General features: G+C 39.5%; 1 protein-coding gene and 1 long non-coding RNA gene across 2 annotated transcripts; one reads left to right on the top strand and one right to left on the bottom strand.

Annotated features, from left to right (window-relative positions):
* Nucleotides 1-14,831: 14,831 nt before the first annotated feature.
* On the bottom strand, nucleotides 14,832-55,428 carry LOC101161251 (teashirt homolog 1). Its single transcript, XM_023959660.2, has 3 exons — nucleotides 54,808-55,428; nucleotides 54,171-54,648; nucleotides 14,832-19,856 (listed from the first exon to the last, which is right to left on the bottom strand). The coding sequence occupies exons 2-3, from the start codon at nucleotides 54,208-54,210 to the stop codon at nucleotides 16,531-16,533; spliced, it is 3,366 nt and encodes a 1,121-aa protein (XP_023815428.1). The 5' UTR covers nucleotides 54,211-54,648; nucleotides 54,808-55,428; the 3' UTR covers nucleotides 14,832-16,530.
* Nucleotides 50,051-54,163, top strand: LOC144995643 (uncharacterized). The gene is made up of 3 exons (XR_013659163.1): nucleotides 50,051-50,190; nucleotides 50,291-50,485; nucleotides 53,534-54,163. It is a non-coding gene; the product is annotated as an uncharacterized LOC144995643 (long non-coding RNA).
* Nucleotides 55,429-72,089: the final 16,661 nt, after the last annotated feature.

The following is a 72,089-nucleotide window of genomic DNA, read 5'->3' as shown; positions in this document are numbered from 1 at the left end:
TACCACCTTATAGTGAATGATGATGAACTTTATTAACATGGCAATGGAGAAATCTTATTTGTCACTTCTACCCGTTTTCTACTCTGCTCTTGTTTATTTTAACAGTCTGAATATTTACATTTTTATCCATTTCTAACTTGACTGGACCAGTGAAAAGTTTCCACTTTTAACAAACTAGAACATACTGTGTACTACAGTTCTCTAGCAGCTGTAATGAAAGCTGCTTTAGCTATTTGTGGTTGTCACCAAGATAGCAGAACAGATGGCTGAAATAAAGGGTCTTATTTCTTTCTTTAAGGATGTTCAACACCCCCCCCCCCCCCCCCCTTCAAGAGTCCTCTGTCCAAGTGTCCAAATAACCAAGGAATAAAAGCCAGCCTGTTGTCTGAAGCTGTTTTTTTGGTTTAAATAATTACTTGTAATGGGAGATTTCAGTGACACTGAGAATCATTAGTAGGGCCCCTTAAAAATATTTAAATATTTCAATTACTGCTAGATTTTTATCTTCAATCACAAGTAGACAAAGAAAAAAAAACATGGAAAAGCTGTTAAGCTGTCCTAGTAGTTGCTTTAAACAAAATAAAAGCTTTGAGTTTTGTCGTTAATTTTCCTCATCATGATCCACTTTTACTCTTTTTTTTCCCCTCCGAATGTGAAAGCAGGAAAAGATATTGTTTCTAAACTCTGGAAAATAAAACATCAACCTTATAAACTTTTGATATTTGTCCTTTTTAAACATTTCAAAGAAATAGTCCACTTCTGTTCAGACCAAGAATAAAAAAGGAGCTTCAGAGATCTTTTTCTATTTCTATCACTCTCACAAATGCCAACTCTGCGTTTAGACTCGGATGACATGGCAGATGTTATTTTATCTCTCTCTCTCTCTCTCGTGCTTATTTTTTATTTCATTTTTTGTGTCAATTATTGGATTGCCGAAGTAGAAATCTCTAAATAATCTTTCTGAATGATGCAGATTGAAAGAAACTGGCTTTGGGATAAATTATATACGGTGGCCCTGAAGTACAAACCACACATATGACCTACCGCAAAAACGTATCAAAGACCTCAATGACAATGTAAAAAAAAGTCTGAAGTCTGGAGTGACAGATGAGTATGTTAGAGCAGCGTGGGACATGTATGAGGACCGTAAGACAGTGGTGAGATGTGCAGTAGGCGTGACAGAGGAGTTCGATGTGCGATGACATCATGGATCAGCTCTGAGCCTCTTCCTATTCGCTGAGGTTTTGATTTCTAAATTGTCACGTTGTTTTTTTAAATAATTTTTTTGCTGTTTTATTTGTGATCTTTATTATATCTTTGTGTTGAGTGATTCGTTGGTGTGATTTGCACTTCCGGGCCACCATAGTTCTCCACACATGTGAGAATAACCTGGATAGAAAGTTTCTGTAAATTAACTTTAACTTTTTTCCCCATAAGTCTGAGAATCCGCCGCTGTGCTCCTTTCAAGTGTTCTCAGGGACATTCCACTGAGCACCCAAACCTGTTTTATTCTTACTGCGGGTACGTAGCACTTTCTGACACATTTGATGTGTTTGCGTGTCTCTTTCTGATACGTGTGTACATAAATAACACACGTCTGAATATCTATGAGCGGTACAGGGAGGGCTGGGGATGGTGATGGAGGGGTGGGCATGGGGATGTTCCTTCTGCGGTGCTGCAGTGTTGCCACATTTCTCTGTGACAGGTCTGATCAGAAAGTGATGACAGCCTATGATTGTCAAAACGCCTGCCACTGAGTGGCAGATCGGCTTTGGCTCTTCTGTGTTTCCCACTTCCCTTCCCCCTGGTTTTGTCACATCTCTTTCCCAGCAGTGGGGTTGGCTTAACTCAGAGTGAAGGTAAGAAGAGACGAGCACCGGCAGCACAAGGAACTCAATCTCCGTATGTTGTGTTAAGGCCATTGTAGATGTCATGCGTTAAAAACTCCCACGGCTGCAGAGACGCGAGCCAGGCAGTGACAGTGTGGGAGTTAAAGCTGGAGTTGGAGAGCTGGGTTTGGTGAGTATCTTGACAAACAAAGCAATGCTGCTCCTTACTTTGCATGCTGGACAGGTATGACAGGAGCAATATGTGTGCTTTCTCTAAAAGAATGCTGGGAACAGAAAGCGTCAAAATATGCCCAGCAGGTAGATTCCATAAAAAAAAGCCCCTGCCTCATAAGTTTAGATGACAAATACAATAAAAAAAAAATAACAAGAACCCTTCAAGGAAAAAAATGGTCAATAAAAAAATACAGATGTTGTTAGGCGTTCCGATGGAACCTTAATTGATCAATTTAATTTCATTGAATATTCACTTAATTTTTGTATTTACATGGTTCTGGCCTTTTCCTTTAAATCATTTAAAAATATCATCAGAATGGATTTATTATTGTGATCTAGATCTACAAGTAGCAGAGATGAGATCACTGAATGAAAACTCCTTTCACCCTCTTGACGTGAAGACGTGAAGAAAATCCTTCTAATACAGTTACTAGTTTCTGAAAATGAAATCGATTTTTAGATCTGCTGTTTCAAAGTTTGTCCCTACATGTTCCACAAAAAATTTGACGAAAAGCTTTGATTTCAATAATAATCTATGTCGCTTACAGGTATGCTGGTTGTTACATCACTCTTCACTAGGGCTGCGTATCACCAATGATTTCCGGAATCGATGCAATTTGATTCACTCAAATCAATTCAGTTTTGATTTTACATGGTTTACATAGTCAGACATATTTGTTCAGAAATGTATTAACAATCTATAAATATTTAGAATAGGTTCATATTAATCTGATACAGTTTACATACTGTAAAATGTATTAGATTGTTAACACCAAACAGTGTTATATGGTTTCTCAAACACAGAAGCTCCAACAAAAATGTGCAGATCTTTAACATTGTTAAGGCTCCAAACTTTATAGCCTTTAGAGTCACCAATGTCTGCTTAGGTCACTAGAGCATTAGCCGTCCTATGGGAAATTCCATTATACGCTAGCACCAAGCTAGCAGACTTTGGCTTTACTGCTGTTATTGTTAATGACTCTGTAGATGTATCAGAGTACATTAGTAATGCTTCATGAACCTTCTGATTGTATTTTGAAATCTGTTTAGCAGTTTTACATCTGTACACCATCTTTGTTTCAATGCTTGATCTCACAAAATCTCACGAGAATTAAGAAGCATTAGGTCACCGGAAAAGGAAAAGCATCAAAGAGTGATCCCTTCTTTTAGGGATCGATTATTAATCGATTAATCGATTCAGATTGATTCAGTAACTCAGCCCAGCTCTAACGCTGCTCTACACACCATCATCAATTAAACCTCGAGGGCCGGTTTTCCAGACATCCTGCCTTATCTGCTGCTGATTTAGGTGTGTTTGGCCAATAAAGAGCTCCAACAGCTCAAGGCCTGGATTCTGACTCCCCCGATTCAGACTTTTAGTTTGAACATCTAAATAGTCTGCCTTCCTTCCAATCGCAATCATACTTTTGCCTTTAAATTCATTAATGGTTCTCTCTGCATTCTAGAGGGTTTGCCATTCCTCCTCCACCCCGTTTTCCACCTGGAGCGATGCTATGGCATGGTCCAACCTCTAACCACTATCACCTTGTAGACTCTAGGGTTTATACATCTATGTCTGAGTTCATTCCAAGCACACATTATCGGTCCAGAGCAAAATCTGAAATTATTCTAAATGATTTTTCTGTTACACAATTCTTCACTCTTATTCTTAAAATCTCTCCTTATTGAAAATTTCAAGGTGGTGGTGAGAAGGAAATCTAACAATCTATCCAGAGGGGTAATCAAAAAAAGGCATATCAGCTCTGAAAATGAAGGCCAACCCCACAGGCAAACCTTAATTCCCCAAAAAAAAAAGATCAGCAACAGAACGTGGAAAAATACAAAGTTTAAATGTGAGCGAAAAACTACAACTGGTATAGAAGCAGAAGAATATATGCATCTCAGACCAGGCGAGAGTTGTCAGGCTGATGGGTAGGGAAGGGAGGCAAGTCCTGAGCAACAAAAGCTGCTGGAGGTCTGGCAGCACAACAGAACGTGACAGAGCCTCACTGGAGGAAACCAGAGAATGAGTTCAGGTGAGTTTTCAGACTTGGAAAATTATCCGAAGAAACAAACTCCAGTGAAAATCAGACCTGCCACTGACAATGTGCTCTAGTTTTTAGGTGAACCAAAGTTCCTCTAGTTGAAGTGAGCTTTCGCCAGAGTTGTAATAAAAACGGCCAAGAGTGAAAACCACCAAATTAATATTTTGATTTGGTTTGATTTAGCATGAATGATGTATGGGGTCAAGTTTGGATCAGCACAACATAAATGAAAATCCAGAGTGTAAATTTGAAAAAAAAAACAAAAAAAACAAACAATTTGAAGACAGTTTTAAATTCAAAGAACACATATTTTATCTTGACAGAATTAGTGAAAATAAAATTGTAAATTTGAAAAAAACAATATTGAAAACTTTAATGGTATACTGCATTTTTTTCGTTTGCTCCTGATTCACAACTATTGAAGAAATAGTAATACTTTTTCAGAAATGCAATAATAGTCAGAAACGCAGATTTAATTTGAATTTTCTACACGTCTTCCATCATGATAAAAATGCCAGAAGATCACTTTAAAAACACAATTTTCATCAAAGTGGATTTTTAACGGCAAACAACTTCTTGAGCAAGTATCTTAAATTTAATAGTCACACAATAGGTGTTACTTTAAAAATAACAGCTTAGGAACTTCATATAATAACTTGTGTCTTGCTACAAAATTTCACATGTTTGCATGTAAATCATGTATTTGATACAGCCATTTCTGAGACCCCTATCTCATTAGCATGGTCCAAACTTTCCATATGAACCCAGCCATGGTTAATGTTTTCTCTCCTGTAGTTCATCATCATTCCACTAGGGGCAGTAGAAGGGACTTTCCAGCTCGTTTCAAAATGGCTACCTCCGTGAAATCTCAAAAACACTTTGGCGGGAAAATGTTTAGCTAACTTTTTTTTTTAAATTTATGGTGAGAATTGCTCATCTATTGTTTTTTTTGTACATAGTCAGTTGGTGTATTGAAAAAAATGCTAAATGTGTTACTCCATGTTAAAAATTTGTGTCAAATTTAAGGCAGTGAGTAAATAAGGCACTTTTTTTCCTGAACACTCAAGTCATCGTGTTTGCATCTTAAATTAAAATTGTTATAAATAACAACTTCTCAAATGACCCATCGTTTCATAATTGTCTCATTAAAAATGATATTTCGTAATCCTTTTTGTTGTGGATTTTATCAAAGGGTTTAAAAAACGCCCTCATTCCAAAATATCTGAACTTTTCTGTCAATTTTTTGATGCAGTGCGCCGCACAGGGTCTAAGTGCTTAGCATAAGAGAAGTGTATGTATTTTTACCCCAAATAAAACGTACAAATCTTTGACAGTTAGAAACTTGCTTAGTGTCAGCACCCTTCCATCACAGTATATGCATCTCACTGGCGGAGTGATAATGGTCTCAGATAGGATTTGCTCAGTCTTCACTGTGAAAACAGCTGTTTGGGTGTGCTTGGCTCATTAAACAAACTCACCATAGTAATGAAATTTCGTGCAAAGTCCACAGTTGTCAGCGACTCAATGTTCCTCCGCCTCCCTCCTGTCATTTCTCTGTCACTCTCTCTCCCACTGTGACCATGATTGTTAGATAACTGTTAATTAATGAGATGTCAAACTCAGACTAATGACAGCAACTTAATTTAGGGCTTAAAAAACAAAACTGTGATGCGATGTGAGAGGAGCTTTCAAAACAGAAAAAGACAAACAGAAACAGGGGCATCTTTTGGGAATTTATGGGATGTTGGTGGGGCGTTAGACTGACCGTCAGGGGAAATCTTAAAGACACACTCCAATAAAACAGTGTTTTTGGTGTTTTTAACATGTTTTTCTGCCAATTTTCTTAAGATGGAGGACATATATAAAGAAAATTAAGCATTACCCTTGTGCTATCTTGGATGACCCCACCCTTACATTGACATGTTCTCCCTACCATGACAAAGGTGGATAAAGGTGGTAAGATTTCATGTCATCCATGGACACCAGTGAAGATCTCAAATCATTGAAGAAAAAAGGTTCACTGTCTAGTGGGTCTAGATGACCCAACTCCCATTGTTAAAGTGCCTAAGATAGCACAAGGGTTACGAATGGGTTTCTGAGTATTTCTTCACTCAGTGGTTGTGAATCAGGAGCAGATGAAAATATTCTGTTTGAAAAAGCCCGCCGATGTGGCGTACAAACTACAATTGGCGAGTCACTTGCTCCCCGTCCACTCAATGCATCCACTTGTAGATGACCAGATCCATTAACGTCTTCTATTTTCTGGCGTTTAAGAAGAGAAATTGGCCAAAAATAGACATTTTAAAGCACTAAAAGTGTCCATTACCATGAGATAATCAGTCAAATCAGTAAACGTCTTTATAAAACATAGAAATAAGGCCTGGAAATATCTTAAGTTAAAAAATTCTTTTTTTTTTTTAACTTGTCCTGTCCAACAACTGAGCCTTTTGTGTTGGAAAGGTTTTACTGTTACAATAAGGGGTTATGTATGTTTGGATAACTAGGATGTATATTTGTAAAAACAAAACAAAACACCTTTTTGGTTTTGTTTTTTAATTATTATTTATTTATTTATTACATTTTATGTTTTAAATATATATTTTCTTCTTTTTTTAAGCAGGGGGAAGAGAGAGGGGAAAAGTGTGTGTGTCTGTGTGTGTGTGTGTGGGGGGGGGGGGGGGGGGTAGAGGAAAAAAAGAGAGAGGGGGCGAAAGTAAGAGGATACAAGTGCCAAGCTGCTGATTTGAGTCGGTATGATTTTAAGCTGTGAAACATTTATGCTAGATCTGCAAAAAGACAAATATTACATCCAAGAGTGAAATTCTGACACTAAGAAAAAGAGAGGCGCTCCGGCCCCCGGGTCACAGAATAATCGCACTCCGCTGTACCGGGTGGCAGCCATTGGGACCACTGGGCGCTGGACACGTGAAGACGCGGCCCAAGAACGAAGCCAGGGGACCCAGAAGCCGCCCACCACCCAGATGGAGCCGCATCACTGCAGGCCGGCCCCGGCACCCGACCCCACCCACCCCCTTTACATTAAAAAAGCAGGCGTTACAACATAAACTAGTGTGTAAGTTTTATTTTATTCAGACATTTTCGCCAAAAGGCCGAAGCCCATTAATAGCTGAAAGAGCTAGTCATGAATATTCATCATCATATTAATGCTGCAAAAAAAGGCAGTGCATAATTTGAAAGATAGGAAAAAACCTGGATTTGTTTGTTAAATGTGTTCATTTCTTAAATGTATTCAAAAACTCTCGGTTTTACTCAAAACGAAATGACTCCGAATTGGATTGGAGCCAAAAAAACCTGATATGGACATCCCTGTCAAAAAAAACTTAAAACACGGGTCAATGTTACCTTTGTGCTTCATCTGTGTAACAAACAGAAAACGTAATAAATACTAACATGCAACATCTGGACGATGATGTTAATCTCAATCAAAAGACAGATGAAGACTCCTAAGAAACATCCTGACATGAAGAAACAACTTTTTATTTATTTAAAGAGCAAAAGCAAACTCCAGCATATAATCCCAACTTTAAATAGATTTCTCCACTTGCCATTGATTTGCAGCTTCTCCCCCTTCCGTCCCTCCCCCCTCCAGATCCCTGCACTTCCTCCCTCAGTTTTCCTCAAGTCCTTTGACAGCCGCACTGCTCATATAGACACCGCTGCCTTTTGCATAATGCGGATGCGCCTTCTGTAGGTCGAATGAAGCTCCTTCGACATGTGTCACAAGCTCGCCATGTAGGCTTGGACTAATGATGGCATAACGGCCAGCCCACTGCCCCTCAGCATATGCCCACTCTCCTGAATGCATGTGTGTGTATGCAAGGGTGGGGGGTGGGGGGTGGCAGGTTTCGTCATGCTGATTAAAAGAAGCCCCCCTCCCCTCACTCACAAAGCCCCTCACAATAAGACAGCGGGGAACTCGAACCACTGTCAGGTTGGCCCAGATGAGGACACAGGATCCACGTCACCTGAATTTACCGGCCTAATATGACAGCAGAGTTGTGATCCCTTGTCTGGGACGTGTCACGTTAGCAGAGTTTGGGCTTATTCTCATGCAAATGATGTCAGGTTTGGACAGAATGTGAATGAAACTCATCACACTGTCCCAAAGACTAAAGCTAACCACAGAACAGCGGTTCCTCGCTCGACATGAAATGAGGGTGACATTTGACATTCAAAGGTGACAACCGAAACCAGGAATAGTTCAGAATAATGAGGAATTTGCGGGTGGAACCACAGCTGGATGAGTGGAACATATTTACTTTTCTGAGGTGTTAAACAGCACATGTTCAGGCTGCAGGAGGTACGAGAAGAGCCTGTTCACAAACATGCAGTTACTCCACTGCTTTCATGGTTCTCCATACAACCGCGGATCCATTCGCCCGAGCTGGTTTAGGATCAAAAACATCTTTAACTTTGTTTTTTTTCCTGCTGAACCCACATTTCTTGACCACAAATTGCATGATTTCCAACCCAAAAAGAATTTTTATGAACTCTAAAAGTTGATGAGGAAAATGTAGTTTCCCTTTATTTCACTCATTAAAAGGATTTGGCTACTAAAAACAGGTCAGACTGACAAGTCTTCCCTTATGCTAAAGGAGCGCTATCCAAAACAATGACCATCTCCTTTATGTTTTATTTCACCTTCTGCCAAGGGGGGTTCAAATCCAGGCCTTGAGGGCCGGAGTCCAACATGTTTTCCAACCAACCTGCTGCCATTAAAGCTCCTTTTTTGGTTAAACACATCTGCCCCAGGTCATCAGCAGCAAATAAGGCTGGATTTCTGGAAAACCAGCAGGAGCCCGATCCTCGACGCCTGGAATTGGACCCTGGACAGTAAGCTAGTCCACTGCCACACTGAGACAGAAAGGCTAACACCTTCAAAGTGAAAGGAACATTTTAGTATTACCTGGAACTCACCAGGAATATTTTTGGATTGTGGTAGGGGGCCAGCGTGCCCAAAGAAATTCCATGCATGTCCAGGGAGAACAAGCAAAATCCACACAAACTCCAGCCATGATTTGAAGCAGGGCCTTTTTGCTACGAGGCTATAGTGGTCACCACTACAACATTGTGCAACCCACAGATCTTACTGCAGAGCCATTTCCAGGTGTCATATATATTGCAGCTAGAAACATAGTTTTTTTAAATCAGCTATGATGGCAAATTAATAGAGAAATGCTGGCCAACAAAAGATGGTAAAATATGGATAACTGATTTGAAAATGTGTTGGTGATTTTTTTTAATTGCAGTAGAGACGTGGCTAAGAAAACAACTCCAATAGTTAAGATAATAAACTAAATAATACATATTTTTTCTTAAATGTGCATCTGCAAAATATGTATTTATTTATTTAAAACTAAAAATTCACCATGTGGAATGACAGAGGAACCAGAAAAAACAGAGTCTGTTTACATTCATCAGATCACATATGATTTCTGGATAAGTCTGATTTTTCCAGTGACCATGTAAACAGGATTAAGCGATGTTCTTTAGTTTTGAAAGACGCTAAAGTTAGCAAGTTAAACCTTAAATACACACATTCTCAGACATGTATCAGATGATGGACTAAGTTAACTTTTACTTATCTGGACACAACCCGGCTGATTGTTAAAGGGAATGTCCTGTGTAAAAAGGCTCACAAACTCCAATAAATTTGTAATCCTTACATTGTGTAAAGCTAAGTTAACTCTGCCCTCGGCGACGCACATTCAAGCGGCCACTTCTATTAAAAAGTCTATGTAAAATTGCGTTTCGGGAGTCAGGGTTTAAAATCCTCGCGTCCACATTTTGCTACGCACATTTTTACGACTTTTTTCTGGTTGTATGTACAAAACACGCAGCCATTGAACATTTTGACCAATTTTGACCAATCAGGGACATAGATTTAGCAGTAATGTATGGATTTTTAAATCATGAAAGTGCCAACTGTTTCAACCTTGATCACGAAGAAGGAATTAAGAATTGTGGTTTGTGCCTGGCGGAAATTGAAACCAAGACTTTCATATATCGTAATGGAGCTGGGAGAAAGAAAGCCCGGACCAAGGTTCAGGAGATCTGCACCGCTTTGACATTTCGCACCAAATCTCTTCCAACTGTAGGTGACAGACAAGCGCTAATAAACAAAAGGAAAGAAGAAGCCCCTCCCTGCTTTTCCAGCGTGAACATTATTGTTAGAGTTCACAAAGCTGGACCCAGAAGCAGGACAGAACAGAGATGGTTGGTGAGAAAGAGTTTTTAATCAGTCCCAGTGGTGGTGGGGAAGTTCCGGCTTAGACGGCTGGATCCTGGACGGCAGATGAGACCAGAGGTGTGGAGGACGCTGGAGGCAATGTCTGAAGGAACAGATTAACAGTGGATTAGGATTCTTGGCATAGGCGTGGGCATAGGCATAGAAATGGCTTTGACGAGGTCTAGAGTTTAGCATAGGTCTATACTCTACCGCTGAGAGCAGACGGACTGACATCGGCTGGAAGGTGAGGAGTCCATAAATAGGCTGAAGATTCACAAGGAGGCTGGAAACAGGTGAGGCGATTATTCCCCCTTTAGGAGTGGGAGGAGCCCATAATCCTAACAATTATGAGTTGTACTCATGTTCAAGAATCGCGTTTAGTGCGTTTTTGTGTCCGTGGCCCAACTGCTCCGAAGTGATTGCATCTGGTCACATCCACCCAAAAGATGGAATCAAGGCCTCAGAAAAAGTAACACATAAAACCAAACATTTTATCCAGGAACAAAAAAAAGAGGACATCCACAGTAAAACATGAGAATTTCACCATGAAGACACACGAGAATCTCTCAATGTTTCCAAACATTTGACACAACAGGGATGCGTGGTGTAAGCTTTGATGGATCCTAAAAGACACACTATTCATTCAGAACAGCGGCAGTCATCATTATTCTCAAAAGAATCCACTTTGTCAGTTCTCCATTCTTCAAGAGCCCTTGTCTCGGCCTGATGAATTACGCCGTCTGTATCTTCCAAAAACAAGGCTCTGTGCTGACAGGTACACCACACGTTACAAGATGCATCCCACCGCCTGCAGATCTCAGCAGGGACAAAAACGTGTCAACAAACAATCGGATTCAACTCTCTGTCCATGATGAGACGTCTCGAGTGATTTTGAACCTTCAGCTTCTCCTCAAATTTGACACTGAGGCTTAAGATATTTGGAAATAAAAACTTAAGGTGCCATATTGTTTCACTGTCAGAGTGTCGGCTGCAGGAAAAAAACGAGTCTGACACCTCAGGTCCATGTATTTCTTTGTTGGTTGAGCTCTGATCAACACCTTACAGCTTCTGACAACCATCATTTCTGTTTATACAATCAATTCTTTAAGACGTTTGTCAGCATGAAGAGTTTAGGACTGTTAGCACATAATGAGAAAAAAGGGAAAATAAAAAAATGATGTAACGGGAAAAGAAGAGCCAACATCTTTAACAATGTCAGTCAAATGAAGTTCAATTTTCATTAAAAACTATGATTTTTTTCATATTGTTGATTGATTTTATTTTCTTCATTAGATTTCATTTATAAAAGAAAATGTCTGGAAAAATAACTTTTGCAGAGTGTTAGCTGAAGACTATGGAACCCGTGACCTGACAAACACAAACACAGAGGACATACAGATCAAGTAGTTGTGTTTAATTGTATTCAGACTGGACATATTTAGTTCACTTAAAGTGAACCAAAGTTTGTTTTTTCCCGATAATGGTAACAGATTTTATCAGGCTGAATACACCCAAGCGGACCTTGGTCCAGGACCAAGAACCACTCTCTGACCCATCTTTCATTTCCAATCGGACTGAGCATCAGTTTGGTCTGAGTTTCCTCAGCTTGAATGCGCCGTGTTTGGAGCGGAACAACTGGACCAAAATGGCCATAGCAGCTGGTCTTTAAGTGATGTAAACAGGTAAGGAACATAGCAATGCAGGCTCATTACAACAACTTGATACACATTGGTTCTCTCACTGTTTACACTGCTTGCAACCTATGTGCCAGAGACGCTTATCAGTGTACCTTCTTCCTCGCCTCCTCAGTAACCGCCTTGCTGCATGCCTCTGCCGTACCATTTAGCAAGTGTTGTACATGACGTTGATGCAGACGTTCAAAATTGGTCAGTGAAATATGAAGTTTTAATAAAAGAACTATCCCAACAAGGATTGCATAGCATAGGACTTCCAATATTCTTTCTCTCTTTGCGTTTTTCCTGCCCTCGTAATTCCAGGCCATTGAGTAAAGAGGTCTTTAGTCATGGGGTTTTATTTACAAGCTTTAGTTCGAAACAGAAAAGTCTGCCTGAGAGCAGTCTGAAAATAGACCAAACGCAAGGTTCCGGACTCAATTCAGACCACATTAAATGGACTCGGTCCGGATCAAAGGACTTTTCCAGTCTAAATGCACCCTTTAAATCTTTTGCTGTTTTCAGAGGCTATCTCCCTGATAAACCTTTATTTTTCCAATAATTTATGAAGTTTGTATTCACTTTCAAGGAAAAGATCTTCATAAGTCTTAGCTTCTCATCAGATTCAGTTTATTTAAGTAGCTTTCAAACACATTTAATTTCATGTACCTACGTGACTTTTCTTCTAACAAAAATTTCAATTTTATGTTTCATATTTTGCAGATGATAGTCAACTTTGTATACTTTGCACTTGTTTTATTTGAAATGTTTGCACAAATTAGTCAGCCTCGAGTGGGCAAAGCCCTTCAAAGCTGCTAAAAAAATAGCTAAACTAACTTTACGAATAAGTTTATTAAAAAAAATGTAATTAAAGCACGCCCTTTGATGCCCATTGTGTTTTTCTAGACACTTTTCCATCCTCTCTGCATTTATTCCACTCACAATATTCTGCACGACTCTTTTTTTCATGGAGGATCTGCCTCAGGCTGGTGTTTAAGCGCTGCATGGGGTTGGAGCATGTCAAACCTTTAGTGAAGGCATGTCACGGCCTCCTATTAACTTTCTTACTGGCTTGGCTTAAAAACATTTATCACTGTTCAATATTTTTGTCTTCTAATGCTCTTTTCTCGTGTTGTTGAAGAGAAATTAGTATACATTTTCATGTTTAGGAGAAAAACACTTTAGTTTTTACTTTGCAACGGTTGGCAATGACAGTAGGTCAGGCATGTCCACAGTCCGGCTCATGGGCCAAATGCGGCCCGCATTTATAGTTCCAACAGCCCACAGTCTTCTGTCATAAAATCCATTATAAATTATTTCTGGTCTTCAAAGCTGACTTGGTTAGAAATGTGCTTAAATGTATTTCTGTGTCATGTGAACAAATTAAAAGTATCTTCGTTAAATGTTATTATTAGGGTTTAAAGAATGGCTGGTCCTCACACATTTTCACCACACCAAACCTGGCCCTCTTTGCAAAAAAAACTGGACACCCCTGCTGTAGATCACCACCTGGTTTGAACCCACTGTAGAGTCAGTTTTTACTTAAGACTCAGTTTACATTAGTCTACAAATCAGTGAAGTCTATCAGTCTTAAAAGGTGGTGAGGTTGCTAGTATTCCGCTTTTTCTCTTGCATGATGTGTGCTCCTTTTTTTTAAATTAAAAAAATTAACAACATGCAATTTCTGGATACGTTTGTTCTGCAGGAACTCTTGAGTATAAGCAGAACTCCCAGGTCACTTTGCCTAGCTGTTGTGCTTCCTGAAGCTACGTTTACACCGCCTTAAGAAAAGTGCATTCAAGCAGGCGCTTCCCATAAAAAGTCTTTGTAAATGCGTGTTTCGGCCGTCTGCATTGAGAACTTTTGAATTCATATCTAGCTACACAAGTTTTTAAGACCGTTTTCAGGATCTATGTATAGAATGTGCGTTGAAAGTTGAATCAGGTCAAAATTTGACCAATCAGGGACTCAGATTTTGTAATGATGTATGGATGGTGTGCTTTAAATGCCAACTGAGAAATTAATAATTGTGGTTTAAGCCGGAGCTATGTGACACCAAGTCTTTCATAAATTGGAATAGAGCTGTGAAAGAAAAGCAAGATTCGCCAGATGTTCAATGCTTTAACATTTCACACCAGGCCTCTTCCAACAGTAGATGGCGTACAAAACGAAAATGAAGATTAAACCCCTCCCTGCTTGTCCACCATATGCTAAACGTGCGTTCAAGAACCGGCGTTTAGCACATTGAAAAAAGTGTGTCACAAGCCCGGGGGATATGTAGCAGAAGCCTCATTGATAAAATTTCAAAAGTTTTAACGGATGCTGCTCAAAGTAAAAAGCTCTACTTAAATAAGTCTGTTGATCCCCCAGCAGGAGTAGGAAATGTTTTTATCTGCTGAACAGTCTGTCTGCATCCACATCGTCTCTAAACCACACCAGGATTCACTTGCGAGTTCACCTTTTAACAGTGGAGTTTCAGCTACAGTGTTAACATTCTTTGGACTACCATAACTCTTTAAGTGTTTACGTAATTAAAGTAAGCGGCCTTGCCCTGATATGCAGCACTTTTTAGTAGTCACGTCTTACATATTGATCCAAAGCTGATATGTAAAGCTGCAGATCTCCACACCAGAATCAGCTGATTGCTTTTGATCGTACAAATGGTCAAAGTGTTATGGTATGTCAAAGAGTTTGTGGTATTTACGTGCCGGCGGTGACCATCACAGAATATGAGTGACCTACACGTTAGATGATGGCAGAACTTGTTTTTGTTGCTTTTCTAAAATCACACAACAAAATGTTTTAATCCAGGATTTGATGTTTATTTTACAACTTTAGATAAACAAATGGCATTGAGAATAAATGGATTATTGACACAACCTGGACAGTGTTGTTGAATCCTATTTACAGCCAAAAGCATCACATCAAATGCCAGTTCAGTGCCAGGTCCAGTCTGTGTAAACCACATTGATGGACCTACTTCTCAGAAAATAAAAAAACAAAGTGGACATTTTGGTCTGGAAATATTTTTGTACTGTCATAGAGTCCCCTTCATTGGCCTAAAAAATATTTTTATAAAAAATTCCCACAGTACAAATAAGAGTGAACTGTTAAGAGCAGATATGCTGACAGACATGTTGATTATTCATACAATAAAACCTTAAACTTCGTAATTGTACAACTGCAGCTCCACAATAATAAAATCTTAGCCTAGGAAAACAAATATGTACACGTTTATTTAACCAAGAAATTACATTATTTTGGAGGAAAATAAACGACACACATAATTATGACGGTTCTTTTAACTCATTGATGAATAAAGTGAATTTGTCAACTGTTGATTAAACCGAATTACCTTTAATATAAAAAACAAAATATATTTTACCATCTACTTTTCACAACTAGATCCAAACTTGACTAAAGCAAACCATGATGTTTACCCTTGTTCAAGTTTAATCAAACGTAAAATGGACGTATCTTTATTTCAAGACATGCTTTATTAAAGGTCATGTCACACAGCCACCCCATACATTATGCGTATGTTGCACCGATGAATATTGGTCAAACGTGAATATATGTGGAAACAGTGAGAAGAGTTGTGGTCTTAACGTGAAATTTTCACAGCTGGATCACGAATGAACCACGTTAAAACCACAGAAAAAGTAGGAATAAACCACGCAAAGAACACGTAAATCAACGTAGAACATGAAGCGTGGGTCATTATCGCACTGTTCATATGTCATTCATTAGTAATCCGTGAGTCAGTTCTATACTTTTAACGTAATATGTGCGCCTTATATGCGATATAAAAGTAATACATTGGTGGTACATGCATGAAAAGTCTGTAAGAAAAATGTGGAATTGTTGTGGAAAGCCACAAATTTGCTTATGCATTTGACGAAAATCATGCACAATTGCCTAAAATGTATGTAATAATTGTGAATAAACCCCATAATATACAGGTAAACTGTGTAATTCTCTAAATTTTGATCAGCTCAAATGTAAAGACCCGTCGGCCGAAATCCTTGACGGACATCTGAGCGAGCAACATTTATGAATGACGTATTACACGCATGCATCATGAACCACCAAAATGTGATGTGTGGAAAAAAACGCAAAATGTACATAGTGGCTGTGTAACACGGCATTAACACAGGTCGTGTTTACCTTAAAGAAATGGTTTTTAAACCACAGAAAGTTTCAAAGAAAAAACAAAGGTGTGGATTGTTCCTAAAGGCTCAGAAAATTGCAGTGCGACAGAAATTCAACACTTACTGACTACATAGTGGCATGTCGGCTGCAACTAGATTTTTGTCACAAAAGATTTTATACTGTGGCTCAAAGCCCCTGCAGTGCAAACACCTGTCTTTTGCGATGAGCAAAAAAAAATAGGAAACAGCGTCAAAGCTCCTGTGTTGATACATTTTGGGACACCATCTTTATTGACAGATCGAAGATTAGAGTTTTAGTGCAACAGTAGTCTGTAATCACTGTTTATCTCACTTATCCAGCTCTTTCACAAAGATGAGATGGTCCTCTGTGGACTTTCCATGTGTTTTACAAAGATGCAGCTTGATTGCATGTTTGCTCACGAATGTCCGATTGCACAACTTGCACTGATATACCGAGCTTGCGTCTTCGTCTGCGTTCCCAGATGAGTCGAATGTCTTGTCCTCCAATCGGCTAACTGCCTGCTGCTCGAGCAGATCTATAGAAAGCTTTGAGAGGTCCTGTAAGGTGAACCCAAGGTGGGATTCGAGGTGGTGAATGTAGGATGACGGAGACCTGAACTGAGAAGCACAGTCACTGCACAAAAATAGAGGCTGGGCAGAGTCAATGTTTTTTAGGAACTTGGTTCCCCCTGTCCGCTTTAACTGGTACTTTACATTGGCCAGCCAATGTGAGATAGTTGTCATGGAAAGACCTGTGAATTTACAGATGTGTACCCGTTCCTGGGGTCCCAAGTCGTTAATGACAAACTTTCCTTCAGGAGTTTCTCGAAGAGTGGAAGCAAACTGGGCCTGAAGAATCAAGAGGTGCTGAGGATTCCAGTTCGACTGTCGGCCTTTCCTTCTTTGAACGGGGGACAGTTCTTCCATGCTGTCCTCCAAACTACAGCCGTCATTATCCGATTTCTCAGAGACTGATGACGGGGTTGTAGACTTTGGTGTTAAACGGCCTGTCAGGTTTTTCACCATGTCAGAAATATCCATCAATGCATTTTCTCGAAGAGGCGGTGATGAGGATTGGGAGGAGTTTCTAAAATCAGATTTGCTTTTGTTGAAGTTGTTTGGTGCTGTAGAACTTAGTTTAGCTGTTGTGCGATTTCCACTTTTGGATTTAGTTAAGTCCATGGGTTGATCATCATCATTGTCAGGATATTGGCTTATTGGCTCAGTTTGTTTACTCTGTGGGGTGTTGCTCATTTTATAAAGCATAGCAAAGGGGTCCATTGAAGAGGTCACCGCTTTTGAAGCTTTCCCCAAGTGGTTGTTCATGACTGACTGCAAAGCACTGAGCGGGCTGACAAGTGGAGGCTCGGGCATGCGGTTGGTAATAATATTTAGGTTATTGCAGCCATTGCTCATGGTAGCTTTTGGAGAGTCACTCTCACGTTTTATCTTCACGTCTATTTTAGTCTTTGACTTTTCTTTATCTTTTGGCTCGGTCTGTTCTCCTACAGAACCTTTCACTGTCTTCAAAAGGTTTTCTGGATTAGGTGACACCTGTTTGTCTTTAGGACTTGGCAATGGGGACTTTGAAGACCTACATTTGTTCTCTAAAGACTTTTCCTCCTTTTCTGTCTTTACTGAACTTCTCCCAGTTACTTTTTCCACCAGCTCCTCCATGGCTACCACATTGCTTTTTTGACTTGGAGGTGGAGACGGGCTGTGTGGAGAATGGATCAAGGAGCTTGTATCGGTAGACCTTACCTTTAAACTGGTGCTGCTGAATAGAGGTTGAACCTGTGGGGAGGAGGGCAGGGTAGGTTTCAAAGATCCATGGAGCTGGTAGGCAGCATGAATACTAGGATACCCTCCCCAGGTTGGTGTTCCTGTTTGTGCCTTGCTGATTGCACTAGAAACTGTATTTTCTAAGGACTTTAGGATATCTAGGCCACCTTTCGGTGTCTCCTCCAAGTCTTCCTCCCTAAGATACTGGTAAGATCTTGCTTTTACTGGTTTTTCCGTTTTTTCAGACAGGTCTTCTTTCTCCTCTTTTATTTTTTTCTCTGTGTGCTCCACTCCATATTTCTTTTGCTCCTTTTCTTCTTGTCTGATTTCCTCGTGTTTCTCTTCGTGGCCAGAGAGCTGAGATAGAGAATTAAGAGGCGACAAACCATCGGCCGCAGGAAGCCGTGCTGTTGTTGGAGGCAAAGGAATAGACTGAATTTTCTCCTCAATTAGAGGGTCAAACACTAACTGCTTCCCTTTCTTAGAGGCTGAATTTGTGACTTTAAGGAAGTGTCCCGTGACCATCATGTGGGCTGTCAGTTGTTGCAAAGTGTCATGTGAACTGCCGCACTCCATGCATTTGAGAATTTGTGCCTTTCGCGCCTCAAACTGCCAAGTGTAACTTGCACCATTTTGATAGCCGTATCGATTGTTGGGGGTGACGTAAGGGTTAACCACCTTTTGGTCTTTGGGGGACTCTCCCAAGAGTATGCCAGAGGAGACAGACTCTGGGGAGCTTGGAGATATCAGCTCTTGAAATACCTTCTTTTTGGATGGGGGTACCAGCTTTGAGGTAAGGGCAGGCATCGGCTCTTTTAGAGGCACTTTCTGATAGTGTTTTGTTTTGATCATGTGAACACTAAGATCTTGCAGAGATTCAAAGGAGTGGCCACAATACATGCATTTTAAAACTTTCTGTGCATCTTCTTTGCCTTCCATCTCTAGGAGAGAACGCTTTCGTGGTTTGGACCATTTCTTGCTCCGATCATCTTCCGAGTCTTTGTTGTCGTCGCGGTAGTGCCCTGTCTCGTTCATGTGGACAGTCAGACCGACCAAAGTGTCATAGGCTGCACTGCAGTCCTTGCATCGAAACTTGCTGGCTCCAGTGAACACTGGGCCGTAAAGTTTATTGTTTTGTCTGTAAAGCTGCACGGTGCTGAAAAGGCTGGGCTCAGGAAGGAGTTGGTAGGGGGTATGCTGTAGAGTTTTTGCCAGCGCTGCTTGGTGCCAGTCGTAGGTTAACCCCCCTGTGCCGCTGGAGCTCACATTGATGCCGTTGCTGCTGTGGCTTGAAGCCATTCTTGTAGAGGTGCTACTGGTAGTGATGTTAGTGGTGGCTGCGGTGTTGTTACTGCTACATCTGTTTTTCGCATTGATTCCCCCTGAACTGTGATTGTTAAGAAGCCCGTTGCTGCCTTTATGATCGCTACCACTTCCATTGGTTGCTGTGAAATTGTTTGCTTGCTTACTTTTAAACACATCCAGAGCAATGCTGGACCAGGAACCATCTGAAATCATGTTTGCATAGACAGCTTTCATTTTGGCTAGACTATCCTGTAAGGAGAGGCTATTTATGGACTCACTACCGTCTTCAAGCTTCTCCTCAATCCTGTCCTGATCGCTGAAAGTTGAGGTGGTGGTCTTGAGGTCCACCAATTGATCACTGGTGGTACTAAGAGGAGATGCATACCCAGCGTCTGGATTAGTGCCGTTACTAAGTGGAGAGTTTTGACAACTAAACCGATCTTTTGGGTCTTCGTCATCATTGAAAAGAAACTCTCCGTCTTGACCATCAAGGGAAAGTCCATCATCCTGCAGATGCTCTTCCTCTTCAGTCTTGTCCAATTTCAAATCATCTTCAGGTCCATAAGCTGAAAAAGGAGAAAGGAGGGAAATTAATTGTTAGATGGGATTTTACTAGCACTGTTAAGGGGATAAGCTGGGTCTTGATACAAAATACTAAATCAATTCCACTCTTCATTATATATATATATATATATATATATATATATATATATATATATATAATTTAAAATAAAAAATTATATCGATCATTTTTAAATTTGATTTCAAATTATAAAAGCATGTTTTGCATAACTGGTCATTTAAACTGAGTAAATGTAAAACAATAACTGATAAAACAAGTTTATTCTAAAAATTAACAGAAAAGCACATTTTTTTTGTCTAAAAAAAAAAGAAGAAGAAAAAAATTGATAATTCTCGATTCACTTTTCAAAGCCATCCCTTCTACCACATGACTTCATAGGATGCCGCTCTCAGTAAATGTAGGGTGTGAAGCAAGAAATATGAGGGATTTTTCAAAAGTACTTTGAGAGGACAGTAAGTTTGCAATAATGAATTGACAAACAACTAAAACATGACTGTGACAGATAATTGATTTTACCCCACTGCTTAACAGCTCAATATAATATATAAAAAAATGTTAAAGAGCAAGAATGTATAGAAATGTGTTACTAATCTATAAAAAGAAAAAATATACTACTTCTAAAAGTTGCATGTTTTCCCTTTTTAATATGCATAAATGTTGCATGACATAAGAAAATAACAAACATGATTGATTGATGTTTAAATAATATTTATTAAGAGAGTAATGTGTCTATTTAATTTAGTACATTTTTTTAAATACACAGAGTTTCTTTGTCAGAAAAAAGCAAATCTGAAAGCTTCACTCCCTTTTCACCAAATTTATTGTTTATTGTTCTACTGTACAGTAAACATATTTTCCTTCTCTTTTAAATTGTCTCACATGCTATAGATTAAAGAAAAACGACATCACGGTGGAAAATGCCAGCTGCATCTTTCTTGCCAAGCTACGGTTGGCTGGAGTTGACTTGGCATCGGCTGTGGAAGTCCTCACAGCATGATGTTAGGAAACGGCCAGCGGACATGACAGGCTGTGTTGTTCATGCCTGCGCTTTCGAGCGCTCGCAGTGAGCCATTTTAAAACAGAAGGGGGGGGGGGGGGACTGTTGAGTTGCTGAAAAATGGTAGGTTTCTCAGTCAATCACTGACTTGGAAACATAGAAAATGTATTTTTATTCAGTTTGAGGTGTCATCTCAAAGTAATAAAGATTACAAAGAGGCCTGAACGGCAGGCAATAAAGGGTTAAACATCCATCTCATGTCAAACCCCTTGTCTGACCAGTCTTCAGTGAAGAAACAGGTTTGCTGTCAGCTCTCAATCCCATAACCTGAACAGACATGGTTTCTGTTGGTTGAGGTGACAGTGAACCAAATGAAGTCTTATTTTTTGTTTAATCCTTGTGCCAATCTACAGAGCCCGTTCCTGACGTGGAAAAAATAAAATAGATCTCGTTCCCACAAATTAATATCTTGTTCCCACAAATTAATATCTTGTCCCCACAAATTAATATTCCGTTCCCACGAAATCCTATTTTGTTCCCTCGAAATAATTAATTAATGCAAATGAAATAATTTAGACCACAATGCATTGCCTTTGAATAGTTTTTGCAACAAAAACACAATTGTATTTTTTTAATAATACATCAGCATTTTCCTCATCAGAACACAGTGGATTCATAAATAGTATATATTAGATTTGATACAGGTGATGTCGTATTCGATGTAAAAAAAAAAAAATAGCTTGCATGGTGTGCAAATCACTTTTAATATCCAGAGGACTCAATAATCTTGCACTATACAGTTTTTAGTGGTTAGGGAGTAGGGAGAGTATTTGGAGAAAGCCTAAATTTATTTTTTATGTGTTACTAAAAATGTTGGGAGTTGGCATAGTCCTGGTAATGTATGTTTTTAGCTGTATCAGTCTGTTTTTTTATGTGTTGCAAACAAGGTTGGGAGTTACAGTCTAGCACAGGGGTTCTCAAAATGCGGCCCGGGGGCCAATGGCGGCCTGCAGGAAGATTCTTTGTGCCCCTGAATAAAAGAGAGCCAGAGCAGGTTCCTTTGAGGAAAAACGTTGTGTTGGTGAGGAGAAAAAGCGCTTTCAAGCTAAATGGACAAATGTTTACTTTGTCGCACTTCATGGGCTGGATAAAGTCACGTGCCTTATTTGCAAGCAGGTAAGTGACGGAGAGTTTGTAAAAGAATGTATGCTGAAAGTAGCTGACATTGTTTGTCCAGAGCAAAAGAAAGTCTGCCAAATGATACAATTACTAAACGAGTAGAAGATCTGCGTGCAGCATCCTCCGACCGCAACTGGGAAAACACCTGGAGGGCCTGGTTAATTGTACAAATGACACTTGGTCATTAAAGTTATTAAAAACAACTTTTTCTGTTTGTTTAATTTTTTCACTAAAACTGTCTCTAATGTTGAGACAAAAACTATGAGAACCCCTGCTGTAGCGTGTTACATACACATTCTACAGTGCATTCTACAAGCACTTATCTCTGACTCTTGTTGTCTTCTTGAATGAGCCTTAAAGTTTGGTGCACATTATATGTGACATAACTTTGAAAATACACCATTCATTGACGATAGGCCTCATTTTACAGTGTGCAGAGAATACAGAAATGAGATTCCAGCGATGAACGAAAGCACTTGAACATTTTGCCAAAGCAGCTATAAGACCTTAACTTTGTTTCTTATAGTCATATCATTATCAGGTAACAGCCGTCTAGATTCAAAAGAATGCAAAACTCAGCCCATTTAAAGTCTAAACTACGTGGGTAGATTAAAGATAAAATTGCTCCACTGATACGGCGAGAGAAAGCTGGCATCTGTGCAAACACACACATGCTCACACAGAGAGAGCACACCAACACTAAATTCCACTCTTTGCTTGCCATCCTCCATATGTTGGCTTGACAGGCATCAGTGTCAGGAGTGTGTCAGTGTCAGCCTGAGGTGTCAGTGTCCACACAAACAGGCCTGAGAAGTGGTGGGAGGAGGGAAGTAACAACAACACACACAAGTCAGCCAGTCCTTTTTTTTTTTTTTGCCCACTTCTCAAGTCTCTTCCTTCACCATCTGTGTCAGGAAAGCTGCGGGTGCCACCGCCGGCTAATAAGGCAATCAGAGATGGAAAAGATGCTGACACGGCTGCTTTCGAGCGTCACTCAGAACAAAAGAGGACGAGGGGAAGGAGGGGAGAGCAGGACAGGGAGGGGATTAAAACGGGAGGCTGGAGGGGAGGGAAGTGTCTGTTGTGGTTGTCAGTCAGAACGTAAGCCCGCTTTGTGCTGTCAGGAAGGCCAGGCAGAAAGACAACGGAGTGCAGGGAAAGAAAACAGGAAAACAACAAGTTTGTGGAAAATTTTCGCAACCACCGCACATGCAAGCTTCGGAACTTGGCGTGGCTGATGAGTTGTGTTTGGATGAGTTTAAAAGAGTCACGGTGTGTCAGATGCAAGCAGAGATGCAATGTGGCTGGTGGGGGGGGGGTAGGGAGGAGGGCAAGTGAAGCCATCTGTGTCTGGAGAGGAGCCTGTCACTATTGTTGAGCCCAAAGTCCAGGATTTTCTGGTGCAGACAGGTGACACCACAGTGGGACATCTCACATGCGGTCCTTTGCTTTAAGCTACACTTCTCCCTGAAGCGAAAAAAGCCATGTTTAACACATTCCTCCAATATATCTTTTACATGCAAATGCAGCACCAAACACACAAATCATAGAAGTGATAAACTATATTTGTTTGGAATTTAAAACAATATAATATATTCCACACTATAGGAGGCACTTGATTTTAGCGTATGTCCTATGCAAGATTACCAGACTATAAAGTTCATAAGGTGAGATGAAAGAGTCAGAGAAAAGTCTGTCAGTAAGCCAGAATTTTAACCCCTGTGCTATCCTAGGCACTTTAACATTGGGAGTTGGGTCATCTAGACCCACTAGACCAGAGGTGGGCACTGAGGGCCGCATTCCTGCATGTTTTCCAACATACCCTGCTCTGTTGTGTTCTGATTGGCTAGACACACCCGAGCCAGGTAATCAGCCACGAGTAGGGCAATAATATCTGGTTTGTCATTGTGTGTAGTTTTTTAATGTTTCATTAGGCTTTTTTGGGGAATTACTTTTGTTTTCCGAAATGTTTCATTTTTTGGAATTGAATCGGTTAGTTCAAAAGGGGCCCAAGTCCACAATTTTTCAAAATAGAGATATTATATGTTTTATGATCTTCAAGGGAAAAGCTATCTGATTATGTGCAAAACATTCCCAAGTCTGTTGTAATGTACTGACTATGCTTGATATTTAAAATACATTAGGTCCAAAATTCCTGGACTTGGGCCTCTCTTGCATGGGTTTTGCTTTATCCCATAGATGGCAGCACTAGTTATCCAATATGGCAGCGCCCCTGTTTAATTCAAGAAGGGCCCAAGTCCAGAGACTTTAGTTTGCTAATCCTCTGAAATGATAAAAGTGAGGTGCTTCATATTATAGCTAGCATATTATATTTGTAAGCTATGAACTGGTGCTAAATCTGGGTAAAGTATTAATCCTTTGGTGTAGCCTCCCTTTAAGCTATGCAATTAAAATCATTTCCTGGAAAAACAAACCTCTTGGACTTGGGCCCCTTTTGAACTAACCGATTCAATTGTGTTTTGGTTTCTGGAATTTTGTTTTGATTTCTAAAATGTATTTTTTTCCTATTATTATTTTTTTTGTTTTTTTAATTGTTGTTGCAATCTTTAACTATGTTTTTGCCTTGAGTGATTTTTTGATGTGATTTGCACTTCAGGGCCACCGTGGATTTTAAGTGCTCTATCCAAATTCCCACCCTAAGCCCTACCTACTAAAAAACTAGATAGTGCGACAGTATGTATTACCCTGGATTTTGAAAGCGATGCTCAATTTTTTTTTAACGGCGAATATGACATCATCGATTTTACGTAGTTAAAATCTAATGGATATGAGCATTTTGCAACAACCATTTATGAATGCACTGTGTTCTGAAGATAAAACATTTGATGGTTAATTAAAAAAATACATTTAAATACCATTTTATTTACCAAAAATGCACACTGATTTCTGGCTGAGACTTCTGGGAAATTTCTAGGGTACTCGATTTGGAATTGTAGAGTTGAGCGAAACTAAATATCGGCAAACGCACTATATAGTGCACTATGTAGGGAATAGTGAAGGAACTCGGACACAACCTAGCACTTGCTTGTAACATGCTACACATTAGCCACGTTAGCGTATTTACAATGCCTCTAAATCCCAACCTTGTTTACAACATGTAAAACAAAAAGATAGATAAAACAAGTGTTACTGTTTCTATGGTAATTTCCAACCTTGTTAGTAACGTGTAAATAAAACACAGTCTGACACCACTATATATTAGCAGTGTTAGGGTATTCACAATAGCCCCCAACCTTTTTTGCAACACGTAAAAGAACTTGACTGTTACCGCTGTAACTATGCCAACTCCCAACCTTGTTAGTACCACGTTAGTTGCTGCACATTAGCCATATTAGTGTATTTAGAATAAAAGCCAACCTTGTTTGCAACTCGAAAAAAAAAAATCAACTGTTACAGCTAAAACAAATGTTCCTGAGACTACGCTATCTCCCAACCTTACTAGTAAGTAACATCTTGGCCACTACATGTTAGCCACGTTAGTGTATTTATAATAAGACCCAACCTTGTTCGCAACTCGACGTTAGAACCAGAATTAATCGATACATACGAGACTCCGGATTATATGGCGCATTTTTGTTTTTAGAAAAAAAATGAAGCTTTTTAAGTGCACCTGATAATGTGGAAAATATGGTATTTGACATTTAAATTAAAACAATTTGAACGTTTTCAAAGAAGAACCTATGCTGGATAGTTGAGACACATTCTCTCTGCAGGGCAGGCTGGGATAACTTTGAGTATCACGTATACACAAAATGCACACGCTTTCCTCTTTAAAGTCTCTTCATTTATTCATGTTGTCTTGGAGAAAAGGCCAATCCCAGCTCTCATTTGCAGTGCTAATGTCCAATTCCGCCAGCTTTCACCCCGCTGATTTACCCAGCGTGCCCAGTGCTACAGCTGCAGCCGAGCGGCCAGCAAGGCTCCCTCACAGCGTTTAGGGGCCCTTCAAAGCAGGGCTTTGCCGTGGCAGTCTTATTTCTTTCTCTCGTTTCGCTTTGTCACCGGCTCCTCCATTCCCTGCCACTCACCTCTGATGGCTTTGGACAGGCCTGATCAGTGTGTGTCATTGACCTGTATGGAGTGCAGGAGTGTGTGCGCATTTCAGCAGAGGGAAGGCTGTAAATAAAATGACAATATTATTTCCTCTGTCCTATCATGTAGAAAAGCCAATTATGGTAATGCTCAGTATATCAGGCAATCTCTGTCTTTCGCTCCTCTCCCCCACTATCCTGCTCATTCTTACTCCTCTTCTCTACGTGGGAGTTGATCCCGCGGTTTCATAAGACCTGACACTTCTGTTTGGACTGGCCTCACAGCGACGGATGTTGGTGTAAGATGCCACAAAAGGGTTGGTGCAGAATAAGTAACTTGACCCTCACTCTTCTGATAGATTTACATGCATAGAAATGCTAATAGAAGTTTGAGTTGAGTTTTAAATTAATCTTTTAGATTTTGCTTGCTTGATTTTATTTTTGCTGTCTTCTGATACCTCAAAGCTGATAGTTGCCACATGTTTTTGACAAGAAAACTGGTCATTTTGCAGTTAGGACATTTGTTCTATGACCTTTAGCTGGAAGATTTTTAATTTGCTGTGAAAATGTGAGTTTTTTTTCCCAACAATTTATGGAGAATTCTCTGATTTGGAATACGTTTGCTGAGTCCTTAACATTTGAAAGTTCTGTTGGTTGCTTGCTTTCGGAAGTTTTAGTTCAAAAAAGGAGTGTGAATGCATTTCACACCTTTGTTTGGTTTGCGGCTGTCTCTCAGAACAGAGCAAATCCCTTAAAAATGCCCTGCCCACTTTTTGAGGTAGGTAAAATATGTCCAAAAGAGACAAAACACAAGTTTGAAGAGAAAAAGTAACCTTTTATTACTGCAGACCAGCAGCAATTCATCAGAATTTCATCTTTGAGTTGTGGACAGGACTGTTGGTGCGGACGTAACCACTGCTGATTTCCCATCATCCTTTTTTTCAACACTCTTTCCCACTAGTTTGCAGCTCCTCACAACCCCTACATAACATTTGTGGTGCAACAAATGGGTCATGGTTGTCTGAAGGTGGATGCATTAGAATGGAGTGGAGCAGAGAGACTTTAGCCCGTCCATTTCCGTTGCTGCGTCGCAACTGAGAGCTTTTTCGAATGGCGGGTTTTTATTTGCTTCTGATATGTCACGATTTTAATTTAAAAAAATACTCAGAGACGCAGTTTTAATCTTAGTTATATTACGTGTTCTCAATTATGAGAAAAATGCTAGAATACGTTAAAAAAACAAAAAATAAATTTTTATTGGAGTGGATCTTTAAGGTTCCTTATTAAATAAAAATACAATTAAATAAAACTTGCATTTCCCTTCAAAATAAATATGATGAAACATAAAGATTGATCGTCTAAAATATGTTTACAATACAAATTATATTTGCTTAGTCAAATAGAATTTGTATTTATTCCATACAGCACTTTTGAAACACACAAACAGCTAATTTAACTGGAGAGTTTATGGGTTAATGTGTGGTTGAGAGTCTCCTTTATGGTATGATTCACAATTCATTTATTAGCAGTTTTTGATTGAAAAATGACCAAACAATGCATTTTTGGTTTGCTTATCTCTATACATGTCTGCAGTACTGGGAGAGAGGAAGGGAAAATAAAAGATGGCTGTTGCAAGTGACTGCATTCCCACTTTTCTCTTCATCTGCCATCCCCATGACAGTGACTGCGGTATACAAATCACCTTTTCCCCAAACACTCACTGCCTGCATGTTCAGAGATGAGACAACAGCCGCTGGGTGATCGGTGCAACAGATTCCAGCCTTTTCTGCTTTAACACGGTCTGCTCAGACATTTCAAGCCATCTGGTTTCATCTCAAATAAAGTATGGAAAAAGCATTACTGCAGCTAATTAACAATTAACAATGACGGGATGGCGACCTGCTCAAAATGTGCCAAACACCGACTTATTCTAAGGTGTCACACAAAGAAATGTGTTCAACACGTTTCCTGGCTTTGTTTGGAACGTATTCTGATGTTTATGTGAAGGCCTTTAAAAGTTTTAAATATATTCTTTTATTATCTTTCGTACACGTTTTACATTTATCATAGATGAGAAATAAATTTTTTGAAGTTATTAATTAAAAAACAATCTTATTTAATTAAGAAAGGTGGTTTGTAATAGAAAGAAATCATCCTACACATTTGACACGCTAACATAATTACAATTGTGTTCGTTCTGCAAAAATGCTGTCTTTTGAATTCACCTCCATTACCCATGACAGCAGGGCTATACCAGGACAAACAACATCTGCTACCATCGCCTAGCAACAACCACTTGATGGATGACCCCAAAGATGGATAATTACCATAAATCACTTTGGTTCTGTGTTGAACAGAAACGGAAAATCATTACGGGCCCCTAAAGGTCCACTTGTTTAGGCAAGTTTACATACTCTCAAAATGACCAAATATGGTTAGTTTTCGTCATCCCTTTGGGTAAAACCTGTAGGGATGGGAAATATGTGACATCGGGATGATGAAAAGTAAGCTTGATTAAATGTAAAGAGAGCTGTGAAATGAGCAATTTATGCAATAAATATAGTTGTTTCCGTTACAAAGTATTCTAACCAATCACTGTCTTTAAAAATATTGAGGTTTTTGTTACTAGAAATAAAAAACTAAAATGCTGATGTGATTCCAACTTTACTAAAGCTGGTTTCCTTGGACCAATCTCCAAGTCCACTGAAACTACAAAGTTTTGCCTGTTGTTTGCAGAAGCAGAAAGACGGTTGCGTCAACATCGGCCACGATTTCCTTTTGCTGCACTTCAAAATAGATGCGGTGCAAATTTGACACACTAATTGCATTGAGAGGGAACACAGCATAAGAGAGGATGACATAAGAAAACGTGTATTACATGTGGTGTCAGTAAGAGGCAGAGGTGGATGTTTACACACATACAGAACATACAGAACACACGGACATACCATACAAAGACCAGCATGTGCAAAGCTTGAGTTTTAAAATTGGATGTACGAATAAAACTTTTTTTCTGTTTAAGGATCTGAATTATAACTAGTCTAATTTGAGCTCTACCACAGAGGAGAACTGGACCGTGTACCAAAAGAGAACTGGACGGTGTGAGTGTGATGTCACCCATAAAAAACGACTTACTTCCGGCTCCAACCGAATGAAGTCAATTTAGTCGCCAATCAACATTTCTATGGCAACCACTGTTACCAATCAGGAGTGAGATTGTTGGAAGTCCACACCCCTACAACTTGAAAATAGGCTACAGGAAATCCGTCTATTGTTTCAAACGTTTCGAACATTTGACTTAAGACCAGTCACTTTTATTGAAGCACCTGATTAGTCAGTTAATAACTTGGAAAAACTTTCAGTACAGACAAAAATATATAAAAAAGAACATGTTATTTAAAAAATGATAGCAGAGCAAGAATTCTTATTCTGACAAATATAGCTGTTTATTTCTCAATAAAAGTCTATGGCTTCTTGGAGCCAGCAGGTACGTCCAGTTAGGAATGCAGAAGAGGGGGTGTCAGTCAGTCCAGTTCTCTTATACAGTCAATGGTTTGTATCAATTTTCAATAGGTTATATACCCATTTCTTAAGATATGACTTAAAAGGGCTGTGGAAGGTAGAAATACGACAACAGACTGTGAAAGAACACAGATCAAAGTCAGAGGCAAAGCCAGGATTGTAGCACTATATGTACATCCTTTAATTGTGCATGAATCTAACATCGATAAAGAAAGAAAAGGGGTGATGAAAAAATATAAAAAGAGAATGGACATGGGACCACACATTCACCGCATAACCAGTTTGATCTAGTCTTGTTAAGCATGAGGCCATCAATCTACTTATTCTAAACTGTCAGCCATCTGCTCTTTTCAAGCAGGCACTTTAAACATTACTGCCAAATTTATCTGCTCACCTTCTACAAAAACAATTTTTTTCAGAAGTTCTGGATTTGGAAAAAAAAAGTTTTGGAATCCAGTTACTTTAAATTAATGAATTTTTGATGAAGGACGTTAAGCTCTAAAGTTTGATTCAAAACCCATTAGTGACATCCACACACCAAAGTGTCATTATCACATAAAAACATTGCTATGATTTGATGTTTGGTGAAGGAAATCTTGTAAATATGGTGGTTTAAAAAAAAGCAATGTGTCTACTTTTAGTCAGACTTCTTGGAAATTTCCAGGCACTGGATTTTGGAATTGTAGATTCAGACAGCACTAAAAAATGGCGAACGCACTATATAGTGCACTATGTAGGGGTTAGGGTGGGAATTCGGACATACCCTTAGACTTTGTTTTTTACGTGTTACCAACAAGGTTGGGAGTTAGCATAGCCACAGTAATGTTTGTTTTAGCTGCATCAATCTGTTTGTTTTTCTTTTCGTTTGGAGGTTTGGAGTTAGTTGTGTTGTGAATATCCAAATGCAGCTAATGCTCCTAACGTGGCTAACGTCTAGCAGTGTTCTAGAGTTTTTTGTTATTAACCAGGTTGTGAGTTACCATAGTCACAGTAACGTCTGCTTCAGAGTCAGTCACATTTGTAAATCCACAAACTTGGCTAAAACTTCTAACATAGCGAAAATGCAGTGTGATACAAACAAGTTCTAGAAACTGAACTCAGTTATCTACATGCAGTGTGATACAAACAAGTTCTAGAAACTGAACTCAGTTATCTGACTGACAGACTTAGCTTTGACTCTTTTGACCCGCTTTATGAACCTTAAATATGAGAAAGTATTAAAAATAGACCATTTATTGACAGTGGGCCTTATTATCTGGTGATCCCTATATTGCAAACAATACTCTGATTTACTTTTCAAAATAAAAAAAATGTTACTTTCTTCACTTAGCCCCCATCTTTTTCTTCATGTCTCCTTTACAAAAGACACCCCAAATCCTTTCAGATGTACAAGCCAGGATGCAAAAATGCATGCCACTCTGTGAAAACCAGATCTCAGAGAACTGACTTATAGCCCTGCGGCACAAAGACAGACAAAGAAATAACGACTTTAAAAACCATAAAGTCACTTCGGGGAAATTAATTAGAAGTGCAAAGCCTCCAGGCAGGAGACTGCTCAGGACAACCAAACATCCCCAAACATTTTAGTGCTTTTAACTGCATGTGTCACCAGGGAAATTCCTGCAACCGTGCCCCATCAAAACCATTATCCTTTATGCATCGCCACATTTTCTTTTTCATTCTCCCTGCTCAAGTGACGATTTAGTGCTGAAGTTTGGCGCTCCATTAAACAAAGTAGCAGTGTTTCATTTCAGCTGGAGCTTTGGATTTAAGCATGATGAATAGCATCGCAGCAAAACAAAAAAATAAAACAACTAAAGAATAAGCTTAAGCAGACAGCAGCTTAGTGTGAGGATTTTGTGGCCTTTTTCAAAACTCCCTTCCTGATGACCGTGGCAATAAAGTGAGAAAAAGAATAATAGAAAGGAGGGGGAAAGTGGGTTAATGGGGAGAAAAAAGACACACAAAAAAAGAGGGTCCCTCGAGAAAGTCAGTAAATTATGAAGTGAGCTCTCAAAGTAGTATCAGTAACCATCTCACTCTAATTGAGTGTTTGCTATGGTCATGAATGGCTTTGCAAGAAGAGAAAGAGAGGCAGGAAGGGAGGAAGCAATCCTTCAACGCAGCACAATATCAGACTGCGGACAGACAACGAACGGCTGGAAGGTTCTGGAAAGAGAGGAAAAAGCCTGCCTCCCTCACATTTCAGCTCCTTCCAAAGTGCCCTCCATCTAGCACTAACACAGACACACAGAAATGGCACCATAACTCTATATCCGCAATCAATCTGCAGTATGAAGACACATCCGTCTTCAGTAATGTTAATGGGAGGGTTTTGAGGGAGGAGGGCGGTGGAGGACAGGGGTAAAACAGAGGGTGCGACTGCAGAGTTTACCTCAAAGCAACGTGATGCTAATGTACCAGGCAAATTAAAAAAAACAACAAAGGGAAGAAGAGGTCTGAGTGTTTGTGTGCAGATGTCTGCGTGGCTTGAGGTCAGGTGTGTGCGTCTTTGGGAAAATGACTGATGGCTGTCAGCTTGCATCTGGCAGAGAAAATAAATTAGGCTTATGAAGACAAATGAAGAGGCAATGGAAAGCGTAAAGGGGTGCCGGAGGACTGCAACAAAGAGGGGAAGAAGAGGGGTAATTTAGTGGTGTGCATGCGGAAATAGGAGGGGGGAAGAGGTTGTCCCTTGATAGTAGCCACTTTAAGTGCTTTAAAATTGCTATTCTTTTGGCAATTTCTCTTCTTAAACACCAGAAAACAGATTTCAAAGACCCACTCCGACCATCTTTGGATCTACTGTAAAAGCATTCCCAGTACTCTTTAAATTATTATTACGTCTTTGGCCAAAACCAAAAAAACTGTCATTTTCTAGAAAATAGTTTCTGCAGAGTGGCAGAAGTACTTCAGTAATTTGTGGCTAAGTTGACTTTTGGTGCAAAGCCCGCCCCCACTTCCCATCATCAAAATGTTGACACGCTCTCCTGCTAGCTTACAGCCCCTCACACCCCTAACCTAACGCTACATACACACCAGGCTTGAGATGCGTGTTCAAGAACGCGCTGAATGTGGGTTCTTGAACCCACTTTTAGCATACATTGCTCACACTTAACTGTCACAACCCGATACCGGCACATGCATGTCCGCAACCTACACTTGCAAGAGGCTCTATTCCTATATACAAAAAACTTGGTGTCACATAAATCCGGTCGGGAAGAAACCGTAATTGTTCATTTCTGCTTCATGATCTGTCTACAAACGGTTGACACTTCTGTAAATTAAAAAGGACGCTACCCATGAGTCATCACGAAATCCAAGTCCCTGATTGGTTTAACTTGCAAGGCACTTTCAATTGCTGCGTAGAGCCCGAATACGTACTTAAAAACGTGCATAGCGATGCGTGATCACAAGAGTTTTGAACGCAACAGCCCAAAACATGCATTTACGTGTGCTTACATTGACTTTTCGTCATAAGAAGTTGGTTAAACACATGTCCAATTGCCGCGCATGTTGTACACAGGGTTCAGACTGTACCAATGCAGGAATTTTGAACATGGAAGCCCAAAACTCATAACTGCGCGTATACATAGACTTTATTTATTTTATTTTTTTTGCTTGAACATGCATTCTAATGCCATGCATTTTGGGTGCAGAGCCTGAAAAAGTACCTAAAAACTTGAGTACCGACATGTGAATGCAAAAGTTTTGAAGGTGGAATCCTGAAAGTGTGAGGTGTGAGCATAAGTGGTACAACAAAAACGGTGAGGAATATTGGAGCTGTCCAGCCATACACTTTTGAGCCACATGCCAGCTCAGACGAGGAAAACAAAGACATACATGGATCTGTTCATCTACAAGGGGATGCTTCAGAATGGAGCAGAGCAGGGAGCTTGTTGCCTGTCCAGCGTATTTTCTGAGTCACAAATACAAATACAAAATTGCATTTTTAAGCTTAATTTTCTCCTTCATGAGAAAAATGCCACAAGAACATGTTATCACCAAAAACACAATTTTCCTTGCAGTGGGACTTTAAGGACCCCGAAACTGTTGGGATGTAACGTGTAATCACTGCCTTAGCTTGGGAGCCGCCTCTCCGTGTGTTTCCTCCGCTTGCATGTTGGTGTCAGCGTGTATCCATGTGTGTTCTATCTCCGCAGATTTGTCAGTGTCTACCCCATGACACTCGCTTCCTTGTAAGAGCAGGAGAGCTCCTGGAGGGCTTTGTCACGCGGCGGTCTGTTCTTTTCCCGAGGCCTGGCGCCCCTCGTTTGATAAATGACACATGTCATTCTGTCAGCCCCTGCCATCCGGGCTGGGAGGCCCCGAGCTGATGTATGGCCGCCTGAGCTAAAGGAAATCAGAGTGTTTTGGCAGCGCCCTGAGAACACAGCCCCTTTCGCTCGCTGCCTGCTTTTTGTGTCTGCAAGAGTGTGTGCGTTTGTGCCTGTCTGCGATACAGAGACCATGTTTAATTGTGTCTGTGTATGTGCCTATTAGTGTCGACTTCTCCCCAAGCAGTTGTGTGTACATGTGCGCTTGTCTGTGTGTGCATGCTCTCAACCTGTCAGGCAGACGGGTTGAGGGAGACAAATCATTGCCATGGCCGCCCCAGCTGTTCCCCAAATTTGGTGTTAGGACGAGAGTGAGGGGGGAAGAAAAAAATCTAGCCGTTTGAGTTTTAAACGGCTGATGCTTCCCAGAATCGAGGACGAGTGTGGCTGAGAAAACACACACAAGTGTTTATGAAACTCCAGCTGGTTCCAAAGACTTAACAGATATTCAGAGAGTTTGTCCTCACAAACGTAACACACACTACACCACATGAGCACAAACTTTGACGAGACAATTGCACCTTTAGCGAGCCAAACCGCTGACAAGACAGCAAAACAAAACTGCAGCCATGTTTACAGAAATGTCACGGATGAAAATGTGCACAAACTCTGATCTGTTCACTACGATACACAACTTCCTAAATGATAAAAGTCTTATTTTTAGCATGTTCCTGCGGCATTTTTCTTATAACGGAGGACATATTTGAAGAACATTAAGCTAAAAATGGCATTTCTGAGTATTTCTGTATTTAAATCGTTGTGAAACTGAGGCATTTGTGACGGAGAAAATATGCTGGGCGGGGCACAATCTCTGCTCCGCTCCATTCCGATGCATCCACTTGTAGACAAAAAGATCTGTGTACGTCTGCGCTTTCCTCGTCCGAGCTCAAAACTCTACACCTTCATAGCTCCAATATTGCTCGCCATTTTTGTTGCACCGGTAATGTTAGGTTAGGGTTGTGAGGGTCTGTAAGCTAGAGGGAGAGCATGTAAACAAATGAATGATGGGATGTTGGGGCGAGCTTCTTAAAAATCAACTAATTTCTAAGAACTACTCTGCAAAAACTATGTCCCAAAAAGTAACACAGGTTTTTTGATTTTGGCTAAAAATGGCAAAATTATAATTGAAAAAAACACCGGAAACTACGGTGGCCCTAAAGTCCAAATCAAACTAAAATGGAAAAAAGAGTAGAAATGAAAACAAAATTCCAGAAACTAAATTCCATATCCGGGACATCCGGCTTCCTCCCACTGTCCAAAAACATGCTTCATAGGTTGATTGGCAACACTAAATTGTCTATAGGTGTGAGTGTGAGAGTGAATGGATGTGTGATTGAGGATATTCCACCCTGCGACAGACTGGCGACCAGTCCAGGGTATCCCTTGCCTTCGCCCAAGTGGCTGGGATAGGCTCCGGCAACCCCGTGACCCCGAAAGGGAATAAACGGTAAAAAAGATGAATAAATTCCATAAAAATAAAGACCAAATAAAAATGAAACTGACGTTTGAGTTTTTCACATACTAATAAAAATGATTAGTACAGAACATATCCAGTATCTCTTCATGCTAAATATCTTTCGGCTGAAATGATGGACAAACCTCATCATCCATCGATCCCATACCTAACTTTTCTGGTTTCTTCTTTTGTTTTGTTTTTTTAATATTTCATTTTGATTTCGGGAAATTACTTTGTTTTACCATAGGTTTCATTTTAATTTGACTTCATTCCTTTGGAATTTTGTTTTGATATTTTTTTTGTATTCGATCTTTCAAATGCTTTTCCGGTGAGTGTGAATGGCACTTCAGGGCCACCGTAGGAACGTTTTACATTAGATCAAAAGAGGATCGAAGTGAGACATTCAATCCAAAATGTATTTTCATGGCTGCTGCAAATTCTGAAAGATTTTTTTTTTTTTAAATGAGCAAAACGCCGGAGCAGATTCCTCTTCCAGTCGCGGTTATCCTAAGTGTAGCACACACACACACACACACACACACATACACGGATTCACACAAAGACTCCCCCGGTGGAGGACGGGCCCACCTGGAGGTTGTGAACTCTGTACGACCCCGTTTGATTGGGTGCCGGACGAACTCCCTCCCCCTCTCCCACAGAGATGAGAGGAGGAGAAAAAAACAGTGTCATTAAGCCGTGAGTGATGAGTGGCAGCTATGGGTGACATCCTCCACTTCTCTCTCCTGCGCTCTCCAACTGCTTTCACTCTGTTTTCTCTTGTTCGCTGCCTCCATACTTTTCACTCCCGCCTCATTCACCTCTCCCTCCATCCCTCAACCCCTCAAGTCATTTCTCTTTCACTCCTTTTTTTTCCATGTCCCCTATCTACTTCTCCCTCCCTTACCCACTCCTCTTTTACTCCCTGGTTCTTTTTTGTCTGCTGTCAGTCTGTATTTCATTTCTCTTCTTTTTTTTAACCGTCTCATCCTTCTCCTACTTTTTCCCTCCTACACAATGGTGTTCTTCTTGCTGCTGTTTGGCTCTGTGGACTCAGTTTTGAAGACTCTCTTTGGAGATACCAACCCAAAACAACCACAAACACATTTTCTTTCCACTCAGGATTGTCAGGAAAACACAGCGTCAGCAATTTAAAAAAAAACTGCAGCAAAACAATAAATGTGGGAGCAATTAAATTAAGGGAGTAGTGTTTCAATTTAATCCTTCAATTCATATCATAATTTGTGGTCGCTGACACGATTCATGGTTGATTTTGGTTCATTCGCAACAATCCAATTCAATGACCGAAAATCGATCAGGACAATGAATCAAACAGTTTTCCTGATTCTTCATAACTCTGAAATATGCATGTTTCCAAACAAACAAGTAAACAAGAATGAATGTCAAATCCATTCACATTTTAGTTTCCTAAAGTTCAGCCCACTCTTGTTTTTCCACATCCAAAGAATCCAAAGGGAACATTCTTAGAACATTCTGGCACACTGGATGGTCACATGACTTTCTAAATTCAAAGTCTTTCCTCACATTGGACTGGAATGATGGGCTGGTCAGTTTTTGCTGACATCACATGTGTGTGTTGTTCACTGTGATGCACTTCATCGTTTTCACGTTACAGTAAAATAAACCTACTGTACCTCAATCTAAATTATATTTTCCATTATCGATATAATTGATTTATTTCATTCAGTAATGATTCTATAATGGTATAAGTCGACGGATCGATCTGATTGGATGGTAGGAAAATAAATGGATTCATCGATTAATAGTCACACCCCTTATTTGAATGGTTTGCTTTGAAGTATAAAAACAGAACCGTGAATATCAACTCAGAAAACCCTTTTTAATTGCACTGTGATCTGTATGTTTGCACAATTTATAAGTGAAAAAAAAATTCTACAAATTCTAATTTCTACATTTCCACCCGACATTTAAAATCCAACGTATAACATAACAAAGAGCAAACCGGCACCGGGAGCCTCACCTTTGGGTTTTTTGAGTATTAAACTCTAGAAAAATAGTTCAATAGCTGCCCCCCTCCCAGCTAAAGGCTTCGCCCCCCTTAATTTTTCAGTCAATATAAACATTTTTATTGACAATAATTAGGAAATTATCAGTAGTAGCTTCTTTAAGTTATGCAAAAATATTCAAATACAGCCTGAGCTAAAAGAACTACTATTAAAATATTCAAAGCAAACAATATTAAAACTGTTTGTTGATCCTGCCATTTGTGGCGGTCCTCCACTCCACTGTTCTCATTTGCCACCTTCCAAAGTCTTCTGTGAAACATTTATTTGTCTTTACTAAAAAAACAAACAAACAAAAAAAAAACATTACATCTACATCCAGTAGTTTGCCCACATTTCCAGCATTTCCTTCGAGCTGCCTGCTTAACTCAATCTACCGAGAGGAGCAGAAAATCTAAGGAGGTGATGGGGTAATTGACTGAACTTGACAAACGTGATGTTAATCAGCGCAAGCCACTCAACTCCCTGATCCTATTTAGTTTGACAAAGTTTAATTAAACATTCCGGGAAAAAGCACTGTGCTTAAAACAAGCCTTCATTCAGTTGTCAAACACTAGATTTAATTGGCTTTGTTTTTTAAGTTGACAATTTACAGAAACCTTTCTGGTTTCAGAATGAACACTTGCAGACAGAAACTAATCTACAAGAAGTTACAGCTCTTTTTTTCTCACACTGATAAGATGATGTATTTTCAAATAAAAGACAGCGCAGACAAATCTACTGCGGCTAAGCTGACAAAAAACCTGCCGTCCTCAAGGCAAATTCTTTTTCCCCCCCTCTTGTTCCTCCTCCATCTGTGAGTCTTTTATAGGGGAAAAGCTTCTGTTCCAGCTATTATTACTAATTTTAATGTGGAAAAAAAGTGAATGGAATGAAACAAAGGAGAAAGTAAAGACAAACTTCAGAAAATAACAAATTATTTTAGCGTGTTTCTTTAAATCTTAATTTTCTGAACACAATTGGAAGAAAAAAAAACTGGAAAGAGAAAACAGTAAAACTATGTATAGCTTTCCAAATAAATTGTTCTCAAAAATTGATAATTTGACCTTGACTCTGAAAACACAGCAACACTAGAGCATAATAATAAGTTATCTCAGCTGATGTTTTGTTTTTCTTGTGCAATTAAGAGTAAGTTATTGTTTTAGCTTTTTATTGTTTTTTTTTTTTGTTAATGGTCCGGTGGAAAAAGGGATTATGAAAAAAAAGAGCACATTCACCTCAAAGCAACCTTCATCATCCACATGAAAAGTAAAAGTTGGACTAAAGCCATTGTTGCCTGGATAAATTCCAAATATGTTGTAATTATGCAGCGAAGTGACAGATTTACTACACAGACATTTGCAAAGGTGAAGCAACATTTTTACTCGTGGGATGAAGAAAAACGGAAAAAAAGGGATGAGAGCATCAAAGTCCAAAAGATCCTTATCAAGAGAGATTTACTGAAATCAATAGCGCCTATAGAAAAACAAAACAAAACCAAAAAAAAAGGCGGATCTTAGAACTTAAAAATGTTTTAGGCATAACAAAAAAAGTTTCATTTTTCTAAAAACATTTAATACAAAGATGGCTTTTCCGGAAATACAACATAAAGCTTGTTATCATAAGTAAACTCAGTGTGAATAATAATCACCAGTTCAATAGTAATTGCCCAAATTGAAACAAAAAGTTATTTCTTTAATAATTTAATTGCCAGACATTTTAGTTTCTTTCATGCAGTAAACTAGAGATACACTTTTTTCACAATTTGGTTCGATTTTTGGTCACGGCTTTATTTCGGTGTGTTATATGATTTGTGTATTACAAAACAACAAAAACAAAAGAAAAAAAAGCATATTTTATATATATATATATTAAAAATATAAAAATGTATATATAATGTAAAAAAATTGCTTTTAGTTCTTTCAACTTATTTTTGTTAGTCAGGTCCACTAAAAAGTGGATACAACTAGAAATGTTAGGTTTATCTCCTTCTAACAAAAACTGATTACAGTCTACTTCAAAGTTTCTTTTTTGCCAACTTGCAGAATAGTGTGATGGGTTTTGCACATGCTCAGTACGCGGCCACTGCACAGCATCCTAAGTCAACCTGTGCCTGCACAACCGCCTGAGATGAGATCATAAACGTCCATTTTCCTCTCAAGTTGAACCTGTGTGTGGCGGACTGAGGAGGACATCTTTCTTCACGAAATTTACATTTATAAGAGGCAGCCAGGTTACAACTTATTTAAAGTTGAGCCAATGTTTTTACAGTAGATATGCCAATAAAAAATAAAGAATAGTGGCATTCCAGTGAGAAAAGTTATGCCAACAGCTTAAAATTGTTTCACATTTTAAACAAGTCCCATATGAAAAAACTGTAAAACAAAGAGCACGTCTTGTTTATTTTTCCTTACCGGAACTTTTATTTTCAACCAAAAAGTTATAAATAGTCGTAAACGGTAATGGATGAGTCTGATCCTTTTTACTAATGTTTCCAAATCAAGACAGGAAAGTTCGAATGAAAATTTGGAAAAAGTAAAACATAGACGTCTGGGTTTGCTTTCAAATTCAAGACTTTGGCCCGCCCATGGCAAGCTTTTTCAAACAATTTGAATAAGGAAATACAGTTTTGATCTAAAATTCTTTTATACATGTCTTCCATCGTGTGAACGATGCTACAAGAAAATAATTAAAAAAATACCAATAAACCAAATTTCATTGCAGTGGGTCTGTAAAGCTGCTCTGACAGCTGGAAAAACCCATTTTCAAATTTAGGAAAAAGCGTTGAGGTCATGGCTGTGGCGTAGGACAAACTTCACAGTGCTGGTGTGTAATGCGTTTGGGGCACTGATGAATTTATTTTGGCTTCACGTTAAAGGATTTTAAAGGCTGCATTAGACATGCTACTTTGAATTGAGCAAAGTTCCTTTGCAGTTGTGTGGGTCTGGAATTTGAGTTTTGTGCTCTGCTTATTACAACTTGATGTCCCCAACAATGCATTAGTCCAAGGTGTTTCACTGTGTTGTATATATATATATATATATATATATATATATATATATATATATATATATATATATATATATATATGTATATATATATATATATATATATATATATATATATATATATATATATATATATATATATATATACATTACTCCTCCAGAAAATTTTTGACTAACCATCTGATCTTTTTTCCAGCATTTATCTGGACACCAGCCTCGTGTTAACAGCTGCAAGCCAAATCTACCTGTTGGTCAAAGCCATCTCACTTGAGCTTTAAACAACTCAATTTACTTACTTTAAGAAACCTGAAACTATAACCTTGGGATTAAATCTTAAAACAAAGTTTACGTAGTTGGATTACAGTCTTTGCTCCAGCTCTCAGTGTTGAATGTTGTTCAGAACAGCAGCAGCCTAATAGAGCGATAATACAGGCTGATGAAGCTAAAAGATACAACGGGCCAAACAGGTTTAGAAACAGACGCTCAGGTGGACGTCCAGTCAGAGAGTTGGACAGACAGTTGATCTGACAAACGGTGGACTGAGTCTTGAGTGGCTCGTCAAGAGAAGACAATGTACATGAGGCCTCCCGTTGCCTGAGCAGAGACAGACGGACGGCTAAGATGGATGGAGCTGAGCTTATTAACCCCAACCCCCTGTGACTGCCACTGTCTGAGACGGCACAGAGGCTCTGGAAAGATTTGGGAGGAATTTTCTGGGGTTGACGTTGTGTTTTTGAGCTGAGCAGGATCCAGATATACTCTTTCAAGTGCTCAAGTGGTACACTGAGTCTGACGGATGAGGCCTACGTCGGTGGACTGGCACTGGTCCGTGTGTCAATTGGTATCGGGCTGTAAAGAAGGAACACAAAACTTACATTTCTTTTGTTGGATTCCTTATCTGATTCTGACAAATGTTTTATTTTGGAAAAGTACCACCACATCCCTCTATGATTACCTCTTGATGCATGTCAAGACATTCTCCTTCGCAAGTGTCTTACGCTCCTCCTGTACCTCCTTAAGGGGGCTGGTCCGGCCGGTAACATGTCCAAACATTAGCGCTAAATGGAAACCAAAAGGCCAGAAAAATGATCAAAAAGCCAGTGAGGAGGCAGAAGAAGAGTCTGCGACTGCTTCATTTACCAGGCAATATCTCTCGGAATAAGGATTAGTAGTGACAGTTGTTCCCATCCACCAAGCCGATAAATTTTTTTGTATTTATCTGCTACATCTTAATGACCAGTATGTAAAAGTATTGTCTACATAAAACTGGTCTGTGGTGCGAAAAAAGTTAGGAACCGCTGAATATTGTGATTATCTTTTGTATCCCCTGCCACCTGTTTTCAATGAGTGTCTTTTAAACCCGAGTAAGAAAAAAAACTTGAGCAGATGCACAATTATTATTTTCTCAAGCAACATGTTGTGAAGACAAACTATGAATTCAGTCAGAAAAGGAAACAAATGATTGTGATGATACAGTGGTAGGGTGGTCCCTCCTTTATTGCAGGACTTATGTTCCATAAATGACTCACGATTCGTGAAATGAGCAAACTAGGATTATAGATATTTTTAGGCTGTAAAACCTCCCACTACGCACTTTATACACTTTTCTCAGACAGACATGAATGTCTGTCCTCCTGAACACATTCTGTACAGGATGAGGGGATTGATTGACAATGTTCTACAACCAATCAGGATGCAAAACAGTGCGCTGAGAAAAAAAAAGCATGTAAAATTGCACTGAAAAAAAGATGAACATGGGAAAACTATTTAAAAACTAGACACACTGACCTTTCGGATTTTCATAATACGGTGAAAATGAAATATTTTCAGATAAAAATACAGTGTTGAAAAATGAAAGCACATCTAGTTGACTTGAAGGACGAGGGATTTACACCCTTTTTCTAATGCTAAGTTTGGGTTTTTTAGCATCCGTTCAGTGAAGGTAAACAGTAGACACAAGTAAGAACGATGAAAGAAGATGGAAGAAAATATGAACAGAGTGGAGTGAGTCCTTAAGACAAAGATTGATCACGGATGGGACGATGAGAGATGGCCGACAGTCAGCAGAAAGGCTTGCAATCCCTCCTTCCTCCCGAAAGGAACAGAAAGAAACAGAGACGGACAGATCCTGCTATGATACAGATGAAGAGGTATGAGCAAGAAAGATGGCGCCTCGCTCTCAAGGACAAGGTGTCAACGGTAAACTTATTATTCTCAGATGGCTTATCTGTTCTTAACTAGTATACAAGAATGTGTTGCTGTTAAACCTGCGTTATCAGTTAAACAATACTTCAGGAGGAAAAATATCCAATCTCAGACTTTCACATACTTTGAGTAATTTTCTTTTTTAAGTGGTGTTTTTAACATTTTTATACCTTAAAACTACATTGTAGTAATCTGTTGTACTTCACTGGCTTGTGTAAGTTAAGGACATGCTGCTGCTTCTTCAATAGTTATCTTCAGGGTAGTGAAGGGCACCGGACACCTTTAAAATTGTCACAAGCTCTCCTAATATTTACAGAGGTATTCTATGTAAAACACATGCTTTTTTTTAACTCTCTGGCTACGTTTTAGTGATCAATTGATTAAAATAATTTTCTCAGTTGTTCTAGTTTGCTGTTTATGGAAGTAATTCCTGTCTCAGAAACAGAGAGTTTCCATGCTGTTACATCAGTCACGGAGCAAGTTTATGGTGTTGCTGGAATTTTCTTTGACCTTTTCTCAGAATAAAATCGAATTCATTTAAAAGAAATCTCAGTTTTAATTCCATAAATCCTTGTAGAAAAAAAACAAAAATATGATGTCAATAATTTAAATGTCTCTTGATTGCTGCAAAAGCGTCTAAGGACTTGAACTTTCCACACTATAAGCCACACTTAACAGCCTTAAGTATTTTTAAAAAACGGCGATGTGTTTTTACAACCCAGAGCACCTTATATATGGATTAATTCTGGTTGTGTTTACTGATGTCGAAGTGATTATGAGAACTACACGACACTCTGTCAGAATACTTGGTTGGGTGTTATTTTGAATTTGCTGACATGTAACACGGTGTGATTTTTATCGTGTTACTAACAAGGCTGAGAGTTGGGGTTGTCACAGTCGGGGTTTGTTTTAGTGGTATCAGTCTGTGTTTTTTCTCTGTTGCAAACAACATCAGGGGTTCCACGTACTGTGAAGACACAAATGCAGATAACGCTTCTAACATAGCTGACATGTAGTAGTGTCCAACTGTGTTCTTTTTTAAATGTACGTCTTATTAACAAATTTGCGAGTTGGCGTAAATGGTAAATGGTAAATGGCGTATACTTTCTACCTTCTTACGAAGGCCCAAAGCGCTTTACAGTCATAGTCCCATTCACCCATGCACACACACATTCACACACATTCACACACTGGCGTAGACACAGAAATGTTTGCTTTTGCTGTATCAGTGTTCTTTTACGTGTTGCAGACAAGGTTGGGAGTTACAGGTAATGTGAACACGTTGCTAATGTGTAGCCTGTTACACATAGGTTCTAGAGTTACTGTGAGCGCAATTGATACAATCTGACTGAGGTCTCTGTGCCTTATACTGTAGTTTGGTCACCTGACGTCATCTCTAAAATAGACCATTTATTGGTACATGTTATTATACGCTGTGCTCTATAGTACAGAAAATATGGAATCTGAGTATGTATGACATTGGCCCAAAATTCTAAGACTAGTATAGAGCCGCTTAATAGTGATTATAACTTCCCTGCCAGTTACTGCCCAGTGATACACATTTAACCCTTGTGCTATCCTAGGCACTTTACCATTGGGAGTTGGGTCATTTCTTCAATGATTTGTGAACCTCACTGGTGTCCATGGATTACATGAAATCTTTCCACCTTTATCCACCTTTGTCATGGTAGGAATAACACGTCAATGTAAGGGTGGGGTCATCTAAGATAGCACAAGGGAGTGTTTTTGGACCATTGACAGAATACTACAGAAATTGCTATAGTTTGAGATACTAAAAAAGATTCCAACATTTTCCCCTATCAATATTCCTAATATTTTTTCATTTCCTCCTCGGTCGATGTACATCTTCACAATGCTCAGTGTTGATTACGTTTAAAAATATTTCTTTAATAGGCACCACGATCCCTTCCTCCTTTATCATGCAATCTTCTCATCAGAGGACTTCCGTCCTACCGCGGATGGCGTCCTTTTTAATTTACGGAAGTGTCAACTGTGTGAAAATTGATAGATTTGTGCCACCTCGACATTTCACACCAAGTCTCTTCCTACTGTATGTGTCCGGCATGTGCTAGTAAACTGTAGAAAAAGTTGAACACGCCCCACTTAGCTTGTGCGGTGTGAACACCATGAACTAAACACGAGTTTAAGAAGCTGCATTTAGCGCGTTGCATGCCCGGTGTGAGTGTAGCATACAGGAAAATATTGCTTTTATAATCTTGAAAAATAAATGTCTTTCAACAAGAAAGACAGACATTTAAAGTACTGATTTTCTTTGCTGTGTCACTACACTTACACCTGGAAAAGTTAAACGTCATCATTCTAGCAACAGCAATGCAAGTGCTTGTGCTTCCAGTGTTCCAGTACAACCCTGGCACATATAATCAGCCGCTAATAACGTCACGTTTGGAGTCACTGCCCTAGCATAAATCAATGGGCAAAATAATTGCTAATACACCGGTTATTGATTAGAGCCGACGCCATGCTCTCATTTTCTGAGGCAACCGTAGCAAAGTGCTAACGTGGTGACAAGGGTAAAGTGCAATTTCTCAAAAAGGCACACAGTCCGACAGCTGGGTGAGAGGAAAAAACGACTACAGGGCCTCTGCAGTAATTCTTAATTGACACCTGTCAGGGTGACGGCTGCAGTCACAGCTGCTGCAGGGAAACGTCTCCCCAAGTCCTGTTCATCTGTCACTTTTAATATCTTTTCTTCACAGTCCTTCTTTCTCTGCTGCGGTCTCCGCCCGTACCCACCCTGCTGCACACCAGATGTTCCAGTCTGGCTTACAGAAGCAGCACAACTTCAAGGCCAAACAGTGCAGGGCATCCGGTGGCAACTCAGTCACAACAACTCTGTTTGCCGTGATTAGAATCCCACTCGGAGGCCATTCTTCCACTGAGCACCCAAAGTGTTGGAGTTCTCAGCCTCAGCCTTAAAACAAAAAGAATAGACCCTACAATTTCCAGAAAATCTGAGACCATCCATTAAAGTGACATTTAGATAACAATAAACTTCCTTTAGACAAATATGAATCCAGCAGAAAACCGTGCATCTGACAGGGTCTACCTGGTTTGGAGGTGTCAATCATCACACAATGTACACACATACAGAGATGCAACATAGATTTATAGTAGAGGCATGCAGACACCCAGGGCTGCTGCAATGTACAAAAAAAAAGAACACAACGAAACAGACTAGCACTGTGCTGTGGTGGAGGCAGGTGCTCTCCTGAGGACATGCAGGCCCCTGAGCGTGGACCTCCCATCCTAAATCATGGCTGACCATGTTTCTTAGTGCTGTCTGCATCCTTTTTCTTTGCCTACATCTCCGTTATTTTTCAAATCCTTAAACAACTTTTATTTCAAGACGCTGAATCAGCTGGCCCACTTCAAAGGTCTTAAAAAACTTGAAGCATTTTTTTTTGCTGATTCGCTAGAAGCTGTGGAAATGGTTTTTAGCACAATTTTTTATGGTTTTGGTTGAACAAAACAATATTTTTTAAGATATCCACTTGGTTCCCTCTTTATATGAATAAATCCCTATTTTAACCCTCTAACAGCGGAGATGACACTCACACGCCCCTTGGTCTACTGGAAAGTGTTGCATAGCGCCGGAAAGCCTTTTTACACCACTTCAGAATCTGGTGAAGCTTTGTCGCAGTTTCAACAAGGAAGATCTACCTCACATCCGGGTAAGCTGGGTTCTTGCGCCACTCACTCTACATGCCACTCAATCTTTCTTATTCGCATTCCTAAGATCTCATTTCATGCGTTGCAGTTTTTCTGTTTGTTTATCACCCCCCCCCCCCCCCAAAAAAAAATGTATTAACTTTACGCTGAGGCGGTAGTAATGTTGACCGTGAGTTTCTGCTGAGAGCCTCAATGGTGTTTTCGCTCGTGCGCGTTTATGAAGGAGGGGGGCAGAGCATGGCAGCTCAAGAGTGTGTGTATGAGCGCACGTTCAGGGTGTGCTGCTAAGTTCGCCGGAACAGTAATAAAAACGGTTTCCTCTAAAAGAACAGAGACTGGTTCTTTTGTTAACCCGCTCTGGAGGCTCTGAGGGTCCTAAACGGGGAAGTGACCCCCGAAGGAAGATCAGCCTTCTGCCCTGGAGAGGATCTCCCCTGCGTTTTCTGACCACAGTCAGAAACCTCATTGCAGGAGGTTCAACAGCTATTAGGTGACGGAGGTGACAGTGAGGATGTCAACAGTATCATTCAGACGAGGGGCCAGAGCTGGAGGGACCCCCCCATCTCCTTACGCTCTCCTGTGTGGGAACACTTTGGAATTGTTTGGATGAAGGGAAAAGACAATTGGATAAGTCAAATGCTGTCTTTTGACAATTTATTGTTACAAAAAGATAGCGAATGCCACAGATAACACATCTAATCTGTTAACGAACTTCTAAACGGCATTACCTGACTGCAAAAATGAGGTCTAGAAGAAAATAAATGTGCAAGTTAAAATGTTTTTTTTTTCAGGTCAGTTTTAAGTCTCCAAAGTTTTTGGTTCCTGACAGCTAATAGTAGTATTATTTTATATAGCAGATCACCTACATAGATTAATTTTAATATTGTTATATAAAACCAATAAATGCATTTTTGCAAGAAATCTTTTTCTGCCTTTTTTTGTACAGAAAAAATACCAAAAATTTATCGAACCGAGCCCTAATGAAATTTTGAACCAAACCAAATTGAGATTTTAGTGTACCGTTACACCCCTAATATATATATATATATATATATATATATATATATATATATATATATATATATATATATATATATATATATATATATATATATATATATATATATATATATTTATAGACATAAATATATTTATTCATTCATCTTCTTCCGTTTGTTCCCTTTCGGGGTCACGGGGCTGCTGGAGCCTATATATATGTGTATGTGTATGTGTATAAAGCTTTTTTAATTGTTTTTTACATCTAAATAAATTAGTTTGTTGTTAATGCAGACAAGACAAGGTAGATGACACATTAGGGTTCCTTTTGGATTTTAAAAACGTAAGTATCGCTATAATTAAAAAGTTTAATTTGAAATGAGTTTCCACATGCTCCAAATCTTAATAAAATATAGCTGAAGTTATAGTTGCATTACATAGTAAATATGCAGGGAAAATGTTTTTATTTTTTTTGAACTGAATTTAGAATGAAAAAATGTCTTGAACCTTCTTGTATTTAGAATGCAGTAATAGCGGCCTTGTCTTTGAAATCCCAGGAAGTAGGATCAAGTTTGCACCACCATCACGCCTTCTAATTGCTTCAAATTAGAATAGATCAACAGCGTGACATCCACAAGATAGTACCACGGGTAAAATTCCAATCGCTGATGATGTCATCATCTTGTGTTACATTTTGCAGCGTTCTGGGCGATGCCCTTTGCGACTAATGCGACCTGAGCGATTACAAATTGCTGTGAAGTATAAACTGCGGTGGTCAAAAGAAAGCACAGATTTAAAGTTGGATTGCTCACACTACTCTGTGAGAAACCTTCTCCTTTTAGACATAACTCTGGTAGCAGGAAAACCCTTCACCAAAGGAATATAATTTTTTGGCCTTTTTTTGTTGATTATTTAAAATCCCTTTTAAAAAATAGTTTGAGTTTTGAGATGCAGCAAAAATTGTCTATTTCCACTTAGTCCTTTGCAGGGTGGTGGGGGTTGCAACAGCCTATTTTGTTCAAGGCAAAGGCTGCACAGGTCACCAGTGACATCACAGTATGTGCAGGAAATGTATGGAAAGACTAGTTTCTAGGGAGATTAAAAAGTGACGAAATGACTTTTTTTTCCTTGTCTTCTTGTGTTCTGCTTGAATGAAATTGCAGCTTTTCCGGCTTCCTCTGTACCTCATTAAGTTGGGGAATAGTTTTACCTTGTGCCTCCAGCGCCGAATGCCTTTACATCTTCAGTCAGCCGGCGCGTCTAATTCCAACATATTTTCAATCCCACCCTCTTTTTTTTTCCACAAGAGCAGTCATCGATCTTCATTTGTCACTTAACCTCCTCGACAATGAGGACAGAGGAGAGGAGTTGTGTGCGTGTACATATGTATGTTGGTGCAGATTAGTGTGTGTCTTTGATTTCCTGGAGGCCTCCTGGCTCCGACGTCACATGAAAATGAAACTGCAGGCGCAGCGGAGTGTGGGGAGCAGCAAATATACCCACTGACTCCTTCAGTCAATGTCACCTGTTAATGACACTTTGCATGCGCCGCGTTATCACACCATCGGGGCATTTTTGCATGGCTACACGCGGGCGCAGAATCCTCATCACGCTCAGTCATTCCCACACGTAGAGACGCACAAACACGGATGTTGTCGTCTGCTGCTTTTCCACTTTAAATCATATTTTCTCTTCCCCTCACAGCTTCACATCCTGACAAATGTCATTAAATTCTTTATCAGGAGCGTTCTGATAAAACTAACATGGACCTCTAATAGTCATCTACCCTGCTTGCTAACTTGACAGGTGCCGTGAGCTAAATTCCAGTAGAGAAACACAATGGCAAATAACTACAACACAGTGTTTTAACGCTGTTTGCCTCAGAACTCTGTTCCTGTTCTGTCAAACAAAGCAGAAAGCTGCAGGCCAAAAGATCAGAGGGAGAGCACGATGAATGTCTTTCCATTTTAAAGAAGCCCTTACCCGGAGTGAACGATTAGGAACTTCATCCACTGCAATCTGCTATTTAAAGAGCTGCTCTGATTAAAAAAATGATGTTTTTGGTGTTTTTTCATGTTCCCGTGGCGTTTTTCAGCTGATGGACGACATATTTAAGAAAATGGAGCTCAGAACTGCATTTCTGAAATTGTCATATCAGGAACAGATGAAAAATGCTGTTGGAAAAAGATCGTATTTGTGGCGTAAAGGCTACGACCCGCGGGCCTCAAGCTTCCCGCTCTGCTCCATCCTTGTGGACAAATAGATCCGTGTACGTCCTTGTTTTCCTCGTCTGAGCTGGCATGTGGCTCAGAACTGTACGGCTGGATGGCTCCGATACTGCTCGCCATTTTTGTGGCATCCGTAATGTTAGGTTGGATGGCGTTTATACGTTTCAGTCAGGTGTGGGATGTGAGGGGCTGTTAGCTAGTGGGAGAGCATGTAAACAGATGGATGACGGGAAGTGGGGGTGGGCTTACTACGCACCAACAGTCCCAAGCACAAATCTTTTTAACGAACAGGTTGTTTTTTAAAATTTCGGCTAAAAACGGCATAATCATAATCTAGAGACCACTTGGAATACTTTTTAAAATAAAATAAAAATCAGTAGATTATCAGCTTTAAACAAAAACACATTTTTTATGATGGAAGTAAACTGAAGTAGCTGCTGGCAGTTATGCCTGAAAAGCGGAGGTAAACACATGAGAGGTGTCTGACGCAGAGCAGAGTTCATCAAGACTTGACATCTTGCTGAATTTGTCAGCAGTAATCGGTGGAACCGTCCCTGTTCTGTCAGCTGCTCAGATAATTAGGGACCACAATTAACAGCATCAAGGTAAAAAGATGATGCTGGAAATAGGAGACTCATTTGGACTGTGTGGAACCTCACATTCCAAAGTGAAGTTGTTTTATTTGCTTGTCGTGATGTCAAACAGGCCAACTGCAGCACGCTGTCTGAATTGGGACGTTAAACCTCGCTACATGCAAAAACGGGATGGCTGTTGAACAAACGAGCAGCGTCTGCAACATGCAACAACTCAACTGCACAGGCCTTTGTGGACATGTTGGACGCTGGAGCAGCAGGTCAAGCTGAGCTTCAGCAACTCTGCCATTGGAGCCTGACATCCTCAGTAAGCAGCGATTGGCCTGAAATCTGTAATCAAACGTTTCAAACGGTCGACGTGCGGGCCAGCAGGCACCACATACTTTTATTGAGGCATCTGGTTGGTGGGTTTATGACTTGGACAACAGGACCCGGTCAGGAATGGTTCGTCTGACAAATAAAATGACGGAGTAACAGCTGTTGATCTCTCAATAGAAGTCTGTGGGATTTTTTTGGCTTCTTGGAGCCAGCGGGTACTTCCTGCTTAAAAAGGCGAGGGGGGAGGAGTCATAAAATATGACTCATAAAAAAGTTGAAAAATGTAAACAAGATGTTTTTTTTTTTCACACAAATCACCGTTACAGATACTTTTTTTGCTTTTATAGTTCAAAACTCATTTTGGGAATCCCCCCCCCCCCCCCCCCAAGGCAAAGCAGACGTGCAACAAACAGTGCAATTAAATACGCAGCAATCGTAGCCGGCACTTCAAAGTCAGCAGAGAATATTTCTTAATGTCCCCCTTTTACTAATGATACTACTCTAATTACTGATTATTTGGGCTGCAATACAACATGTGGTCAAATCGTGTGTTAGCAACAACTATTAGGTTTTACATTGTGCATCAAAACACATAAAGTAGAAATTTGTAATTATTACCAATTTTATCCTCAAAGTATGTCAACAATTCGTGAAAAAGAAACCTCTTCAAACGCTTATCCAACTTAGTAGATCTAAAGGCAGTGTCACACAGCCGCTACGCACATTTTGTGCATATTGCATGGAGTAAAACTGGTCATGTGTGAATATACGTGGAAAAAGTGAGAAAAGTTGTGGTCTTAATGTGAAATTTTCACAGATGTATCATGAATGAACCACGCAAATACCACGTAGAATGTAGATCATGAACTGTCTGTGATTATTGCGCTGTTTACATGGAAATCATTAGTGATTTGTGCGTCAACTGTGTAATTTGAACATTGATATGACCGCCGTATATGCAATATAAAAGCTATACGTCGGTGGTACACATGTGAAAAGTCTTTGAAAGCCACAAATTTGCGTATGCATCTCACAAAAATCCCACACAGTTACGTGAGGTTTATGTAATAATTGTGCATAAACTGCGTCAAAAATACGTAAAGACCCGTCGTCCAAAACCCTCGACCGTCATCGGCGCACATCGACGAATGAAGAACGCAAGAAACACATGAATTACCTATATCACGCCTGTATTACATAAGACCAAAATATCATACTTGCAAAGCGTACGTAGTGGCTGTGTGACACGGCCTTGACTTCAACTGTTTGAAGCTACATTCACACCGCCCTCTGCAACGAGCGTTCAAACCACCACGTCTAATAATAAGTTCATGTAAACAGGCGTTTTCTTGCTATCATGCATAGCAACACCAGTTTCTACCCTCTTTTTGGGCTCTACATACAAAATTTGCATCCATCGAATGTTGTGAGTTAAAGCAGGCCAAGCTTTGACCAATCAGGGACTCGGATTTGGTAGCGACGCATTGATAATGTCCTTTTTAATTCAGAAAAGTGCCACCTGTTTGAAACTTGATCACGGAGGAGAAATGAATCATTTCCAGCCAGAATTCTATATGACACCAAGTCTTTCATCTATTGGAATAGAGCTGTGAAAGAAAAAGCCTGAAGCCAGATTTGCACCACTCTGAATTGTTGGTGGCGGATACGCGCTCGTAAACAAACATGCTCAATGTGAACGTAGCATCACGGTGTAAAACCTACAGATCATTAGACCAGGTTCAGTTCTTCTCACCAGAATCTCCTCTTTTGTTATTAGGGGTTTGCTTATCTACAGTTAATTACTCTGGAAATACATCAGCAGAAAAGCACTTCACAGAAAGGACAGAAAAGGAGGGGAAAAAAAGCCTGAAAATGTCGACAGATGACTGCAGCAAGAGTCTCTGCTGCTCAAATTGCACCACATTGAACCTAACTGCCAAAACTAACAGATGCAGTAATGTGGTTCCAAATGAAAGAATCCTGATGTATTGTCACTGGCCATAAAGCAGATAGGCTACAGCACTATTACAGGGCCTAAAATCATCACTGTGACTGATGAAACGGAGCCCATTTGAACGGGCACACAAAGAGCTATTGAAAACCTTCTAGTCCTCGGAGGAGCGTCTGCAACGTTTTGTTTTAATGCAACTCCAAAGTGACATATGAGGGCTGTGGAAATAAGTGCTAACACATTGTAAAATAGCCAATGTTTTAAGGCGTGGAAGCAGAGTTACAGTCATCAGTGGAGGTGTTAAAGTTTCTGGGGTTTGCCACGTGTCCAACTGTTAAAAAAACACCAAAAAAAACAACCTGCCAAAGTGACTAGGAATTTTATTTTGGAAATAAAAAATAAAAAAGGACAAAAAGATCCAAATGGGAAAAAGAAAGCAGCTAGAAAAAGGGTAAATAATTCAAACAACGCCATGGTGAAAAGATAGAGCAGCAGTTTCCCCCGTGCAGTCTTGTTCTTCAAACACATTTTTCCCTCCATCCATCACGAAAGCCTCATGTCAATTAGAAATTACAGCCCCACTGAGTTCAAAGTCTTTTCGTCACAACCTTGATTAAGTCTGCTTAACCTCACATTTCCAGCGCCTGCTTAACATTCTGCAGCTGTTTTATTCAGCTTTGGTCATTACTGCATGAACTTCAAAGACTTGTGTTTCCTGTCATTTGGAAACGTGTGTCAATCACACACACAAATACCTCCAACCAGATCAAACCACTGCAGGTAAACCGGATGCTTTTCCTACATAATTCATTTCTGGAAGTATATACCTGACAAAAAAAGGAATTTGCAGATTGGAAAAATGCAGATGGGCTTTTATTTTTTAATCGTTAAATGGAAAACATTAAATTTCTTATTTTTCTTTTAATTTTTGAACTTTTAGTATAAAAAACATCATTTTTAGCATCTTTAACTGATTTTCGGTAAAAGTTATTCACTGTTGAGTTTTCTATGCTTTTATGTCATCTTATACAAAATTATATAAATACTTTTGTGTTTTTGTTGTCACATGACTTTTTGTAATTCCAGAACCGGACTGATTTCCTTCCAAAGGTCAGGGCTCTGGAATGACCCCCAGCTTTGCAGTGTTGGTACCATCATCATCCTCTGTGTGATCTCTCCACACCCCAGCACCCTCTTACCCCCTCTCCGCTCCCCTCCCCTTCCCCATGGGGGTTTTAATCACCCAGAGTATTCGAGAACTTTTTCTTTCAATTTGTTCTCTTCTTCAGAAAAGTCTTTGGAGGGTGTCCGATCGTGTCTGCGTCTCCCCTGCGCGCGGAGTGATTTAGTGATGTTCATCAGAATGAATAGATCAAAGGCGGACGCGTGACAGGCGATCAATCAAGCATCAAATCAAGGATGACATTCCGAGAGCGGAACAGAAGCAGGAAAAAAAGAGCGACTTTTCTTTTTCTTAACCCTAAATAGACAGATCTGAGAGAGAAAAAAACTCAAACAAGAAGAATAGTTTGGTGTTTAAAGTGCTGCTATGTAGCCTGTTCGGGAAATAGGGAGAATAAACAAAAAATAAAAAGTTAGACATTTTAGCGGTTGCTTTGGAGTCTGCTAACTTTTGCGCCTCCGCGCAGACTGCGTTTTAAGGGCGCGTGCGGTGCGCCCGCTTCCAGGTGGGGGTGTGTTTGTTTGCGGTGCTTGGGCTTACCTGCTGAGCGCCGCGGGGCTTGCTGCTTTCTCCTCGGCATGCTGCTGCAGGACTTCCCGCTGGACTGTTCATGCGGGGATCAAAAATAGAGGACAGGGGAAAAAAATAATGGAGGGGAAGCTCCCACGCAGGATGTGGATGGGTACTTGTTTTTATGATTGTTATTCTCTTTTGAGAAGAAAAAAAGTCCGTTGGGAAAAAAGATGACAGCAAAGGGAATTGTCCTTCAGCTCCGATTAGACAAAAAAGAAGAAGAAAAAAACTGTATCTGTGGGGCAGAATGAGAAGCCGAAGCTTCTTTTTTGCAGAGTTCCCATCAAAATCTGTTTTTGTTGTTTTTTATGATTTCAAGCTTCAAAAATAAACAAGTGCTTCCTTTTGTTGCGTTGGAACTCACAGAGCGGGGAAGCAGAGCGCAAACTGCGCGGTTTTCGGCTGCGTCCGCCCGGGTGCCAGCTCCGCGCTCCCGTCTGCGCTCCTGAGAGGAAACCGGGGGGTGAAAGAAGGGAAAGAGCGACAGGTTAAGCAGGCTGTGTTCGTCAGTCATTCAAGTGGGAGCCCCCCCTTCCCTCCCAATAACAATCAATACACGTCCACCCCTCCCCTCCCCCCCTTCCTTGGATAATGAAATACTCACATAAACGCTCCACCGTCCGACTGTCAGCGCCACACTTGAAATCTCTCAGAAACTCATCACACCCCCCCCCCCCCTCCCCAAACACCACCACCCCCGGAGCAGGCCCGCCCGCTGCGCCACGCCACGCCACGCACTCCCAGGCGCTCCTTCCTGAAGCGGCCGCCTCGGATTTGATCACAGCTCGGCTCCAAACGCGCTTCTCCTCCGCAGTGGAAGTGTGCGCACATCGCTGATGCGCGCCGCGCTCAGACAGCTCCCACTGACAGACAGACACATCCAGCTGCCTTTCCGGCCTCTCCTTTACTCCACCCCTTCACAAGCGTCACCCTGACAGTTGGAGCCCACCTGTCAATCCGCGGCTCTAATTGTCCTTTTTTTCCATGTTTACGCACGGGATTCAATGAGTACAATTGAGTGACAAACACCCAGAAGTTATTGTTTTGCCTTGAAATATACTTGATGTCAAACTTGTAGTTAAGAGACATTGACTATACGTACATATTTTTGCTGTTTTATTTTTTGTTTTATTTATTGATTCTGAAAAGTAAATAAAATCATGTTTCAAACCCATGTCACCCAAACTGTGATCCAGTGCGTTGGATCGTCAATACGCGCTGTTTAAAGGTTTAAGTGAAAACCAAAAAAAAAAAAAAAAAAAAAAGTGTAGATATTCCTGGTGACCTCTTTTTTTTACCGGGACAAAGGAGGCTTCGGATCGATTCGTTACACCTTTTTAGTCAGGCTTCTCCTGGAGGGGAGGGGCTCTGAATCCACAAGAGGCTCCATTAATAGCCAGCTCTCAGTCCAAACTATTATCCAGTATAAAGTGTTTATAAGAGCCAAGGCTATCTGAAGCGAGGCAGCGTGGTGCGTCAGAACAGCGAAGAGGATAGAAGACAGGAAGTCTTTAAAAAATAAATGTTTTTGTTTTGTTATTCTGTTTTGTGGCATAGTGCACTTTTTAAAGTTTCCATTTATATCTTTCGGACTAATTAAGACAATTCCAGCTTCACTGCATCAACACCAGGTTTCAACAGGAGGGGGGGAAAGCATAAACTTTCTGAAAACCACCCCGTTTGACCAGAACTGGTAAGTAACTGCATCCATTTCTCACACGCAGGGCGCGCAGGATAGACGCGCGATGCGGGGGGCTGCTGCGCCAAGGCGCGCGGTGGACCCTTCTGATGGCGAAGCTGTGTGGGAAAAGACAATATCAAGTACCGCCCCAACATCTGTCTTCTTCTGTCTGTCAAAAACGGCCTGGCTGCTGATTGATGAAGCCGACTTACGTCACTGACGCATCCGTCTGCAGCGCGCAGACGGACAAAGCTACTCCTCTTCTGAAAACAAGACCAATGCTTCCCTATTGTTTGACCTTTTCTCTTTTAACATTAACTTTCATCTTTATCTTATTTATCAGACTATGTCCCATTTGATGCAAACAAACGATTAAATCACAAAAAAGTTGTATTATTTGTGTAATGCACCCAAAACAAGTGAGTTCAGGGAGAACCAAAACTAGAGAACTGTGGCCTTTTTGAAAATAAAAAATAGATAGAAATCACAAATCATTGGTCAAATTGCTTGTTGCAAAGTAAAAGAAGAATTACATTTTCTAAAATAAGATCAAATAAAAAGGGAAAAACTGTTTTCACAAATTAAATTAACTATTCGACAAACATGGATTATTTATCTATAATGATTTTATCCCTTTAAGAAATTATGAATGTGGTGTGTTTTACGCAAAGGAATTTCACAATAAAATTCTAAGCCAGCAGAGGGGGGACTTTGATTCTTCTTTAGAATATTTCATATCTGAACCACTTTCCTTTGTTTTTCCTTTAGTAATGAACAAATTCAACTTAACCTCTATAGCACATTAAAATCCAAAAGGAAGCAGAATGGGAACAAAAATGTAGATAGCAGCAACATAAAAATACATAAAAGAAATGAGAATTTAATACAATTAGTTAAAGAAAATATGATGCCAACAAAAATTTCATGTAGGAATTATGCTGAAACAGAAAAGCATAGTGTGCTTTTACTTTATTTTGAGTAGAAACACTAGAAAATTCCTTGTTTATCTGTGTTTTTTAACTTGCATTCCTATTTCCTTGCCCACAGAAACCAGTTTAAGGCTGTGATTTCACTGTACAAGTGACCTTTGATTCACTGTTCAATACCACAACCAGTTGTTACCCCATCAATGTGAATCCACAAAGCCCCCCCACAACCCCACAACCTGGAACTGTGGGACGGCGGCGGAATGCCGACACGATGAGCCACTTCCTCCTGTCTTTCTGTGCACCCGGTTTCTTTTGTGTCTCTTTTTTTTGTCTTTCTTCTCCAGGTGTGACGAATAAAGAGGTGATTGTGTGGTTGCGATGTCTTACAGGTGAGGAGCAAGTCATGACACTTCATTCCACAACCTTTACATACAAAATACTCAAGCACAAATAAGTAAAAACTGTAGAAATAGGACATAAATGTTAAATAACGAATTAGTGGCGATATAAATCTGTTATTCCTTGCAGCCCTGCAATCACAAAAAACACAAAATTTAAGGGAGATTTATGGTAAATTAATGAAGTTGTTTAGTAAAAAACATTATTTAAAAGAATACTTTGTAGTTTTTTTCTCTCTCTTTTTTTACTATTTTTCGCTTTTTCTTTCTGCAGGAGTCAAACAAAAAGCTTCCATGATCCGTTGACTTGTTTAGATCTTTCGTATCAATAGATAATTGCTTAAAACTACTAAAGCATATATTCCTTTTTTTATGCTCGAACAAAACATTTGGGAAATGATTTTTAGACAACCTTCAAAGTTACCAGGAAGACTCAAATTAATCTTTTCTCTCGATGCCAATCAAATGAGCGACTGTTCCCACTGATGAAAAGTTCCACCTTATGATAATACCTCACCGTTTAATCTTAAGTAATCTTAAATCAATGATCAGATACCAGACACTCATTGACAGGCTCACTAAAAGAATATATCCAAAGAAAAAATTAATAAAGGAGAGGCTTTAACTTTGACGTGAGCTATATCTCCACATCTATCAGATAAGACTGCAAAAATTAAAAATGCCAAGTATGACTATATGGAGGAGAAGCAGAGGAGAGCTTTTGATATTTTATATAGATCTACTTTTTTTCTCCATCCTGAATGTGACTTAAAGGGCGATGAGAAGTTTGGCTGTTTGAAATCCCTATAAGCTTTTGAGGAAAAGTGACCATTTTTGGTTAAAAATACAGCTTGGGAAAAGAGTGAAAAAGTCATTTGTATTGTCTTTTTCATGGACAAAAGTTTGTTTTTCATGGATCACACTGCATCTCACATTTATTTTAGAAAAAGAAAAAAAATCCCCCTAAACGGCGAAGCAAAGTGACACATTTCATTTTGTAATATAATTTCTTTTCTTTCCGTTTGTTTTTATCGCTCCAATTAGCATTTTTTTCTGCCATTAGGGAGGGAAAAACAGCAGCTAAATGCTTTTCTTTTTTCCTTTTTATCCTGACAAGCACATCATCTCCCCCCAAACAATAAAAAAATGGCTCAAAAAACTTTACAAGACTCAATTTTTAGTGAAGAAAGCATAATAAAACCTATAAGAATAATTTCACTTGTGCTGTAAAGCCATATATTATTTTCAACTTCTAATAATATGACAACTTCCTGGAACGTTTTTCATAAAACAGTGTCAGAGTAAAATTCCCAGGGATGTATCAAAATGCTTCGTTGAACAATAGAACCCCAAATAGCTGACTTTTATCATGTCCAATGTTTTGCATATTAAATGAGATTGCGCTAATCTTCAGCTTTACTCCTAAATTTGAATCTGTAGATTCTCAAACTGTACAGACCCCTCGCGGCTTCTAAAATCTGTCAGAGTCGTACATTAAAGGAAAAAACGCTCCTTAAAAGGCTCTTTTCTGACATCAACATGACTTGTGTGCAAAGCGCCCAAAGATCTGTGGAGTTCCAGGCATATATTTATGAATAGGAACCTTTAATTAGGGCCTGTGTTTCCTCCCTAGTCACATTGAGGGATGGTCCTCGCCGACATTCATTAATGATAATCACCAAGAGCGATGGCATAGCTACAGGCCAAGTCTCAGGGGACTCGACACTTGAAAAGAAGCATTAAATTACACAGAGGGACTCTTTAATTGCGAAAAAGAAAATATATAGCCATCATTGTTAAATATGATCTTTTGTGAGCCTTTGCTGCTTCAAAGATTCGTCCATGAGCTTTTCTTGTTTCTAAATGGATCTACAGCCACAATTTTGTAACAGACCAAAAAAAATTCAGTGAATTTCCAAAACACCTAGAGATATTTTTAATATTGTTGTTGTCTAAAACGCTCTTTTGTTCCATTTGCATTGTGCTAGAAGATTTTTTTAAATTTTTTTTTATTTCAGTGCACCGGATTATAAGGCGTACTGTCAACAAACAATTGTCTTTTTTGAATTTTTGTCATTTAAATACATAAATATATATATAAACTTTAACTGTCTTCTTTTGTAACATGCGTTAGCAGCGTGTTAACAACACCTGTAACTCAGCCTGGTATGAAAACAGACTGATAGCGCTAAAACAAACGTTAAGGTGACTTTGCTAACTCCCAGTTTTGTGACATGTAATTAAAAAAAAAAAACAGTCTGATCCTGCTACTCATTAGCCATGTTAGAAGCTTTATTCAGCAGAATAATAATAATAAAAGATTGTAATGGGTTTATCTGTGCTTTTCCAGATGCTCCAAGTGCTTACAGTGTGTCCATTATTCGTTAACTCTTCACTCATGCTTGGTGATGGTAGAGACGTGGCTGCCAGTTCGCACCTACAGTGCCTTTGACCATCACCAGGATCATTCATGCTGGTAGGCAGTAGCGTTAAGGGTCTTGCCGAAGGGCCCTCACTGGGTGATGTTAACTGCTCACTGATTCAATTGCTTGCTTGTTCATTCCCCCCTGGGAATCAAACCCTGGTTTCCTGCATGTCAGTCCTTCACCTTACCAACCAAGCTACCTAGCTAGTTACATGGAGCGCCGTGCAACTTTGAAGGGAAAAATCACTTCAACATCAGTAAACACAACTAGGCAAGGCAAGGCAAGGCAAGTTTATTTGTATAGCACAATTCGTACACAAAGTAATTCAAGGTGCTTCACAAAACAGAAAAATGCATTAAAATCACAATACATCATAGAAATAATCAACATAAAATTTACTTTAAAAGAAAAGGAAAAAAAAAAGATTTAAAAAGAAAGGAAGGAAAGAAAGGTGCAGATAGGACCTTTCAGTCATATACACGGCTAAACAGAAATGTTTTAAGTCTAGATTTGAACATGAACACAGAAGAGGCCTGTCTTACGCCTTCAGGGAGGCTGTTCCAGATTTTAGCTGCAGAATATTGAAACGCTGATTCCCCTTGTTTAGTTTTGACTCTGGGAATCAACAGGAGGCTAGAATCATAAGTCGCAATGTCATTAAAAAAACACACAATTAAGGCTTTTAAATGTGCCTCAGAGGGCGGAAAGTACAGTAATATATACAAAAAATAGTCTAATGTACTTTTTTATCCTTGGACTTTTCAAAGTTTTGTAAAAGTTTTTGGAAAATTCCTTGTTTAATTAAAATTAATAAATAAAGAAAAATGACTATTCGCACGTAATTTTCCCAAATGTGCGGCCAGAGCCAAACTTTTTCCTTGGCCACATGGACCTGGTCAAAGGTTAGGGTTAGGTTACTACGTGCAATCAACAACATTTATGCTAAGACGCTTATATGTGTGCAGGAAATGCAGCAGTGTGCATCTTGGCCCAGGTATTACATGCATGCAAGAAGAATGTCTATCAGTTAAACACACATGAATAACATCAGCCATGAAAAAAAACAGTGATAGTTAGATAGTACGATACAACTTGTTGAGAAGATCTGTTGAAATTTGTTTTTCCACATCTTCTTCTACTCGTTCATTCTTCCCTATTTGACTTGCAGTTAATTTTTCCTTGTTCTCTTTCTTCTCAAATGGAAAGTTGGCCCATATCTATTTTTACCTGCTATTGGGGGCTACAGAAAGTGGGAGGAGGGGGTTCTACAGAGGTGAGATTGGGCATTCCGGGAAAGGGGGCGGAGGGAGGTTGGGGAGGAGGGGGGGGGTCACGATGCTCCATAAATCAAAAAGAATAACACTCGTGTCATCCCTGACAACCATCCTGCCACCCGTACGTCTGCTCCCCCTTCGTCCTCCTCCTCCTCCTCCATCCCACTCAAACAGGACAACTTTAGTGACGGCGAGAAAGAGAAGAAACAGAGGGGGTAGCGAACTTTATTAATCAAGCACATCGGATTAATTGTTATGAAGTGTCAGCCATAAATTCTCCATTTGGATTTAATAATCTTGGAGGTAGACTTAACAATCCCTGTCGTGATTTGAGTTTTATTGAAGAGGCTGCAGAGCAGGAGGAAGGGGGGGGAGAAGCAGTGACACAAATAGCTTCTCAGCGGACAGTCCCTCTCTGCATGACAGTTATGAAATACAATTATCAGTAAGATCTGCTTAAGAATTCATCAAATGCACCCCTGCCTTCCAAGGAGAGCAGGGGAAAAAATATCACAGTCTTAACTGATAAAACTTCTCTTTTCCCCGCAGCCTTTAAACTATCATCTCAAATTCTCCGTCTCTGACATGTTAAGTCACCGTAAAGGTATGGCTAGCATATTGCTTTGAAAGTGCTCCACGCGTCATATTAAAGCATAAATCATCGGGTAATCAGGGAATATAGTAAATGACACGCGGCATGCAAATCACCCAGATAGCGAGCAGTTTTGTCTGAAATGTATCACCCGCTGGTTTGCATGGGGGTCAATAACAGCAGTTAATCTCCGCGAGCAGAGAAAATATACTGTCACTACGTTGTACAACACCCTGTCAGCTCCCCGAAGTAACCGTATCATAAAACACACTTGATTTCAATCAATTGTCATCTAATTGCAGTCACATCCTTTGAAATGAATGAAGAACAGCCACAATGTAGGGGGACAGTGTGCATAAAATTAGCATAGCTTTGCATATTTCAGTGTTATTAAAGCTCCTGTTTTCCAGCTTATTCTTGTCTTGAAGAAACTAAATGCAGGATAATTAAAGAACGTCTGATCATCTTTAAATCTAATTTTAAAATCTTTTATTTATGGTTATGAAATTTTTTTGCAGAATAAAAACAACTTGTAATGTTTTCTAGGACAAAGTTTCTGCACAGCGCAGGAGTTCATTTGAAATTTTCGTCTGAGTTTTGGATGGTACTGTGGGTGTGGAATAAGCCTTCCCCCATTTCCCATCATCCCTCTGTTAACAGCTTACAGCCCCTCACACCCCTAACTGAGCACTATGCTACGGTCACAAAATACAACTGCCACCGCGTGATGAGGAGCCATCAGTAGAATCTTTTAGAATTTTTACAAGTCGTTTGACTGGTTATTAATGTAGACCGGCGGGGATGACGTCATTACAAAATCATGCAACAACTGTGTGGCGACGGCCGGATCACCGGGCCATCTATGTTAAGTGCCACCAGCCGCCCGGTAGCCGGGGGTAAATAAAAAGCAAGCCATTTTGCCCCACTGGTCATTCACAACTCAGATTTTGAGCACACATTCTAATCTTGTCAATTTACAAATTTACACATTTTTAGACAACATGCCTCCCGAGAAACCCAGCAAGGCCAAAGCCTGAGCGCCCAAAAAATGAAGGTCCAAGTGATCCAACCACAGTAGGAGTCTTCATCGGATGAGGAGCATCAATGCAGCTTCAATGATGTGTCGTGTCCCCATATCAATCTATCGGGCCTGATAGATTGATTTCTGGTCATCGCCAGGCCCCAATCTCAGCATCCCTGGTTGAGTGCACCACAGGGGGCAGGGGGGGTGGCAGTCTGAAATCAACCAATCATCAGACAATTTTGGGGAACTCGGAGAACCTCCCATCAGTCAGTTATTGCCTTTTTGCCTCTGACCAAAATCAAAAAATGGACTGGTCGCCAATTAATATGAACGTTTTCCTAAAACCTCCACGTCCGCCCAGACACCTGTTGCTAAAAATCCTGCATTTAGGTCACAGAGCAGTGGCATTTTGGGATATGCGACCATAGTCTTAGCGGTGCAACAAAAATGGCGAGCAGTATCGGAGCAGAGCAGGGAGCCCAGCATATTTTCTACGTAACATACTGTATACAATCTTTTTTTTGTCTGCCCCTGATTTACGACAATTTGAATAAAGAAAAACTCACAAATCCATGTTAAATGCTACAAAAACATGTTCAAACCACCAAAAACACATCAGATTGGGTCTTTAAAGAAATAAGTAGACTAGAACACATGAACAATATAAAGCCAAGTTTCTCCACACAAGAGCCGACAATCTTGTTGTGCTTTTAATTCCTCTGATCTTTGAGGATTTTTTTAAATAGAAGTCTGTGAAAAGACAGAGACATCTATGAAACAGAGAAACGCTTTGTCTTTGTTCAGACAAATAATTAACCGTCTTTTGTGTGACAACATTTAAGAAATGCCGCTGATGCTTGTTGAACGTGGGCCTTTAACAAAATGCTCAGCGCTGCCAGATAATCCAGATCAATGACGCATTGGATCTGTGATAAATGGCGACTGGATGCAGGTGAACATTTTACCCATCATCCCTTGTGTGAGACGGGATCAGGACGTGCTGATGAGTGACTACTGAAAGACTCATTTCACTTCAAGCTTATTTATTGCAGAGAATGAAAGAATTACTTTGATTAGATGCAACAGAAATATTTTATAATGCTCTGACACTTGACTGTTCCATGGGGACTGGAACACGCGTTTGCATTCACTTTACTAGATTAATTAGAACTACGGAACAGCAGCTCAGACTTAAAAAGTGATGCAAAGAAAAACTAGGACAAGGCCGTGTCACACAGCCACTATATACATTTAGCATATTTTCCATGTATGAAATTTGAGTCTTTTGTGATTAACCCTTGTGCTATCCTAGGCACTTTAAAATTGGGAGTTGGGTCATCTAGACCCACTAGACAGTGCTCTGAACCTTTTTTCTTCAATGATTTGTGATCCTCACTGGTGTCCATAGATTACATGAAATCTTTCCTCCTTTATCCACCTTTGTCATGGTAGGGAGAAGACGTCAATGTAAGGGTGGGGTCATCTAAGATAGAACAAGGGTTAAGCAAATAGATGGATCTGAATGTGTTTTAGCTCTAGACCCTGATTTATATAATTTAAGGATAGCACAAGGGTAACAAAAACTTTATTTGAGTGTGTAAAAGGGGCAGAATATTCTATTTTCTTCTTCCTGTTTCATTTCATTTTTACAGAAAAAAATATCTTCTGTAACATCTCTTGTTTTTCTTTGGTGAATATGAAAAAATGAATACAATAAAATAAAATAGAAAAAACGTCTTTACTGTAACCAAAAGTTACAGTTTTGTGGACATAAATGTTTTTTTCATGGTCCCTGTAATGTAAAAAATGTTGTGTGTGCTGTTTGTTTCAAAATGTACAACAAAATCCAAGAATCCTTCTGACTAATTCATGGTTTTTAAGCACATTTAATACAAATTTCTGTTTTTTCTAACAGGTTTTAGTTTAAAAAAGAAAAACATTACTTGTCTGAACTCAGGTTGTGGTTGATCACCATACTCTACTGATTAGAAATGTTAAAATGGAGAGGCTGTTATTTCCTAAAATCTCATTCTTCACCAACATTTTTCTTTTGTTTCAGGTATTTCTATCGCAGCATTGACTGTTTTAACTGGATTAAACACAAAATATGTGCACATTCATTTAAAACAGACACGTATGTCTAAAAATACAATGTAGTCCATTGGAGGGCCCAAGCCAGGGTCTCATTGTACCGGTCCCAACCCTGGATAAATACAGAGGGTTGTGTTTCAGAAAGGGCATCAAATCTTTGTCAAACCAAATATGCGAATCCGACCCATGATGCCAGGCGAGAGGTCTCAAAAATGAGGTTTATGGAGAAATAAACCTCACCTTTAGATGGAGGAAGCTGATTCGCTGTGGGGACTCCTGATGGGAAAAGCTGAAGGGGAAAAGAAAAAGATGTCTAAAAATATGAACCTGGAAACCTTTTTTTTCTTTATAAATTAGCCTTTTTTTTCTTTTTCCAAATGTAGGTTTTGTTGCAAAAAAAAAAAAAAAAACACTGTCAAGGTTCCTCTCAGTCTGATGCAAATGTTCAACCTTTAGATGAAACAAATATTGAAGTGCATTTTTTTAGACTTTTTAAACCACTTTCCATCTCAAAATGTTTCTCAATCATCTAGAAATGACAGATTTAGAGATTTAGACTCCACCCAACTGTCTCCTCTCATTTCATCAGCCCCCACAGTGGTCAAGGACACCCATATCAGTGGACGTCAGGGTGGTCCCCATCCATCAGAGGGCTATGTGTAATGGAATCAAGCGGTGACAATGATCATCAGCACGGCAAACAATGGCCCATAAACTTCCCCTGACAGGTGGTCAAAAGTGGGGTGGGGGTTGAGTGCTTCAGGGGGGGTCGGGCATGTGAGGAACTGTAGCACAAAAGGAAGAGGAAAAACTGTCTGTACGTCTGGAAACAAATGTCTTCAGCGGGTCAGAGTTCACACAAGTCCGCATTTCCAACTTTGGCTCTCATTTGATCAGATTTCATGCAGCAGCAGAGATAACAGATAAGAGACGCTAGACGTTTGTGTGACTCATAACTGGGACTCTCATTTAAAAAAAGGAAATTACAAGAACAAAGACCTCTGACATCCATGAACCGGGTCTTTTCAAAAGACTTTCTGTAAAATATGACCAATTATTACTCGTCTTTCTGTCACAGTAAACAAAAAACAAGTATTGAAGTTTAGGATTTTTTTCCGAAAAAAGAAGAAAATCCTTTTCTTAACTTTTTTTTTCTTCTGTAAGGTTGAGTGTTTTATCCATTTATTTATTTTTTGGCATTCACTCTTCCACAAATTCACTGGTTTAATTAGCATCCATTTGTATCAGCTTTCCATCTTTTCTGCTGTTTATTCAAATGGCAGCAGTGACACTGGCCAATTAGCTCAATGAAATACGTTTGTAACAGTTCAAACCAAATAGAAGATTCACTTTGCAGCTAAGCATCCTCGATTCGGTCTGTGTGTGTGTTTACTTAAAAGAAATGGAAGACACTGAACCTTTGATAAGAGAAGCTCAACGGAAATTAAGAAAACAACTATTTTTTTTTACAATTTATTTGTTGCTCTTTGCTAAGTTTTTGGTATTTGGAAACTTTTATTTTGACCGTAAGCTACGTTCACACCGGGCGTTTTCATTCTTGAACTTGCTATAAGCCCATGGTGTTCAGACCGGAGTGCTGCCATACCTGATACTAGCGCATGTCTGCCACCCACAGTTGGAAGTGGCTTGATGCGAAATGTTGAAGCAGTTCAAATTTTCTAGGACATAGTTTCTGCAGAGCGGCAGGAGTTCATTAGAAATTTGTGCCTCAGAATGAAGGGAGCGTGTGGCCCTTCCGCTGTATTCTCTGTCACAATTACGATCTTTTTCAAACTGTCTTCTCCTTATTAACAATAATTCGAATAATTAAATACTCAGAGATGCAACTTTAAGCGTGATTTGTTATATGTATGTCCTCCATCAACAGGAAAATATAACAAAAACACAAAACTGACTTCTATAGAAATCCTCAAAGTTACCCTTGAGGTATCTTGTGGGGTCAAAATGACCCCTTCCTTACATTGATGTGTTATCCCTACCATAACAAAAGGTTGGATAAAGGGGTAGAGGAGTTCATGTAATCCACAGAAATCAGTGAAAATCAAAACTCATTGAAGAAAAAAGGTTAAAAAAAAAAAGAAAATGTGTTCAAATTAACGTTAATGTGTCTTGGAGGCATGCTAACGTTGGGAGTAGGGTCATCTGGACCCCACAAGATAGCACAAGCGTTAAGACAATAGCTGGATGAGAATATTTGGTTTTCTTTAGGACTCAAAATCAATAATTAGAGCAGCCTTTGCTAAAATGCATATCTAAGTCTCCTTTGCAGATCGTTTGTATCTTTATAAAAAAGAGGGAAATAGACACCAAAAGGTTTTCCAAATTGAAACCGAGAGCATCGTTAAATGTCTCAGGAAGCTTTTGGTTGAGTGCGAATGACATCCTGCTCATTTTGCTGGTGGCTACATGACTGATGTGTTGAATGAGACAGTCCTCTTTTTTTTTTGACACTTCTGAAGGATCCGGGTTTGAAGTAGGTGATTCTGAAGTGCCGGCATATGCTTAGTGAGATAAGTAATTTGACACACAGACATCACAGCCTGCAACATCTTTCGTCTGGCTGCCTCAAGTGTCCGCGCCGGGCGCTTTTTCAAGAACACTTTACAACTGTCACAACTGACTGTCATCCTGCGAATGACACACATGCTGGGTTTGAACAAAGTACGACAGCTGTCAGATAAGAAAAAGTGATTCTGGACTAAAAATACCATTAATATGATCTAAAGCATTTTAAAATTACTTTGCTATTTAAGAAGAAAAAGATTTGTCTTTTTCAGCATCAGTTTGTTCATTAAAGTAGTGTAATTAGTAATTTAACCCAGGACTTATTGGAAAGAACAGAATATCCATGATGTTTCTGTTCTTGCTTCCTCCAAATAAATGCCGTGACAGACAATACCTACATTTTGCGCATTTTTCACAGGTGAAATTTTAGTCTTTCATGCGTGATTTTTGTAATTCATAAGTGTTTCTTGCGATCGTCATTCGTTGATGTGCACAGATGTCCGTTGAATGTGATTTTGGGCTGGTCGGTTGAAAATTATGCAGCTTACCCAAATTTCAGATAGTTTGTACTGTGATTTGTGATTTTGCAAGATGCATTTGCAAATTTGGGGCTTTCCAAGACCGTTCCACGTATGTCTAACAGACTTTTCATGCATGCACCACTGAAGTGTAACTTATTTCTTGATAAGGTGCACACATCATGGTAAAATTTCGTGATTGATGCTCAAATATCTAATTAATTAGGGGTGTGTATTGGCAAGACTATGGTGATACGATACGTATCCCAATAAAAAAAACTCTCCCTGAATTTTAATACGTCTTCCATTGTAATAAAATTGTCAAATTATTTGATAATCACAATGTTCAGCACTGCAACTGTATCTCATATATAAAGGGGAAAACTCCCCCCACTAATTCTTTCCAGAAACATGAAAGTGTGATGAGGCAGCATGACAGGATGAAGGAGACGCTTCAATGTGGTTAAGATGTTGTACTGACATGACAGTCTGCACTGCAGCTGCAGCTCCGCTTTCTCACACGCAGAAGTAAACACGCATTTTAACGCTCATCGCCACGACGTTGGCCTTTTTTCAGAGCGTTGTACACATCAGTCTGATCCATTGCTGTGAGGTTCTGCAGAACTTTGGCCCGCTTTGACGACATCATTTTGTTTGACGCTAAGTGCATTAGTTACAAAGCACAGTAATCCACGTTTCTATATGATACTGGCAGCAATGTGGCACAGAGTTTTGGTTTGGTACCCATCCTAGGTAACAAATAAGTAGTGCATGTCTCATAACAACAAAACAAGCTGCTTCTCTCTGAGTTCCTTTGTGTGGTGTAGAGCTGCTCAAAGAGGCTCAGTGTGAGGTGCTGCCAAGTAGCGGTGGGAGTTTAAGTGAAAAAAAGGGTCAGACGCTGAAGGACGCCCATAAATAATTCAATAAATATCGTCCTGACTGCATTTTGAATCAATACAAGTATCGCCAAATGAACTATCGCGATATATCACTAAATCGATTTTTTCTAACGCCTCTATAATGAATTGCACATAAACAGTGAAATAAAAACACACGGTTAATGTTCTACATTCTACCTGTTTTTCGCGAGGTTTATTCCTACTTCTTCTGTGGTTTCATTTTTGTTCATTTGGGAGACATGGGAAAATTTCACGTGCAGACCACAACTTTTTTTCACATTATATTCACGTCTGACCAATTTTCATCCATGCAATATGCACAAGTGCGTGTGTGACATGGCCTTAAGACAGTTTTCAGTGAGCTGCCTAACACAAGCACACACGGAGAAGCCCTGACACAAATAAAGGACCAGCATGTGTTCTTGTGCACAAACAGATGCACATTCACACAGATTCACACAGATACAGAGAAGTGCGTGTATGTGTGTGTGAGTGGGGGGGTCAAAGCTGCAAACGAAGTCGCTGACATTGTGGCACTTTTTTGGCAGCGCTGTGCAGGTGTTGTCTGCACACAAGCTTCTGAATAAATGGATCTGAAATGATTTACCAAGGGTATCCGCCACCTGAGCACAGACACACTCTACCTTCATCCAACAGCCACCTACTCTCCTCCAGGATGCTCATACGGAGATGCGAAGCTACACACATCCAGCAAAAATAAAACAGTAATAAAAAAATGAGAGATTGTAGCTTCCTTTTAGATTTCCAGATTCAAAAATACAAAGGGAGATTAAATAAACTCAACTTCTGTACTCTGAATGGATTTATGACTATTATTTCCAATAGCCCAAACTCCACAGTCTTGGCTACTTCAGTGTTTAAGCAACGTTTTAAATAAAATATTTCCACCTTTTTTCTAAAAAGGAGACACAAACCTGTAGTAGCAGCACCTGTAGCTCATCTGGCTCAGACATCTGGATTACAGCAGATGTTGTCATCAAAAAGCTCCGAGCAGACATCCTGAACAGCAGTAAAGTCTATTTTCCGAGAAATTCCTTTCCAAAAAGTTGGTAAACACTTCTTAAGTTACTGTGTCTACTAGCTGCAAGGCTTAGGGGTGTCAGGGTTGGGATGTATAAACCTGATTGTATTTATCGGCACCAAATGGTGTGCCGGATTATAATACACACCATCAATGAATGGTCTGTTTTTAAACTTTTGTCATATAAAAAGCATGTAAGGAGAGACAAAAGGGTCAAAAGGTAAGTCAGTCAGACTTTACTAACTGTGTTCACAGTACTTCTACGAATTGTTTGTAACACACTACACGTTAGCCATGTTAGCGAATTCACAATACCTGTAACTCCCAATCTGATTCGCAATTCATAAAAACAGATTGTTACGTCTAAAACAAACATTACTGGGACTATGCTAGCTCCCAACCTTGTTAGTAACAGGTTAAAAAAACACAGTTCAACTCTGGTACCTGTTAGCCATGTTAGCATATTCACAATAACAACTTTATTTGCAAGACGTAACAGATGGATACTACTAAAACGTATGTTATTACTAATATGTTAACTCCTAACCTTGTTAGTAACATGTAATAAAACACAGTCCAACACGGCTACACGTTAGCCGTGTTAGCGTATTATCTATAACACCTAACCTTGTTTGCATTTCATAAAAAATAGACTAATATCACTGAGAGAAACTTTACTGTATCTATGTTAACTCCCAACCTTGTTAGTAATATGGTAAAAAAAAACACAGGTCGATAACCCAACATATTAGCTGCTTTTTTTATAGCCTTGAGCTTAAAATTCGCAATGTAAACGTGTCCCTTAACAGGTGAAATTTTGGGGTCCACCCACCAGTGGTTTTACTACGGTAAAATGTTTTGAAAGAGCACCGTGTCCCTCTCAGAATTGCTACAACATCAGTAAGAACAACTAGAAATAATACACTACGTATACAAAACGCCCCCGATTATGAGGCACACTGTTGTTTCTTAAATCAAGGCTCTTAAGTGCGCCTTTTAGTGCAGAAGATACATGAAATAACAAAAACAATAATACAATTTAAGATACAATTTGTTCATTAGAGATTACAAAAGGAACCATATGGTTTACTTAGTAGCCTATATACTACAAATAAATCCATTTGGATTCCTATAGAAGGATTCAAGAGAAGTACACATTTGCCCTAAGATAACTTTTTTTTTCTTTTGAACGTTCATTAAAAAATATTATAATGCCATTTTATATATATATATATATATATATATATATATATATATATATATATATATATATATATATATATATATATATATATATATATATATATATATATATATATATTTGTTATTCTTTCAGCTCTCACAACACAAAGTTTAGTTTGTTTACTGTCTCAACAAAATTTTCAGTCACACATTGCAAAAACTGTGATCTAAGTGCTTAATGACAATTGTGGAAATGAAATGGTTAAAAAAAACATTACAAATTTAATTCAAGATTTTAAGAACAACAAACAAAGAAAAAACAGTGCAGTTATTACTTGTACAACTTTTTTTTTCAATATGGAAACAGAAAAGACCCCTATAAAATAATGCCAACAATCACTTTAACCCTTGTGCTATCCTAGGCACTTTAACATTGGGAGTTGGGTCATCTAGACCCACTAGACAGTGCTCTGAACCTTTTTTCTTCAATGATTTGTGATCTTCACTGGTGTCCATGATTACATGAAATCTTTCCACCTTTATCCACCTTTGTCATGGTAGGGAGAACATGTCAATGTAAGGGTGGGGTCATCTAAGATAGCACAAGAGCTACGGGTGTTGGAAGAAGCCAAATTATTATCATGCAATGCACTGAGTCTGTAAGGGGAAAAAGAAGATAACTATGTGTTAAGTTTGAAAAAAATGAACAATGTAAGAAGGGATTCTATGGGGTGTGAACACAGAACATCGTCACGAAATGGCACATGTAAAAGACAAAGATTATATGATAGTGTATTTTTATCATAGACGTTGTGTTCATGTGTTTGCAATCTAGTTTCAGGTGCAAAAATAACAGAATTTGAATAAAGTATCAATTCAAAGCAAACTGGATCAGCAGCAAAGGCCTTACCTTTTTCAGTCAATACAAACACAGCAGGTACACAGGGGGTTAATAGTCTGCCTTTCTTGTTCTGATGGGAGACACGTCCCCAGCAGATGGGCAAAAAGTTGATGCTGACACAAAGGAGAAAAACAACAAAGTCAAGAGGTTAAAAATGGAGGCATCAGAGAGATACATCATCATCCCACCTCACTGACACTCTGTAGGGCTTGACCTTACCAGGCTGCTGGGTTGTCAGAGTGGCCTAATCAAGTAGTAGAGCTGCCAGACCTTCCCAGGTCTGAAAATATGAATAACCTCTGATTCCTTAGTGCACCTGATAAATGTGCATAAAGAGCAATGGGGAATACAGCCACCATTGAATTGTTTCATCTGTGGTCATTGTAGGTTGCTTTTATCT

This window comes from Oryzias latipes, chromosome 11 (assembly GCF_053564925.1).
Source record: "Oryzias latipes strain Hd-rR chromosome 11, Olatipes_Hd-rR_3.1".
NCBI lineage: Eukaryota > Metazoa > Chordata > Actinopteri > Beloniformes > Adrianichthyidae > Oryzias > Oryzias latipes.
The sequence above is the reverse complement of the archived record's forward strand: the minus strand, read 5'-3'. Positions and strand labels throughout refer to the sequence as shown.

Coding starts and splice junctions, on each gene's coding strand:
- LOC101161251 (XM_023959660.2), bottom strand. CDS start 54,210: ATGCCGAGGAGAAAGCAGCAAGCCCCGCGGCGCTCAGCAG. Junction 19,857..54,170: donor AGCCCCGCGGCGCTCAGCAG/GTAAGCCCAAGC, acceptor CTCCTTTTTCAG/CTTATGGACCTGAAGATGAT.